This window comes from Engystomops pustulosus, chromosome 10, assembly GCF_040894005.1.
Source record: "Engystomops pustulosus chromosome 10, aEngPut4.maternal, whole genome shotgun sequence".
In the NCBI taxonomy this organism is placed as follows: domain Eukaryota; kingdom Metazoa; phylum Chordata; class Amphibia; order Anura; family Leptodactylidae; genus Engystomops; species Engystomops pustulosus.
In genome coordinates this window covers 37,712,976-37,769,896 of record NC_092420.1, presented here as the reverse complement: position 1 = coordinate 37,769,896, position 56,921 = coordinate 37,712,976, and the positions used below count along the sequence as shown (strand labels likewise).

General features: G+C 39.0%; 1 protein-coding gene across 2 annotated transcripts; it reads right to left on the bottom strand.

Moving 5' to 3' along the window:
* Window positions 1-3,311: 3,311 nt before the first annotated feature.
* On the bottom strand, window positions 3,312-21,540 carry GPRC5D (G protein-coupled receptor class C group 5 member D). Of its 2 annotated transcripts, none has more exons than XM_072126641.1 (4): window positions 21,404-21,540; window positions 16,107-17,038; window positions 8,728-8,792; window positions 3,312-6,872 (listed from the first exon to the last, which is right to left on the bottom strand). In XM_072126641.1, exons 2-4 carry the CDS (start codon window positions 17,002-17,004, stop codon window positions 6,777-6,779), a joined length of 1,059 nt encoding a protein of 352 aa, XP_071982742.1. In that variant the 5' UTR covers window positions 17,005-17,038; window positions 21,404-21,540; the 3' UTR covers window positions 3,312-6,776. The 2 variants fall into 2 exon arrangements, with proteins under 2 accessions (XP_071982742.1, XP_071982741.1); XM_072126640.1 differs by having other exon boundaries at window positions 21,362-21,461.
* Between the last annotated feature and the right edge of the window lie 35,381 nt (window positions 21,541-56,921).

Genomic DNA, 56,921 nt, shown 5'->3' with positions numbered 1-56,921 from the left:
TTTGTGGGTGAGCACGGTGCTTTGCATATATCTTCACATTTTTTTGGAGAGGAGGGGTCTCTCTGTAGGTAGGGGGAGCTGGTGGTTTGCAGGGTGACCAGCACTATCATATGATTGGTCGCTTTGCTTGGTTGGATTTGTGTGCTTTGTACACACTTTTAGATGTTTTTACCATTGTCTGTTTTTGTTGTGGTGTATTATAATACTAATAAATTTGTACATTTTTTGGTCATATAGCATACGTCTTTGTCTTCATTTTGCTTAGAAGTTCTTGGTATAGCTTTGACCGCCATTCATTTGACTCTATTTAAGTAGTGCTAGTCCCATTTTTTCAGTATCATAATAATCCTCTTGCAAATTACACTAACTGTAACCCACTAACCCTACCCCACTAATCTTAAGCCACTAACTCTATACCATTAACATATGCAATGCACTCATAACATATCTACATATACACTTAAATGTGTCTCTAAGTACTAAAGAATATACAGATTATAATTTTACTTTGATAAAGTGTCTTCTTCTGTTGCTTTGAAGCATGAAATGTAAGTGTTGTGTGCAGTGAAAGCGATTGTGCCTGAACCAACTCATCATGTGACTGCATTGTCCTCAAGCAATCAAGTGATTGTAGTTGCAGCACATAGTTCAGTCCAATACAGGCTCCAAGAGGATCTGTAACCCCAAAAATTACCCCCACCAAATGTGCCCGCCCATAATCCTCCCCCCAGCCCCTATCTCCCCAACCAGATTTTGAAAGTTGATTTAAACCGATCCGACCCCTTACTAAATAAGAGGTCGGATTCTCGTATCTTGTAAGCTTGTAGACGGCGTTATTCATAAGGGGGCCGGCCGACACACCCCCAGCATGCCCCTGTCAGCGGGGACCTGTAGGAGAAGCCGGCAGCATCGCATACATTGCATATTCGCTGCCGGCCCTCCGCGATGCGGCCGCGCCGCACCAACACTAACTAATTTTCTTCTTCACAATGCCGGCCGCGCTGCACTAACAGCGGCCACGCCAAGCTTACCCACAGCACCGGAGAGATGGCAGCAATTATGCAATGCTGCCGGCTTCTCCTACAGGTCCCCGCTAACAAAGGCGTGCTGGGGGTGTGTCGGCCGGCTCCCTTATGAATAACGCCGACTGTAAGAAGATGTCATTGCTCGACGGACTGCATCAGCGGAGCTGCGGGTAGCGTCGGAAAGGTGAGTACATTGTTTTGGTTTTATTAACGGCCCTAGTCCCACCAGCTATCGGTGGCGCCCAACCTCACCCACCGGCTATTGGTGGCCCCAACCTCCCGCCCAACCTCCCGCCCAACCCAACCGGCTATCACCGTCTCCAACCTCCCGGACCACGGCTGTCACAGGTATATATATTTCTGTACGCTAGGCAGATTTGACTGCCACGGCCCAGGCCCCTGTCCACTATCTGTGTTCCAGCTTCACATGGTTCAAAACTGGCTGCAGAAAAAACATAGATGTTTTGGTGAAAGTTGCAGCAGATTTCTCTATGTGCTATTTCCCATATGCTACTGGATGTGTGCTCTTTGGCCAGTCTTTCATGTGACATTTGATTTGCACTTACAGTCATGGCCAAAAGTTTTGAGAATGATACAAATGTTAATTTTTACAAAGCCTACTGCATCAGGTTTTATAATGGCAATTTGCATATACTCCAGAATGTTATAAAGAGTGATGAGCTTAACAGCAATTAATTGCAAAGTCAATATTTGCCTAGAAAATTAACTTTTTTTTGCCCAAAACACATTTCAACTTCATTGCAGCCCTGCCTTAAAAGGAGCAGCTAACATCGTTTCAGTGATCGCTCCATTAACACAGGTGTGGATGTTGAGGAGGACAGGGCTGGAGATCAATCTGTCATGATTAAGTAAGAATCACACCACTGGACACTTTAAAAGGAGTCTGGTGCTTGGCATCATTGTTTCTCTACTGTTAACCATGGTTATCTTTGAAGAAACATGTGCAGTCATCATTGCACTGCACAAAACTGGCCTAACAGGGAAGAGTACCTCAGTTAACAATCTATAACATCATCAAGAAATTAATTTTTCCATTATTGCCAAAAAAGGCTCCAGGGCGCCCAAGAAGGACCAGCAAGCACCAGGACCATCTCTTAAAAGTGTTTCAGCTTCTGGATCGGGCTACCAGCAGTGCAGAGCTTGCTCAGGAATGGCAGCAAGCAGCTGTGAGTGCATCTGCACGCACTGTGAGGGGGAGACTCTTGGAGCAAGGCCTGGTGTCAAGAAAGTCAGCAAAAAAGCCACTTCTCTCCAGAAAAAACATCAGGGACAGACTGATATTCTGCAAAAGGTACATGGAGTGGACTGCTGAGGACTGGGGTAAAGTCATTTTCTCTGATGATTCCTCTTTCTGATTGTTTGGAACATCTGGAAAACAGCTTGTTTGGAGAAGACAAGGTGAGCAATACCACCAGTCTTGTCTCATGCCAACTGTAAAGCATCCTGCAACCATTCATGTGTGGGGTTGCTTCTCAGCCAAGGGAATCGGCTCTCTCACAGTCTTGCCTAAAAACACATCCATGAAGAAAGAATGATACCAGAATGTCCTCCAAGAGCAACTTCTCCCAATGGTCCAAGAGCAGTTTGGTGATCAACAATGCCTTTTCCAGCATGATGGAGCACCTTGCCATAAAGCAAAGGTGATAACTAAATGGCTCAGGGAACAAAACATAGAGATTTTGGGTTCATGGCCTGGAAACTCCCCAGATCATAATCCCATTGAGAACTTGTGGTCAATCATCAAGAGACGGGTGGTCAAACAAAAACCAACAAATTGTGACAAAATGCACGCAGTGATTGTGCAAGAATGGACTGCTATCAGTCAGGATTTGGTCCAGAAGTTGATTGAGAGCTGCCAGGGAGAATTGCAGAGGTCCTGAAGAAGAAGGGTCAACACTGCAAATACTGACTTGCTGCAGTAACTCATAATAACTGTCAATAAAAGCTTTTGTTACTCATAATATGATTGCACTTGTATTTCTGTGTGTGATAAAAACATCAGACAAACCAGAGGGCAACAGATCATGTAAAAATATAATATTTGTGTCATTCTCAAAACTTTTGGCAATGATTGTACATTCCATTTACAATGTTTTAACATTGCAATATTAACGGATTGCAAACGTAAATGAATGTGACCTTTATCAGTTTATGGTTATGTGATCTAGTGATAGCGTAACTTTCATTATCATTATTGAGAATGATTATTGCTTAGAAATTATTGATTTCCAGAGTTAAACTACAGAACAGATTATTACACAATACTCTCTTGTATATGCTTTTATTACAGTTTTAGGATAAATAATTTAACACATTACATATATCTATTTACAGATGCATAAAAGAGATTTAATACTTATGAATGCAGAGAATACAATTGTTTACAGTGGAGTCTAATATAACATTAGCTTTAGTGTGTGCTATATACTGTATCTGTATCTAAGCTCTTAATAAAAAAATAGGTTTTGCCTTTAATCTGTACTGGACATCTATTACACCCCAAAATATGTTTACAATTAGGGATTTGTTACATGCTACACAAGGATACAACTAAAATTATTGTTTACACAGAATCAAAACATTGTATTATTAAAGAGGACCCCTCGATCTGTCCCCTCATGAATACACTGCACCGCTGTAAACTAGGTCCAGCATTGTCTGCTAGATTTATTGGAGGGTTCCTATAAAGTTAGCAGTTTATCACTGCTAAAAATGGGGTAGCAATAGGAGCTAAGCAGCTCCTAGAGCGTTTTTTTAGGGTGAGAGGCCCTTTTTAAGGGATAGTGTTATAAGAATATTTTTGAACTGTCTTAAAGGAAATTTGCATTGCAAGTTTCCAGCATGTTGGAATAATCCATATGCACAAGGGTTTATTATTTTGAATGAAAACAGCTATTTAAGAATTGTAAACTACAGTATATAACTAATGCCATTCAAATGTGGAACATCCACTTTATGCATAATCATTTGTTGTACATAAATGAGTACAAATTATATTGGAAAAGCTAAAACTACAAAAATAACACATAATATCAATACATATATTTATCCACGTTTAGATGTCTTCTAGTATAAACATGCAACTCTCCTCTAAAGGGGTTTCTCATAAAATAATTCATAACATATTTATATAATAGGTTCCCCCACAAAACAGCTGTTTTCCACTTCTAATAAACGTAGTATAAAGCAGTAAGAACACAGCTCCTTTCTCTTTGTAGTGGTTAGATCAGTTTACTGCAGTACAGCTACTATTTTTGAATGGGCTCTCACAAAAAGTGTGGCATAAAAGTAATAAAATAGCAACATTCAAATGTAATGAATTTTTTATAAAGTTTTGTAAAAAAATTCACATGTAGCACAAAGTTGTAGTTCTATTTCAATTTTATCTCCAGTGGTCACAATGTAAGTTAACATTTTCCCATATTAAATTACAGATAATACATACAAATTCCAATTTAAGTGTACATTTTAAATATGGGGTAAGTATTTTTAAAATTGAAAAATCAAATGCAATTGGTAAAATCGAAGTGTGCATTATATTTATTATAGGATGCATACTATTCTTGCTGATGAAATTCCACTCATTTATTATTTTTATAAATTAAATTATAAATATCAACAATGTTCATTTTAAAAGAACAATAAATACTGATAGGGGTATTACTAAAAATGTATTACGGTTAAATATTATAATATTTGGAAGCCACAAAAGAGTATGTAGGTTATAGCTGGTTGATGAAGGATTGACTGAAACTTTACATAACATGTTTTTATGACTTACAATTTTAAGATTAAAGGGAACCTGTCACCACATTATTCACAAATACAGCTAGTGGTAGGTTCCCATAGAACCCTAGTAACTAACTGACACCCTTCTTTTAGCTAAACATTGTTCCCCACAGATTCCCATATATTCAATTTTATAATTTTACCTGGTCTCCAAGCATGTCTATAGCAAATCAAGGTGGGCATGTAGTTCTTTGGCTAAATCCAGCAGCTATACTTCCCTATGTCTGCATGCAGCGGTAAAGTCATGTGACCAGGGTGACATCATTGCAGGTCATTTAGCCTTATAACATTAGAAAACTGTACACCAAGCATATATCTCATGAAATCAAAGCAAATCATAAGCAAATCAAAGCAATCATTAATTCACAGCAGCCTGCATTGAGAGGAGTTTGCTAATGTTAAGAGGCTAAAGGACCTGTGACGATGTCACCCTAATCACATGACATTAAGCCACACACCTCCATTCACTCTAAAGATGCATAGATACTAAGCAAGTTTATAACTCTGATTTTTTGGGAATGTGAAGGAAACTATTTTTAGCTAAAAGAAGGGGGTCAGATAGTTACCAGGGCTCTACAGGAATGTGCCAATAGCAGCTTTTAAATTACATTTTTGTAAGGTACATGGTTTTGTGATTAGCTGAGTAAGATTGTATATCAAAATGCCCAGAAGCATTATCCTCCAATGCTCATAAACATAAGATAAGTTATAGTAATAGAACAATAAAAAAATACTGAAGCTAATGTATAAAATTATGGAAATCAGCAGGGCCTAAAAAAATCTGGTGATGTTAATGAGGCTTATGGGACTTCTATTTCATATGTGATTGTAGAATGATATGTGACAGATCCTCCAATGCAGATGTGAATTTAACCTAAGAACAATGTTGCACCCCAGTATTCTGGTCAGTATTTGAGCAGGAGTAAATACAATGGACAAATCATATCAAAAGATTTGTATACCTTTTGTTAATTTATTTCTGATATTTACTGACCAATACTGACTGCAGTAATGTAGTGTAGTGAGAAACTGGCCTATGAATTATTTCAGCGGGGTATGACAACAATATAATGTTTATGAGCACTGTGACACTGAGAAATAATATAGTTATTATTATTATTGGGGTTGTGCCACCATAGACACTTAGCAATGTCCATAGGGACCACTAGAACCTCCATTTCTTGGGTGAACAGGGAACTGAGTTCCCTGATACCAAATTAAGTGCTTTTATTCTTATTATTAATAAAATTTTTAAAATCTTAAAGGACATTTACCACCAGGATCAATGATTGTAAACCAAGCACACAGTCATACTGGTGTGTAATCCTTTCGGCAGGATCCGCTCTTCATTAAGCTTCCTATGCCCTTGTTTTAAAGAAAAATAGGCTTTAAACATTATTGCAAATGAGCCTGAGGGGCTCAAGGCTCCATTAACACCTATGGAGCCTGGCCCCTCAGGCTCATTTGCATAAGAGGCTAAAAGAGTAGCAGGTCCTGCCAGAAGAGGCACGCACAAGTATGTCTGTGTGCTTGGTTTACAATCCCTTATCCTTTTGGTAGATGTCCTTTAATCTAGACTCTGCCACTGAGAGGGTATTAATGTTTTATAATATTTTACTAAGATGGCCAACGATGTGTTCCTCTGTAAACCCAAAAAACTGCACTCCAATCACTATAAAGAAATATATAAGTTATTTTCTTCAACTCACAACCTAGTAATGGAAAGAAAATTCAGTGGAAAAAATCTGTAGCAAATCAGGTGATTTTCTTTTGTCATATGCACAATCTCAGATTATTTGAAAAGGTTCTCCAAAAAAAAGGAACAGTGCTTTTCCATATTCTCTTGGGACCTATTGTTATGCTGTATGATTTCATCTCTCTGGGAAAATTGAGAAACCTCTATAGTGCAGATTCCAAGGGCAAGTCCAGTGCAATAGAGCATTACATTTGGCTCAAGTCATGGGTCCGATATTGCATATATGAGTTGGGGCGCTGTTGAGGACGAGGTATAGAGAACTCCTTCGCAGGTTCCATATCCTGTGAATGAAAAATAGAAACTCTTTATACAAGGTTTATAATACTATTTTGCTGTCCAATAGCAGTTAATGTCTAAATTGTTTTTAAAAAAATTGAAAGACTAAATTTTTTATATATTTGTCATTGGTACAAAATAGCGACCTTTATAATGTGTTCTGCCTTCAATGATATTTTATTTGGAGACGTTGAAGAAAGAAGAGGAAAAAAACTAAACATTTTTTTTATCTTTAACTAAAAGCCTCCCCTGAAATATTTCCAATCTTTTCGACCTACTTTTGCAGGATTTCCTTATTCAAGTTTATAGTGCTAAATTGCGATACTAGACACAGCCATACTGCAACCATAAATGTAGGCCTTTAATCCTCCATAAAACCCCAAAGCTGGTTTTATAAATGCAGACTTCTATTTTGTGCCAAAATATGGGTAAGTAACATATACTTAGTTTAAATTTGACACAATACAATAAAAACCGAAGCAATATAGTTTTTGCTAACAAGTTTAATCTGATTAGAAACATAGCAGTGTTAATTATATAGTTGGGTTTATTCCTGAGTCATTTATTGACAGCACATTGCAAAACCTTTATTACTAAGGGTGGATTCTATCATAAACTGTCAAAATTTAGGCACTAAAAGTATGCAAATAGACTGACTTAATGACAGAAAAGGCATATAATTTGGGTGTTGTTTGGTAGACAATCACAGTAAACATGTTATATCATAGATATATGTATACTTATATTAATAGGCATGGGAAATGTTCATATTTATACCATCTTACTTTAACGATTTGGGAACATTGTTGACTTGCAAGATAACTATATCCTGAAACGATTTTATTTTCAGTATTTGTAATTTTAACTATAAATATGGTTAAAATATTCCAAAAATACCAAAGTATATTATGTTATGCTAAGAAATCCGAAAACGATGTTGTGTCAATGGGCTTTGAATATTATTGTCATTTTAGCCACCTTATTCCCATACGATAGCCCATGAGATGATTTTTACCCCTACAGGGTGTCCGCCAGTTTTGGCCTTAAGGACAAGTCAAGTTTTTAAAATAATAGCTTTTTTTTTTTGTTTATGTCCCTGGTTTAGACTAAATTCTATTGGGTCACTTTCTCTGAATGGGAAATATAGTTATTTTAATATTTAATTTTTCACCATTCTGTATAAATTGTGTCTTACTTTTATTCTAGGTCAGTATGATTATGATGATACATAGTTTTTATTGGGGTTTCTCTTATGTTAATGTTATACAATTTAAAAAAAACCCTTTCTTGAGAAGATAATTGATCTTTCATTTCCATCTTCTAAACCTTATACATTTTTCCATTGAAGGAGTTGATTCAGGGCTTATAATTTGCAGATTGGATTGTAGTTTTTACTGGTACCATTTTGGGTTTTTTTAACCATTTTATATATATTTTCATATTATTATTGGATTTTTATTACTGCATTAATACAACATGATTAATAATATATTAGATGTATGTTCCCTTAGCCTTAGCACTTGCTTGCAATCTCCATCAGATCCATAGAGATAAATGGAGCAGATCAGACATGCACGGCCGTCTACTCCACTCATCTCGGGGAGCGACGAAGGATCCAGCGTAGACCCAGCGTAGAGACATCATTGAGACCCCCACCCCAAAAACTGAAATTTTCCTTATGTCCCAAAAACAGTTTTCTGGCCATGATTATCATAGAAGTGTTGTTTTATTGGTTCTTACATGGACCCTGCTTGGTAATATTGATACACTTAATATAATATTTTTATAAAAATAATTTTTGTAAAAACATTTCAAGAAGCAATATAAATTAAGGGATATTATCTAAGCTTCAATACTTACCCTCATTGCTAAAGTTGCATCAAACCGGGGAATAGAAGATGGTGAGCTCCTTCCAGAATCTTGTACTGTGAAGAGAAAAAAATCTTTGTCAGCAGCTAGGAAGTACAGTTCTCTAGATTTAGCTAACTCATCAGTATTTCCTAATGATGTGACCGCAAGGGAAGAGGGGGAATTGCATACCCACAGCAATATGGAGGCATCCATGTCAGCATTTATTGTGCCAGTTAACTACAGGTGTACTCTGTATAATACACATGCCCCCTCTACCGACAGCCTTAACCTTTTGGCAAACTGGTAATTACCATGTGCATTCCTCAGAGGTAAAAAATTATTACCCAGGAAACAAATTTTGACTATAAATTCAGCATAAGTCGGAAACTTGCCAAGTGTTACTTGGTAAAACTTATCCTGTTACTTTTTTGCTTTCACTAAATATGGCTGCAGGAAGTGGTCTGTAAGTCATAGAGCACTTCCTTGTCATATTTTTATACACCGTCCCTTCCAAATGTTTGATTTACCGTTATCACCTGTTAATGCAGATTTTTAACAGCTGCTTGTAAAATGTACATTGGGATTGGTTGGGATTAACATTCCTCATATTTGTAGTCATTATAATTAAAACTGCTCCTTAAGTCATAAAGTAGTCATCTTGAAAACAAGAGAGCCATATGTTCATAACCACTCCTAGTTCACTGATAATTCCTTTATAATAGGCTTGTTCTTAACTCACTTAACTTTAAGATATAAAGTATATATGATTGTGCAATTTACTGTAGGAAACAAGGACTTGCTTATTGCTTACTTTAATTGACAGTGAAAATAGAGAGGCTTTATTATTCTACCTTACACTGTGAATCTCATGAAACTAATAAAATGTATTTCCAGACAAGTAATAAGTTAACCCTCACCATACAGCAGGAACCAACGTGTAATGTACTAATCACACCTCAGTAAGGGGTTAAACTGACTGCGCCAGTTTTCTGTCTGACTGCACTAGAAAGAACATGCAATCTGCTTGCACATGCATTTATAAAGTGTCTGCACCAGTTTTGTGACAAGACAGAAAAAATGGACACCAAAGGGGAGTCCTGGTGCCTAGTCAGAGTTTGTGACCCATTTAATACAGCGACTCTATAAAATTGTGTGTTTCACACTTCCCAAGCAGTGCAGGGTGCGCCAGATAATTGAAGACCATGTGCCAGTATTCACTAGTGTGATGCACCCTGCAGATTCTTGAGGCAAACTGCACTAAGGCAGTCTGCCTGACTTTAGATAAATGTGGGCCATCATGTTATTTAGGTTCCATGATATAGGCAAAACATTTTTATTACAAAAAAAACAAAGTCAGATTTTGTTCTTTTAATAAATATAGTGCATAGAAAGAGTTAATAAAAGGTCACCAGTAGGGCATATGAATCACAAAGGTCCCCAGCAGGCATATGAGTCAGAAATCGTGCTTTAATAGCACGATATAAAAGTTATAGCATGTTTAAAAATGGTCTAGGCATTAACGTGTAAAACATGTGCAAAGATAAGGGGTTAATATAGAATGTTGATTTAGGGATCATTCTGATCCCTACCAGGAGAAAGGAAGAATTTTAATTTTTTTTAATTCATGGCAATTTGCCATAAAAGAAACAAGTGTCTGTTTTGCCACACTCTGGATAACCTTGGATATTTGTTAAAAAGACCTTTTATAATCAATTAAACAACTCAACAAGTATCTAATGGCTCTTTCACATAGAAGTCTATGGGTCCACAAAACACTGATGACAGGCCTGTTTTTTTACTAATGAAGCAGAGAAAACAGGTGCTATGTTTTCAAAAGTATGGCCAAAAGTTTTGAGAATGATTCAAATGTTAATTTTTACAAAGTCTACTGCATCAGGTTTTATAATGGCAATTTGCATATACTCCAGAATGTTATAAAGAGTGATCAGCTTAACAGCAATTAATTGCTAAGTCAATATTTGCCTAGAAAATTAACTTTTCCCCCAAAACATATTTCAACTTCATTGCAGATCTGCCTTAAAAGGAGCAGCTGACATGGTTTCAGTGATTGCCCCAATAACACAGGTGTGGGTGTTAATCATGACAGATTGATCTCAAGCCCTCTCCTCATCAAGTAAGAATCACACCACTGGACACTTTAAAAGGAGGCTGGCAGTCATCATTGCACTGCACAAAACTGGCTGAACAGGGAAGAGTATCGCAGCTAGAAAGATTGCCCCTCAGTCAACAATCTATCGCATCATCAAGGAATTCAAGGAGAGAGGTTCCATTGTTGCCAAAAAGGTTCCAGGCTGCCCAAGAAGGACCAGCCAGCACCAGGACCGTCTCTTAAAAGTGTTTCAGCTTCGGGGTCGGGCTACCAGCAGTGCAGAGCTTGCTCAGAAAGGGCAGCAGGCAGGTGGGCAGCAAAGAAGCCACTTCTCTCCAGAAAAAACATCAGGGACAGACTAATATTCTGCACAAGGGTATCGGCTCTCTCACAGTCTTGCCTAAAAACACATCCATGAAAAAAGAATGGTACTAGATTGTCCTCCAAGAGAAACTTCTCCCAATGGTCCAAGAGCAGTTTGGTGATCAACAATGCCTTTTCCAGGATGATGGAGCACCTTGCCATAAATCAATGGTGATAACTAAAAGGCTCAGGGAACAAAACAGAGAGATTTTGGGTCCGTTGCCTGGAAACTCCCCAGATCTTAATCCATTGAGAACTTGTGGTCAATCATCAAGAGACGGTTGGTCAAACAAAAACCAACAAATTGTGACAAAATGCAAGCATTGATTGTGCAAGAATGGACTGTTATCAGTCAGGATTTGGTCCAGAAGTTGATTGAGAGCTGCCAGGGAGAATTGCAGAGGTCCTGAAGAAGAAGGGTCAACACTGCAAATATTGACTTGCTGCAGTAACTCATTCTAACTGTCAGTAAAAGATTTTGTTACTCATAATATGATTGTATTTCTGTACGTGATAAAAAACATCTGACATACACGTATAAAAACCAGAGGGCAACAGATCATGTGAAAATATAATATTTGTGTCATTCTCAAAACTTTTGGCCATGACTGTATATATTTCCTCATCTGCAAATAGTAAGGTATATTTTTTATATACATGTTTCGGAAATCAGATCAGAGAGAGGAACAAAGATTTATATGTACCTATTTATAACACATAACTCAGGAATAGACACACCTGCACATTTTGAATGTTACGCCTGCCTTTTAAATATCTATTGTCAAAAACAAGTTGCCCTGTCATGGGTTTGTTCCAGTTAGTAGTGAGTCATGAAAGATGTGATCTTTTTATTAACCCTGAAATCCAAACAATGTCTACCTTTACCAATATTAAGCATTTCCCCCTTAACATTCTTATAACACAGATATAAAAATAATTAATTACTAACTAAAACACATACCTATAGTTATTTTAAGTTGCTGCACAGTAACCTGTTCCTCCTTTATCAAAGACTTTACATCTTTTACAGCACAAAAAACATGAAAGGGGTTGCCCACTTCCAGAAAAAAACTTGATATTATTTCAGTAATTTATACAAGTTTCCAATATACTGTATTTTCTGTATACATTCCTTGCAGCTTTGGGTGTCACTGAAACTGAATGTGATGTGATTAACCGGTTCACGCTCCGGGTCCAATATATCGGACGCTGAGCGCAGTGATAGAGCACTCAGGCCCCTTCCACACTCGCGTTGCATTTCACGTCAGAGTTTGATCAGGGTGCGATCTGTTTTTGGTCAGTGAAAAACGCGCATTTTGCATCAGTGTGCAATCAGTTTTCAGTCAGAGTTTGTTCAGTGTCTCAGTTTTTCACGCGCGTTTTTGATGCAATTTCAATGCGTTTTTCACACGCAGAAAACGCGCGTGAAATGGACTCAGGACTGAGCTCTATCTTTTCTATGGCAATTGATGCGTGAAAAACGCATTGCACTTGCAAGTGTCTCAGAGTACAATGCGTTTTTGATGCATCTCCATAGACTTGTATGGTGCGTTTTTCACGCGCGTGACTTGCAAAAGTAGAGCATGTCGAGATTTAAACGCGCGTTAAAAAAAACGCGCGTGTGTGCGTGAAAAAAAATGCAAGTCTGAAAAGACCCATTGATTACAATGGGTCAGAGTGCAATGCAAGTTCTGCGCGTCAAAAGCACACGCAGAAAACGCGCGTGAAAAACGCAAGTGTGAAAGGGGCCTCAGTGTCCGAGATATCGAATGCGAGTGCTTGCTGATTCTGTGACGTCACCCTGTTTCGCCACAAGGTGACGACTGTATGGGGTGGGAATCTCAAGGCGACACCCACCTGCCGACATCACAGGACCAATTTGATTGGTCCTGCGATGTCGATTGCTGAAACTGGACAGTCAACACAGACTGGCCAGTGACAGTGATCTCAGTCATTATAGAACATGTCATGACTGATCTCAGTCACGACAGATCGGGTCATAACAGATTGCGTCATGACAGATCATGTCAGGACAGATCTGCCGTTCTCCAACGCCCCATTCTGCATTTGGTAGTGTAGGAGAGATATGTATGATCTGTCCTGTAGGTACTGTGACAATCACTATTACACCCCCCTATTGTCCGTTTTTCCTTGCATTGTTTCCACCACAGTCTGCTTTTCCTTGCGTTATGCCCCCCATGGCGTATGTAGAGGATTTAGTAGTGCACACCTTGTGTAGAGGATGAAGTGCACACGTGTTTGGAGGAGGTAGTGGTTCACGCAATTTGAGAATGTGTTATTAAAACTATAAACCTTCTAAAATGTGTAAAAAAAATAAGCAAACAAAAAAATTATTGATACTTTTTGTCTAAAAAATAGAACATTTAAAAGCTAGAAAATTGCATTTTTTCAAATTTTTCCTAAATTGTTACATTTTTACAAAAAAAAAAAAACAACCAATCAGAAAAATTATACTTCTAATATAAACTACAATGTGTCACCGGAAAACAATCTCAAAATCAGTAAGAAAAGTTAAAAAGTTATTATTACATGAAGAGACACCGGTCAGATTTTTATATCCAAGGAATCCAGAACCGTTGTCCTTTCTTTCTTTCATGTTTAGTATTGACCCATGGACACAGCAGTAGAAATACATGTTTTCACTCTCCCACAGAGTTCTTACTATACAGAATGGAGCAGGTCCATGGTGCAAACCAATAAAAAAAATTATGAAATACAGCACCTTTGTATAAAATGAAGCCTGATAGCATAATTGACACATTGGCGCATATTTATCAGGAGTGACGTGGCGCAGAGGCCCTGAAATAATCCCAAATGCTAGCTTATTGCTAGCACTTGCGATTATTTGCCCCAATCCGCCCCCTTCATGACAGTGGGGCGTGAATGGGGGGGCGTGGCTTGCTGAACGGAGGGCGCAGCCAGCCATGAGTGGGCTGGCGTGGGGAGTTACTGTCGCAGTGCCTGTGCACTCACGGCTGCGTTTATTTCAATGTCTGGCCCTGTCTGAAGGCGGTATCCCGCTGGGAATATGCGGTGGCGGGCCTATCATGCACTGGTGTAGGATAAATGTCCCCCATTGTGGCTTCTTCTGGGGCATGATTCTGGCTTCTACACACCTTATATGATTAAGATAGCATTCACATTCTAAACAAATGAGGTCAAAATAGTAAAAACAACATATTCTTTTGTTCTATTATTATCTTTTTGTTAAAACATTTTATATTTCCAAATTTTCCATATTGAAAGTGATTTAAAGGAAATCAACCACTTGGAAATCCAGTATTGTAACCAAACCTACTTACTGGTCAGCATTTTCATCCAGATGCAGCTTCAGATCTTCATTAGGGCTCATTCACACGGCCGTTCATGGGGACATACATGCAGCCGCAAATTTGCGGCGATATATACGTCCCCATAGACGGCAATGTGTGGCGACCGATCCGCGACGTACAAAGCGATCGAGCATGCCGTATCTTTTTGCTAGTGTGCGGCCGTGCGCCGCTGTTTCCTATGTAGGGAGGAGGGGTCAACTGCCAGTGACATCACGTGGCTCTAGGGCAGGGGATTGGGATGGAGTAGGTGGACAGGGAGCACAATTATCAGCAGAGGGAGCACCACCTCCCAGGTAGTACAATAGGAGGGGGGGGGGTGGAGAGGAAATACGCAGGAGAGTGCCCTGTGTGACGTTAGCACAATTTTAAAAGAACCTTTTTTGTAAATTTACAAGGTTTTATGACTAATGAAGACCTGAACCTGCATCTGGATGAAAATGTTCAACAATAACTAGTTTTGGTTACAATACTGGATTTTCGAGGGGTTGATTTCCTTTGAATTCCCCATTTGAATATGGAAAATATGGGAAGATAAAAAGTTTTAACTAAAAACCGATAATAGAATAATAAAATATATGATGTTTTTAGTATTTTGTATATTTTGGGGGGGGGGGATTTGGATGTTAGAAGGTGTGTAGAAGTTTGAGGCTTGCCCTGGAAAATGCAATTAAAAACCTGGGGTTGGGCATTGATACTATTTGGCTTGATTTTATACAAAGAGCTTCATTTCATTAGTTTTGTGAATATAAAAAATACTTTTTAACTGTGAATTTGGTTTTATTAATTTGTACCATGGATCTGCCCCTTTTAGTACTTGTAGGGCACATAGAACATTGAGTGGGAAGACGTATATGTATTTGTAATGCTGTGTGCACGGAAAGAAAAGAAAGAAAAGAAAGAAAACAGCGGCCATTTGGGGGATGTAAAAAAAACTAGTGAACAAATGTGAAAGAAAACAGCGGCCGATACAACACTAACCCAAAATGGACTGAGTTAATAGGGGTCAGTATGCTCTTCTTGAAAATCACAGATAGCATACTAAACAAAGGAATGTGTGAACAAGCCCTAATTCAGACATTGGATTTCACAACAAATAAATGTAAAATGATTCAAAGATCCACTTGAACTTTTCTGAGAATGGGTCAATGTTTGTTTTGATTAAAATGTTGATTGAGAATTCTTTTGTTCTACAATCCAATGGTATTTTAAGATTACAGACTTCATGAAGGTCTTACGTGTATGCATAACAAAGTAGATCATCCAGAATGTATTTCTCCACATTTCCACATAATACATACATTTCCACATATATACATACACACACCGAAGCTCAGGCAATGTCAATCACATTGTTTTTTTTTTTGTTCATATTTGTTTTACAAGTTCATATGTTTTCGCAGCACATCAGACACCAATTAAAAAAAATATTAAAGTTGTTATTTTGTAATGTTCTTTTACACAAATTTGCAATGCGAAAAAACAAAGATAAGTTAGAAGCCTTACATTATTACATTAAAATATCTACAAAAATTATGCATAGTGAGAGCACTTAAAAAACCTACCTTGGGATGAATCTTCTTGAGTGAATACACGGTTATCTATTCCAACAGGTTGCCGAAGAAGATGTGGTTGTGAGTGGTTAATTTGTTTGGCACAATCTGATTGGTGCCTTGACATCAAACAAAGCTCAGGAATCATGTAAAAGATTAGGAAAACCCAACCATTGGCTACTAAAGCTATGGCTCTTACAGGGTCATCCCACTGAGGATTCTTGCCCAGCGATATATTTCCTCTTAGTAGCATTACTATCCAGACTACCCAAATGGCAATTGAAAAACACATGGTTATAAAAATATGGATACTATGTCTTATCCAGTATTTACAAGGCCCGCACATAGCAATCATTGATATTAGGAGTGTGACAGCCATCAATGCCAAAACATATATAAGTATGAGAACAAAGTCAATGTTGCGTTGTTGAAGATTGGCCGTACCCAGAACACATTCATTCATATTCCTACCAAGATAGATTGCTACATAAAGAATTGCTATGATAATTTGCACAAGTGAAAGGGCAATGACTGTCATTATCATTACCCACCATAACATACCTAGTCCACCCCGGATCAGTCTAACTAATTTACTAGCATGAACTAAAAGGCAAGAAAAACAGATGGCAAATAGGACGCCAAATAGAAAAAAACGTGTTGGGCAAGTACGGATATTTAGTCTGATGATGAAGGCAAATGTAAGACCAAAGATTCCAAATGTGCCAATGAGGAAGATGAATTGAATAGGAACCAAAGCCCTTTTGGCAGCGTCACAAATACGTGGTACCATAATAAGAAGTGCTAGCATGAGAGCGATCGTAAAAACAATCCCAGCTGCAGCCAGTGTTTCCACCACAATTCCCCATGTGCTGCACAAGTATTGGTAGTCCGGCTCAACATTACAAGACATCTTGCTTTAAGCATGTAACCAGGTGTGCCAGATCCTATGATGAAAAAAAATAAAAAGTAAAGATTACTGATTGAAAACACTCAATCAAACAAGTCTATATCCATATCTATGGATGCTATTTTGTATTCATAAACAATAGAATTGTCAAATTAACGACATCATATTACCTAGGAAAGTGAAGTTTGGATCCAGTCCTCTATTTGGTCACAGTTTAAAGTACATCTACCACCAGGATGAAGGACTGTATGCAAATGAGCCTTAGGGGCTCCAGACTCCATTGGTGTTAAGAGAGCCTGGAATCCCTCTGGGACATTTGCATACAGTCTTCATCCTGGTGGTAGATGTCCTCTAATTTCCTCCTTTGATCTTTGGAATAGCAAATGCAATGAGCAAACTTTACCTTTTAGCAAACTTAAGAGGACTGGACCGCTAAGGCTATCTGCACACTTATTTTGTATGCAGATTTTGTTGCCGAAAATTTGCAGCGAGATACAGTAGCATTAAAGTGAATGTGATTTTTAAAAAGTATTGGACAATTGGGGACCATTATCATTATTTCTGATAGTCAAATTGTCGCATTTTTGTCGTTTTTGCAACTTTTTACTCGTTTAAAAAGTACACCTTGGTCAGCACCTTGTGCAGTGTGCCTTATGTATCTTTGTTTTCCAGATGTTTTGTGCGACTTTTACTTATGTATCAATTTTTTGCTTGTTTTTGCGACTTTTCAGATGCAAATCTGCACCTGGTCCAGGGCAGGTGCAAAGAAAGGATTTTTTTATGCACCCTATTTTAACATGTAAATTGGAATTATTTCACATGCTTTAAATGTTTAACATTTTGCACAGTAACCTGTTTTTTGAAAATTCAGAAATGTTTGCATTTGCATTTACATTTTTTTTTTTAATTTATTGGTTACGTCTGAGGGTACAGTCATACGTCACATTTAACGATTGTGTTTAAAACAGCTGAGATTTGCTGTTTGCAACATCTGAAATTTGCGTAATTTAACAGCTGTTAAGACTTGCGTTAACAAACAAATGCGTTAACGCAATGTTAACTCATGTGTTCACATCGCGTTCTCTGTGCGTTTTGTAAATCCGAATGTTAACAGTAATGTAATTGGGCAAATCACCTCTCGTCAGATGTTGTAATAGGTTTCAAAACGCAATCAAAATCAAACCTGTGACCGCACCCTTAACACCAAGTGTGACCACAGCCTTATATGTCGTCATTTCCCTGGGGTGTGACTACAGTGCATAAAAATGCAGGACACAGCCTCAAATCCTAAATTAACAGTAGTGTTCTCTCTTGCATTTAACACCCTCACATGGCTTGTGTCCATGTGGATTTGAGACATTTGCAACAAAAAGTCTCAAAAAGAAGCCAAAATTTGCGCCTTCTAGGATAGGAAAAACTGAACATGTATCACAAGTAAAAAGACATGATCATACATCAAAAAATTCACCACAGAAAGACATAACTATGATACATGTCCCCCAATGTGTTTTTTCCATGTGGAAATTATTGCACGAAAAATAAAATAATGATCATGTTACTTTTCTTGTGTGGCCTCGCAGATTTTTGCATGCATATTTTTTTACAGTGAAGTCTATGGGAGAGTGAAAATCTGCATCAAATCTGCATTAACGTTTAGTTTTCATGCAGAACTCCCTCAGCTTAAAGGAGAAAAAATGCATGCAGAAAATGCATATAAAAAATGCACAAAAAACACAACACTAAACTAAACACTATATTAATTCAAAGCACAGTGTAAAATACAGTTGTTGTCCAGGGGCACCATTCTGTAAGTTACGAGTATTTTAAGGATACAGGGGCACATTTACTAACAACAGTGCAAACTGCACAAAATGTATTTTACCTGTGTAGTGCGCAGAGGGCGCCAGATTCAAGATTTCTGGCACCCATTCTTCATAATTCTGGCGCTCCCTGCTCGGCAGACTGCACCACTTTTTTTTGGTGCACTTTTAACATGGGGCTTGGGATATAATTCTGTCAGACTTGAATGTTAAATGTCGCCCATGGTCTGACTGATCACCGAAATGCCCCCTAATTTGTGTTGCATGATGCCTAGTGCAGCCTTGCCACAAAACGGTCACATGTGACACAAATATGGCACACTTCTTAAATACCAGTGTAAGCAGTTCCACTAAAAAGAACATGCTAAATCTGTGCACATGTGCTCCGGAAGTCAAAGAGACCAAGTTGGCAAAAGCTGCAGTAATCAGCTTGTGGTCCTGGTGGAAGTATTGTCTCCTGTGAAGAGTCCACGAGGATAGACCTAGCTAAGGGTGGATTTTTTTTTTTTTACATCAGTGAATTTTCACTGAACCCATTTTGGCTTATGGACACATAGAGATTTGTTTTCGCTTCCTGGTTTCAGTGATTTATTACTGATGAGTTACTGAACCATTCTTTTCAGTGGGCTTTTTCACACTTAAGTTTTTCTTCCCTGATCAGTGTTCATTTTAGAACCGGTTCTTTTTTGTGTTCACTGACAACAATGAATCAGTGGAAAAAACTGAAGCGTGAAAAGGCCCATTGAAAAGAATGGTTCAGTAAGGGATCAGTGAAAAATCACTGATGCCGGGAACCGAAAATTAATCTGTAAGTGTCCATAAGCCGAATGGGTTTAGTGAAAATTCTTTCATCTGAAAAAATCTCCAATGTGAAATCACTCTAAGGGCTCATTCACTCAAACGTTATATGGCCTATATGCAAACATGTTTTTTTCTGTCAAGATGGGATGCAGAGTGTACATTAATGAGTAAATAAAATCACTTTTTTGATCTTACTAATGAAACAAAGAGTAAAAAATTTAAAGGCTGAACATTTTTCATTGTTTCAACGTTTTCTGTTTCAATGAACAGCTTTACCCTTTTGTTGTATGACAGGGCGCATTGTCCTGCATGAAAATTGCTATATGACTGTTTATATAAATCTAGTTATTTCTGTATCTTAAAAAAGCTCATGTAATAACTGAAAAAGGACACTGTTTCTAACTGTCTCCCATTGATTTATATGTAAAAATTATAACAACCATTATGCATTTTTTTTTCCAAAAGTAAAAAAAAAGTACTGCAACCACTGTAATATTTTTCCATTAAAAAAATGGATGAATGCATAACGAATGAATGCCTAACTAAAAATAACAGGATGACATAAAATTTACAATGATGTCAATGAGATTTTTAACAGTTATGTTACTTTTTTAACTGAGGAAAGGAATGAAGGTTTAAATTGTACTGTCTCTTTCTATAGCATTATAAATTTCAAAAGTATGAAATACAGTAGACCAAACCAAGTTCTTTTAGAAAACAACTATATCTGGATGCAAAAAAATATATTTTTTAGTTTATATCTGTTTATTAGTATCTGCCTGAGGCTCCAAATTCTTAGCAGTGCAGGCTTAGCTACTCTATATAGATGTATCCAGTAAACGAATGTATTCTGTACACATAACATCATTTATCATGGGGGACAGAGGCCTGTTACAATAATTGCAGGTACAGGAATTGTCCTGGCTCCTATGCTTATTATCAGGGGTTCGTAGTATGAAAACAATATTATTAATAAATTGACACATTTTTTAATTATAACAAAACCTGAAAAACTGCCCTGACATGTCCAATTGATATATTTCAGATATAAGTGTTGCGCATCTTTCAATTTTCAAGTGTAAAAAGTAATGTCTAAAATTAGAGATTACAACTAACATAGTAATAGATATTTTAAATTATAATACAGAAAGGCATTAGTCCTGGAATCCGGAGCCATTGCAGGTAACTTTTTTTTTTATGCCACAGGCATTTAACTGTTTGGGTAGTAGATATGTAATATTCTAACCTTATCATTACTGTGAGTTTAAGTAAATAAAGCTTCAATGTGTGGTGATAAAAGTAAGTTATAGATTATTTTTTCTAAGTTGCAGTCTATATGAACCTTTGTCCTGTAAGTAATGTTCATACAGGTAAATAACTTTAACAATGAGTTTAGGACTTTTGGATCCATATGATTACAATTTTGTATCCAGTGGTATCAAACACTAAAGCTACATTACATTACTTTCTCTGTAAACCGTTTTATGTAAGCTACCACACAATCCAAAAGCAGAGGAATCGCCAACCTCTTTTTTGGGCAACTAGTGCCCCATTACTAAAGGCTGGAATGTTTACAAAATGTATAGCTCATACAGTCATTTCAACATTTTTATAAATAAAATAAGTAATTTACCTTTGGAATTTGTTGGTTGAAGAGGATAAAACATTTGAAAACAGTATACAAAATAATAGGAAATTACATAGGAAATTACCCATCACCTAATAGTGTTGCATCTTACCTTATTCTACTGCTTATCTCACCCAGTGATGCTATCACATACCTTGTCAGTGCTCCTGCGTTCTGCGGAACTAGTGTCTTCTAGCAATCTATAAACCCTCAAGTAGTTTCAGTCACAAAACAGGGTGTGTTAGAATTTGGAAAGAAAAGCAAGGAAGAGACACACCTGGACCTGTCTGACAGCTCTATTCAGTATTGAGAAAGAAGTGTGCGCTGACTAAAGAAGGTTTAACGGCAGGCAACAGGAATAAAGGCTCCCAACCAATATCACGTGTATGTTTTATGTCAAAACATGGACAGTAAAAAGAACAGCCTAATGTATTTCTTATAGGTGTGAATGTTACCTTGACATGGCTGTTTGGGGAAAATGTGAATATTTTCATCAGTAATAAAAAATAATTCTAGAGTTTCACTGGACCATGGTAAATACTACAAGAGGGATATTTGATTTCATCATAAAACAGGAAGGAGATATAGGGGCTTTTTTACTAAGGGTCTGGGGATCACATTTTCGTCAGACTTCCTGAGATTTTCCGGATTGGCACCAGGTATTTAGAAGGGGATTGTGTTGCATACGATCGGATTTTGGTGCAGCGGCTTTCATGCAACAGAAAAGGGTGGGCAGGCCAGCGGACAATCTGACTGATTCGGACTGAGCGCGAGATTGAACATTCAAATTATGTTGCATCCAATGCACTTATACACATCCAGAAGAAAATGGTGAACTCTGGGGAAGCAACACATGCAAGATATCGGGCGCATGATCTTAGTGAATCGCGGCAAAGTGCAGAACAATGCACTTTCGGGAGCTCTTAGGGACCGAGTAAGTAAATGTGCCCCACAGTATTCATTATAACAATCTGAAGTCTTATTAGTGCCCTTGGAATAGTCGATTATGATGTTGAACTTCTGTTCAAGCTACACATCAAAATCCAGAGCGTTCTAGAGGGCCCATGGCCGCCCAAACCACTCACTAAATTTTATACTGAGAAGCACCTTCACCCATGAAGATCCTTGTACTTAAGGACCTTTGAAAGTCCTGCAAAGGTCCTGAAACTGCAGATCAAAAGCAGGCAGAAGGGACATATCCTCCATTCCCCAAAAAGCTTGATGTCAAAAGTAGATTACATGGCAAAACACCTACGTAAGGGTTCAGAACAAGATAGATTTTGCTAATTAGGGGGTACTTCCCAAAATTTGGATGATCTATCTCGTCCTGGTGATCAACAGTGCCAGTGTTCCAGCTCGTCCCACAGCAGACCAGCTGTCCCTGCCGCTCCTCCCCAACAGGGAGATCTGTCCTTGCTCTTGACCCCCTTAACTGACGCTATCAAGCACAACCATGGTAGCTAGTGAGAGGGGATTGTGGGGTGCCAGGGGTTGCCATGGGTCTAATTGGCAAGCTATCTGTAAACCATTGACAGATAAAATACTGGATATTGGGTACAGTAAAAAAAAAGTTAAATAAAGATTTATAAAATAAATGTATAAAAAATTGCAACAAAAATTACCCATTTCCCTATACAGGCGGTCCCCTACTTAAGAACACTCGACTTTCATACGACCCCTAGTTACAAACGGACCTCTGGATATTGGTAATTTATTGTTCTTTAGTCCTAGGCTACAATAAACAGCTGTAACAGTTATCAAATGTGTCTGTAATGAAGCTTTAGTGTTAATCCTGGTTCTTATGACAACCCAACATTTTTAAAATCCAATTGTCACAGAGAAGCTCTGGCTGGGTTTACAATGATAAAATATACAGTTCCGACTTACGTACAAATTCAACTTAAGAACAAACCTGCAGACCCTATCTTGTATGTAACCCGGGGACTGCCTGTATATCATTATATTTTGTGCTAAAAAGTAATATAAATATGAAATGGCACAAAATTGGTATTGTTGCCCCTAGAGAGACCGTGGCCAAGCAGCAGCTGCCTTATTACACCTGTATTGTGAAAGTATAAAAAAGAAATAAAAAAACAAATTCTAATCTGCAATTTAAATGCTTTCTACCTCCCAAAAAAGGAATAGAAATCAATCAAAAAGTCAAATGTACCCCATAATAGTACCAATCTAACCATTAGCTTTTTCCACTATAAACAATCCTCTTTTGACAGAGGAATAAAAACTTTAAAGCTCATAGAATATGGCAAATGCGGTTTACATAAAAAGGTGTTTTCATTTGCTTTCATCATGTTTTTTTATACGGTACATTGAACTGTGTAAAAGTTTTAATACAAAACAAGTAGCAAAACAGCAGTTTTATTCTGTTCCGCCACAGGGAAGCGTTTTTATCATTGTACTATTTTTACCATAAAAATCAAGCGCTTGGAAAATCTACTACAAATCTTACTACTAAAAGCAAGACCCCATGTGCTCAGATAAAAAATCCTCTTGGAATTTGAGCAGGGAAAAAAAAAAAGTGCTGTGCCCTGAATGCCATTTCAGGCCGTGTCCTCAAAGGGAACCTGTCATTAGGGGACCTTTTTGTAGAATGGGACAGGCTCTCTGAAGTCAGAGATTTTTTAAAAACATGCTTGCTTTATTGATTACTGTGTCTGTGGGAACCTATAACGTGTTAAAAAGGGCCACTGGTGACATGTTCCCTTTAAAGTATTAAGAGAATGCTTCATTTATAATGAATACTTTATATACAGATATAAAAATAAAGAATTTAATTCCTAATTTTGTAATTTGTTCTGTCGGTATCAGATCATATTATACAAGAGATAATATCAAAAGGCTTTTAAATTGGATTCTAAGTCTACATATCTCGCTTGTAACTATGTCCGGAAGTGTAATGTGAGGCTTCTGGGCACTGAGACAGAATGTAAGAGCGTTATGACTGTGCCCTTTGTAGAGTACCCTTCTCCACTCTTTATACTTATGCTCTTGTTTATGTTTCCAAGGCATTACAGTAAAAGCTAGAGGATATGTTCTTTGATTGTTGGTTGCTATCCTAAGCATCCTGGCATTCACAACATTTAGTTGGCTAAGACGCCATCTCTCGTCTCTTGGCTGATTTAGAAGAGGGTAAAAATATTGTTGTTGGATGCCTCTGGTGGTAATTGATCTTCCATGAGAACAAAATAATTTCAATCCAGATTTCCAGAGTCTGGAGACCCTCATACATATAAGGGTTGGGTGGTTGTGCTAAATCGATAAGATTTAATCTATTGTATATTGATAGCTTTACTTATAATTACCAACGTGAAATAAATTGATCAGTATACATACAAGACATTTCAGACAACTTAATACAGGCATGTATCCTATTGAGTTCTCTAGGCCTTTTGAGATCAAATTAAAAATGTAATTATAACTTTATGATATCCAGCTGAGCACTTCTTCTTCTTGATCAAACATAAAATGAAATGTAAGTAACACATAGTACAATTGACAATGCATTTCTGAAATGTTTCAGTCCATTCCACATATCAAACATTCAATTAACTTACATATCGCCTCCTATTAAGATGCAGTATATATGCATTACAATTTTGATTAAAGGGAACCTGTCACCAGGGACCTCATTTTCACTAAGACAGGTTGCAGAAGCCCATTACAGCTGCATTGCAAAGATGCCTTTCTGCCTTCTAAAAGCATTTGCATTACAATGTAATTGTGTATTTTTACTCATCTGGCTTCCTGACAGAATCCTCTGTGTAGTTTAAGGGGTTGGGCTTTGGTTTGGATGCATTTCAAAAAGCAACACATGACTTGTCTGTGCTACTCACTCCTCAGCTTTTGGCCACCTTGTGCTTTTCTACAGCGCCTCCCTCTCTCACTGATGTTAGCTCACCACATTGTGCAGGAGGGATTAGCTGTACAGGAGCACAGATGTGGGGGCTGAGAGCTGAGGAGTTTGCAAAACAGACAAGTCACTTGTTGTTTTTTAAAATACATCCAAACCAAAGCCAACCCATGAGACTTCTGCCAGGGAGCAAAGAATTCTCCCAGTGTTCAAGGTAAGTATAAACACACAATTATATTGTAATGCAAATGCTTGGAGAAGGCAGAAGGCCATATTAGCAATCCAACTGTAATGGACTTCTGCATCATGTCTTTAGTGAAAATGAGGTCCCTTTAATTAAATAAAAATATCAGTCATAACTTTTTTTTGCCTCTCACCAAGCTGTGCCTTAGGTGTCTTTGTTGTGAATTCAGTAACTTCATTTTTTGATAGCTGAGTCTTTGGCAGTAGGGCAGGGAGAAGAGTGGAAGCCAGAAGCAAGGCACACTTTCTCCAATCGGTGGCAAGGGGAGGCCATTAATCCCTTAATTTTGATTAAGGGGAACCTGTCACCAGGGACCTCATTTTTGCTAAAGACACGTTGCAGAAGCCCATCACACCTGCAGTGCAAAAATGCCTCTATGCCTTTTCTAAGCATTTGCATTACAATATAATTGTGTGTTATAACTTACCTTGCACCCTGAAAAAATCCTGGGGTAGTCACATGGGCTGGGCTTTGGTTTGGATGCATTTCAAAAAACAACCTGTGTCTGTGCTGCAGACTCCTCAGCTGCTCAGCTCCTGTACATCTTGTCCCTCCCCCACTGATGTAATCTCACCAGGCTGTGAGCTCTGTGAAGGAGCATGAGGAGGAGCTGTACAGGAGCACAAAATTGGGGGCTAAGATCTGAGGACAACACATGTCACATGTTATTTTTTGAAATGCATGCAAACCAAAGCCCAGCCCCGGTGACTACCCCAGGATTTTGTCAGGGTGCAAGGTACTTTATAACACACAATTATATTGTAATTCAAACGCTTAGAAAAGGCAGAGAGGCATTTTTGCAATGCAGGTGTAATAAGCAACCTGTCTTTAGTGAAATTGAGGTCCCTGGTAACAGGTTCCCTTTAAGTCATCTCTGAGGGTTGGGTAGGGTTTTGTAGGAGCTTGCTGCCTTTTGGAGCCAATCTACAAAAGAAAGCATCTTCTTGCACTATTTGTTTGTGCTTTATCAACTTTATTATGCAATTTTGTGAAAGATAAGTTAGGGGACCCCTAAACAGTTTTCTGCATATGAGTGTGTTAATTTGCATAAGAAAAGTCCATGCGGCAAGTGTGTTTTGAAGGAAATCCTTACACCTGTGAGCATTTGGTGATCCTCCCCGTCCTCTTGCAAGTGCAAAAGGATACAAAAGGATACACACGATGCAGCGCTTTTTTTAATGAAAAATTCTTGCTTCTTTATTAAATCATCATTTATCGATCAGCACATAGTGGTATCCACAAACAGCTAAGCGTTTCGAGTAAAAAAACTCTTCATCATGGCTAACATGTACTATTGCTAATGTCCTGTTTAAAACAAAATTGGAACCAAAGAGAGGCTGATGATGTCACAGATAGATTACACAGTTGCATTCAGCATAAATTTTGTTCTCTCATATATATTGTCAATATATCTCTAGTAAATATAAAAAAGATAATATTTTTTATTTAAACCAAGGGGAAATCGAAGTTTTTAATTCCAAAATCCAGAAAGCTTCTATATTTCTGAGAATGCTCTCCCAGTTTCCCGCCCGTTCCTTGGGAAATACACCCTTTCATTGCCATAGCAGGAGAAGGAGTTTACCTGTCTGTTGTGAACTTAAATGAAATGTCTTGCAGCACCTGATATTCCAGTAGTTTTTTATATCAATATCAGATACATGCTCTGCTATCCTTGCTTTCATTTTTCGAATGGTGCTGCCAACATATTTTTTATTGCAGCTTGTACACTTTATGATTTAGACAATATGGCAGATGTCACAAATAATAAAAGACTTAATGTTGTATGTTTTTTCCTTGCTAGTGAAGTTTTTCTTTTTCTCTGTATATTGGCATATATTACACCGGCTACCTCCACAAGCATGAAAGCCCTTGGTTGATAGCCAGGTTTTATTTTTCTGATACTTTTTATTGCTATAATAGATAGCAGACAAAATAGACCTAAAGATCTTCCTCTTCTTGCCACACACTAAAAACCTTCGCTTACGAAGAGCACTGTCCTTATTTAATATCAGAACTTTTAAAAACGCTATGAATTTTTGATGGTTGGAATGTGAACAGTTACCTACAATAAAATAAGATCTCATAAGCAATATCTTATACCGCATATTCCTTTTCATTGTTGATTGGGCAATTAATTTATCCTCTGTATGTAGCTACATATACTTGCTTTGTTTATGTTTTTTATGATTTGTATTAAAGATAAAGTATTTTAGACATATCTTTCCTCAGATTGTATATAGCTCCAATAGGATGTGCTGAACGCTGGTGCTTTGGACAATTTTCTAATATCGGAATGTACTTATTAATTATTTCACAAATATTTTTGTATTCACTACTGTAAGGTGTAGAGAATACCAAATTACTGCGTTGTTTTCCTGTTTTCTTTTTTTTTTTGCATTTTTTGGATAGGCTTTAGCCCTTTTTAACATCCAATCTCTATAGCCTCTATTTCTTAAATTATTATCTATTTTTCTCACACTGTTCAAAAAAGATGTTATCATTTGTACAATTTCTCCTGGCTCTCATATATTCTCCTATGGGTATGGCTTTTATAGTGTTCGGTGGGTGACAGCTGTTCGCATCCAAAATTGTGTTGCCTGCTATAAGTTTTACATAGGTGTGTGTTTCTATCTTGTTGTTGTTCTCATTTACATCTAATGTGAGATCTAAAATATTGACTTTGTTCTGGAACAATTTACCTGTAAATCGAAAGTTATAGCAATTGGAATTGATGTAATCCAAAAAAAATTTAAAAGAAAAACTGTCACCTCTCCACACTAGAAGCAGATCATCTAGGAATCTACTATAATGAAAAATATGTGCAAGAAAAGGGTCGGTAGGGGTGTAAATGAAGTTCTCCTCCCACCATGACATCACAAGGTTTGCCATGGAGGGGTAGAACTTTGACCCCACGGGGGAGCCTTCAATCTGCAAGAAGTATTCATCATTAAATGAAAAATAGTTCCAACAGAAGAAATTCTTTTAGATTATTGTCATATGCACTGTATTTTGGTGGAAAGTACAGCCTCTAGTGCAACATTATGTGGTATGCATGAGTATAGGGATATCACATCACATGTGGCCCACTTACACTCAGGCTGCCATTCAAAATTATCAAAATTGTTTAGGACAGTAGAACTGTCTCTGAGATATCCTGGCACTCTTTGGACCAGAGGCTGTCGGTGTACATCCACCCAATCACTCAATCTCTCTCCTAGAGATCCTATTCCTGCTATGATAGGATGTAAGGGTGGGGCAAATATTTTTGTGCAGCTTTGGTAGCCCCTTTAAGTCATCTCTGAGGGTTGGGTAAGGTTTTGTAGGAGCTTGCTGCCTTTTGGAGCCAATCTACAAAAGAAAGCATCTTCATGCACTATTTACAGTATATGTGCTTTATAGACTTTATTATACAATTGTGTGAAAGATAACACAATCCTGGGAGTTCTATTGAGTTAGGGGAACCCAAAACAGGTTTCTACAAATGAGTGAGTTAATTTGCATACTTCATGCAAATATCTTTCTGCTTTACTTTCCCTTCATTTGTAAACCATCATGCAAAGCTAATACCAGCGTTTTCTATGGTTTTTAATGTGAAATAATGTGCTTTTAATGTTGTAATTCAATGGATTCTAAAGAATTTCCCTGGAGAGTTTCTGAAAATGATAAGTAGGGTTTAAGAGAAAGCTCAATATTTGCTTAGCAAGGACATCAAAGGCTATTTAGGATTGCCTCAGCAATAGGACACTTAGGATTCAATGGTTGCTTTCAACATTACTTTCTACAATACTTTGAAAAACATTGCTCTTGGTCCATAATGAGCCCCATATGCGGTTAAAGGTAGAGAGAGAACACTAAGGTTATATTTAGGACCATATTTACACCTCATGCTACCTAGGGCACTTAGTCTGGACACAGCCCCCATGATTTGCTTGTGTAAGTAATGTGGCCAGTTAGGAAATAAAAATAAATAAATAGGGAAAAAAACATAGGCCAGAAGGTCCCCCTCCTCATCAGGACGCCAAGGCCCTTAAGTGCCTAGTGACAAATACGGCCTTGGTTATATTCATGACTACTGGCCACTGGGGGCATGGCTACTGGGGATATTACTACTGGCTATTGGGAGCATAACTGCTGGCTACTGGGGACATTATTAAAGGCTTCTGGGGGTATTACTACTGGCTACTAGGTTAAACCTGGGAAGAGATTGGATTTGTGCCAACAACTCACCCTCAGAGAAATTATATAGAAGGTACAGATAAAAGTAAAAAAAAGAAGTGCTCCCCTCAAGCATTAAATCATACTTAATACGTGTAATTAAGAAAGATTCTTACCTGGTCCTGATATAAGACAGTGCATGTAATGTATCAATTATAGCCTGGAAGCTGTTCACATACTGGGCTCTCCTCCGTGTTCCAGGGTAACCAGTGAGTAGTTTCAGATGTAGATTCCGACTCACATTGGGGGTACGTATCGGACCAGTGCTCAAGGCAGTCACTCGGACCGAAGTTGAAAGTTCCAACAAGGGACTAGTTTATTTAGTGATGCAACGCATTTCGGTTCTGGACGAGGACCTTCATCAGGCAGTACATAAAAAAAACACTATTCTCAATGCATATATACACAAGAAAACTGGATATTTCCTCTGGCCAGTGTTAAAAAAAGAGATGGAAAGCATAAAAATATTGATAAAACATCATATTCAGACCAGAGACTAGATGTTAAAAAATATATTTATAGTATATTTATAATTTAAAATATATTTATAATATTTTTAATATGTATAAATATATTTATACATATTTAATATGTATCCAGTGGCGTAACTAGGAGAGACAGGGTCCCCTAGCAGACTACTGCATGGGGCCCCCCTTCCCACTTAAAATATACATATTAGTATAGTCACACATGCGAGTTACAATCACATATAAATACACTCATGTGCACACATAGCATATACACAAACATACAGTGCCATATGCAACACTCACATACAGTGTATGGAGACACTATATACACATCACAGATACTGCATATATACATTACATTATATGTTATATACATGTTATGCTGGACAATGTGCAGTACAATATAGATATAATGGTGCACATCCTTTATTCTTTATTGTGTCAGGTCGGATGACGGCCGCTATGGCTGCTACCGCTGTAGTTGCACCCCTGTATGTATCTATCACTCTCTCTGACTGTCTCTGTGTCTCTTTCTCTTGGGTTGTCTCTGTGTGTGTCTCTCGCCGACTGTCTATGTCTCTCTCTCTCTTTCAGTCTCTAGATGTGTCTCTCTCTCTGACAGTGTCTGTCTCTCTCTCTCTGACAGTCTCTGTGTGTCTCTCTCTATTACAGTCCCTGTGTGTCTCTCTTTGACTGTCTCTGGGTATCTCTTTCTCTGACTTTCTCTTTGTCTCTCTCTCTGACAGTCTCTGTGTGTCACTCTCTCTGACTGTCTGTGTACGTCTCTATCTGACAGTCCATGTGTGTGTGTCTCTCTCTGACAGTCTGTGTACGTCTCTTACTGACAGTCTCTGTGTGTGTGTCTCTCTCTCTGACAGTCCATGTGTGTGTGTCTCTCTCTGACAGTCTCTGTGTGTCTCTCTGAAAGTCTGTGTCTGTCTCTAACAGTCTCTGTGTGTGTGTGTCTCTCTCTGACTTTCTCTGTGACTCTCTCTCTGACAGTCTCTGTGTCTCTCTCTCTGACAGTCTCTGTGTGTGTCTCTCTTAAAGTCTCTTCGTGTGTCTCTGACTGTCTATGTTTATCTCAGTGTCTCTCTCTGACTCTCTCTGTGTCTATGGGGAAATTTATCAAAAGTGTATCTTAGACACTTTTGATAAATTTCTAGACTGTTCTAGTTGCCCATGGAAACCACCCAGAGGTCAAGTTTAATTTTTGCACAAAAAAAATGACAGCTGATATCTGATTGGTTTCCATGGGCAACTGGAACAATTTTACTTCAGACATTTCTGATAAATCTCCCCCTATCTTTGTATCTCTATCCATCTTACCTCACACATAAAATGTCTTATACTCATTGCCTATAGCAGTGATGGCGAACCTTTTAGTGACCGAGTGCCCAAACTACAACCAAGACCCACTGATTTATCACAAAGTGCCAACACAGAAATTTAAATCGTGATTTATACTCCCTTCTCTGTCACAGCTTTCATTGATACCAGCAACCTGAGGACACCAATAAAGCAGAAAATAGAAGAAATTTGGATGATCATTGTAGCTTCAATCCAGGGTCCCATAAACAGGAAGAATTGTCAGGACTGGAGCAGGAGCTACAATGATAATCTAGATCTGTCCATGACTTCCCACTCCCCCAGTAGTCCCAGGTAGTGTTGTCACTTTAAAATAGCTCTGTGCACAGCAAGTCCTGGGCTGTCTGGCACTGCAGGAAGATACCTGGAATCATCTCTGTTGATGGCCTGAGTGCCCACAGAAAGGGCTCTGAGTGCCACCTCTGGCACCCGTGCCATAGGTTCGCCACCACTGGCCTATAGTAACCAATAAAAGCTCAAAGCTCATACCAATGACCTGTGGCAGAATAGCAACCAATCCCTGCTCAGCTTCTAACTGCCAAAGCAGCAGCAGTCAACAATGGCTTTTGTATATGGTGGTTAATAAATGTATTCAAAAGCGCTGGGTGAAAATTTTTGCACAAAACCTAGTCTGTGACATCCCTGAGTCACAGAGAGCGGCTGTAAAAATTTGGTGCAGATTCCTTTAGCGGACATACATACACACACACACACACATACACTCAGCTTTATATATTAGATATTAGAGTCCTAAATACATTATAATTGGAAGTCTTACTGTGACTACATTAACTACTGGATAAAGGTACCTTTACTATATTGGCTACTGTGAGGGGAATGTTACTATATTACTACTGTGGGGACACTATCTCTAGAGGAACAACAGAACATTATTAAAGGGGTATTCCCATCTGAGCATTTACATTTAATTGAATTAATTTGTCATATGTAAACATTTCTTCAGTTGGATTAAAAAAAATGTTCTTGTGTGAAAATAATTTCTCATAATGTAGTCATTCTGTCCCTTAGAAACGACATGGCTTCCTTGGATACGACCACCTCACATTTTGTCAGCGGTCGCCAGACATGCGCTATTGAGTCCTGCCTTACCATCTGGCTTCAGCTCATTACTACAGGACATGAAGTAACTCCCATACATTTCATATACAAACACCTTTTGTTTCTTTGTGCAATCAATTCAGTAGAGGTGGCCGTATCCAAGAAAGCTATCTTGTTTTCTTCCACATATTTTACTAGAATCTTATGAGGCTCAGAATCTGGGGCCATTTTTCAAATTTTTGGGAAAATCACCAAAACTAATATTTAGATGGACCTGCTCAACTTTTAATTCACTGTGAGAGGCCTAAATAATAGCTTGAATTGTTAATGACCTCATTCAGGAAACTACACATCTCAACGTATGAAAAAACACTTTTAAGAAGTTTGTTAACCCTTTAGGTATTTTATAGGGGTTAAAACAAAATCGAAGTGTGATCTATAAATTGTAATATTTTTTGACAATACATTCATTTTGGGTGAAAAATTAAACATTTGTAGTGGATTAAATGAAAAAATGCTCCACAAAGTTTGATAAAGTTTGATGGTGGTAACCTGCTGTATTGGCGCACGGCCGGGCATAGAAGGGAAGGAGGCGCCATGCAGATCAGATTTGCTATGTCACATTGTACAGGCTTGAAATTTTTTTTTGTTTTTTTATTGTGGACCTATAGGGGCTTATTTTTTTGCCACATGAGATGCACTTGTCTGGCACATAATTTTGGGGCATCTATAGCTAATTGGTGAAATTTTATTAACTCTTTGTTGGTGGAGCAAATGAAAATTATCAATTTTTAGGAACTTTTTTTTGTGTTTTTTTTTGTCCGTTTACCATACCGTAAAAATAGTATATTGTTTTTATTCTATAGGTCTCCACGATTATGAAAAGACCTCATTTATATAGTTTTTTTTTTTTTTTTTTTTTTTAAATTCCCATTTTACTGAATAAAAAGTAATTTGGCAAAAATGTACATTTTAGCATCACCGACTTTCATATGCACTTTTTTATTTTTCAGCTTACAAATCTGGTTAATGGCTTATTTTTTGCAAGAAGGGATTGTTCTTTTTAGTGTTCTTATTTTAGAGTGTGTAACTTTTTTAAATCACTTTTAAAAGCATTTTTTTAAAGGGTATTAATTAAAAATCATCTTTTTTCGGAGTGTTTTTGAGGTCGTTTTTTACAGGGTTCATTTTGCAGGTCCAATAATGATTCTGTTTTATTATGCAGATTGTCATGGACGTAGCGATATGAATATATGTGGGGGATTTGTGTATTTTATTCAATTTTACTGAATAATAATTAATTTGGAGAAAATTTTGTTCATTTTAGCATCACCATCTTTTCATATGCAGAACTTTTTTATTTTTCGGCTGACAAATCTGGTTAGGGGCCTATTTTTTGCAGGAAGAATGGTTCTTTTTAGTGTTCTTATTTTAGAGTGCATAACATTTTTGAATCACTTTATAGAGCTTTTTTTTTTTTTTTTTTTTTTTAAATTAGCCTTGGAGCTCTAGGCAGACTTCAGAGCTGTTTAGAAGTGGATTGGACCAACCAGTAAGTGGCACGGGGGATCCAATCCATAGCAGGAACACCCTTACACGCCGCGGTCATGCTTCCCTCAGGGAGAATCCAGGCGGAAGCCGCTTTTTTGGACTTTATAAGACATCTACGCTTTGCACAAGTTCAGGACTTTTGTATGAAATGCTAGACTTTGTTTAGATTAGGCGTGTTAGGAATTGCAGGCTGTGTTTCAAACGCCAGAAAACACTCGCTTTTCACGTGATTTGGACTTTTACAGGGGATTCTGGGTCATGCATACATTATGCAAATGACCCAAACCAGGAAGTGGACTTTTGCTAGGTTCCCTTCCTTATTTTTCCCCCTTCTGTGTCTGTCTTTCAATAAAGCTTCGGGCATGTGTTACCCCAACCCTCTCCCCTTCCATCCCGCACCCTTTTCCGTTTTTACACTTTGTCGTCGCCGTAAATTAAATGCAATGCGTGTTTAGTTAGGTCAATTGAGCGAGCAATGTGCTAGTATAGTGATTTTATGGCATAGTTGAGATTTATACTTCTGTGTGCTGTTAATAATATGTGTGAAATTTATTTATTGTTTGTTTTGTGTTGTAGTCTGTGCTAAAACACAGTATATGCTGTATGCCTGTGCAAATGTATGTAGCTTTGACTTATATTCATTCAATAAAGCCTGTGTGTTTTCAACATTAAGTGTGGAGGTGGAGGGCAGGATGCTGCCGTCGTCCCTGAGGCAGGGACTGATCACGGTCTTGTACAAGCACAAAGGAGAGAGATGTGACCTGAAGAACTGGTGCCCCATCTCTCTGCTCAATGTGGATTACAAGATCCTGGCCAAGGTGCTCGCCAACAGGCTGAAGGGAGTCATTGAGAGATCGTCCACCCGGACCAGACCTGTGGCGTCCTGGGCCGCCGGATCGCTGACAACCTGGCCCTGGTGAGGGACACCCTGCACTACGTTGGAAGCCCCCGCGTCCTCGTGGCCCTGGATAGCCTGGACCAGGAGAAAGCCTTCGACCGTGTCTCCCACCGCTTCATGAGCCAGGCCCTGCGCATGTTCGGGTTGGGTAAGACGTTCTGCTCGTTTGTTGACCTAATGTACCTTGACATCCGCAGCTCGGTGTTGGTGAACGGCTGGAAGACTGACCCCTTCCCTTTGCTTTCGGGGGTCAGGCAAGGCTGTCCTCTTTCACCCCTTCTTTTTGTTTGCATTATAGAACTGTTTTCGGAGTCTATCTGGCAGAACGAAGGGATCAGAGGGATCACCGCACCGGGACCCGGACGCGACGAGGTCAAGTGCTCGCTGTACATGGACGACGTGACGGTCTTCTGTTCCGACCGGAGCTCGGTGACGGCACTCATCCAGACCTGCTATGAGTTCGGACAGGCTTCGGGGGCAAAAGTCAACTGCAAGAAGTCGGAGGCAATGCTTTTCGGAGACTGGCCAGGCCTTCTGCTTCGTGAGGGTTCACCAACTGGAGGGACTCAAGCCTGACCTGTGGAAACCAAAGACCGTGCACAAGCTCATCTGAACCAATTATTTGCTGGAGTTTGTCCCAGGAGACACCCAGGACACGGGCTGGACTGTTTAATCTGTGAGGACACAATAAGAGCAAGCCAGGCTGATGCCTAACTGAATTTAGACCCCCTGCTGTGAGCTAGGTTCGCCTCCCCAGGCGCCCACCGCCTAGCTCAGGGAGAATCCAGGCGGAAGCCGCTTTTTTGGACTTTACAAGACATCTACGCTTTGCACAATTCAGGACTTTTGTACAAGACGTTGGACTTTGTTTAGATTAGGTGTGTTAGAAAATGTAGGCTGTGTTTATCTGGCAAACGCCAGAAAACACTCACTTTTCACTTGATTTGGACTTTTGCAGGGATGCATACATTATGCAAATGACCCAAACCAGGAAGTGGACTTTTGCTAGGAAGGTTCCCTTCCTTATTTTTCCCCCTTCTGTGTCTTTCAATAAAGCTTTGGGCAAGTGTTACCCCCACCCTCTCCCCTTTCAACCCACACTCTTTCCGTTTTTACACTGTGTCGTCGCCGTAATTGAAATGCAATGCGCGTTTAGTTAGGACAATTGAGCTAGCAGTGTGCTAGTACAGTGTTTTTATGGCACAGGTGAGGATTAGACTCCTGTGTGCTGTAAACATATATGTGTAGATATTAACCCCTTAAGGACGCAGCCTGTTTGCAGGTTAAGGCTCGCAACTTTTTTTGGAAATTTGACCAGTGTCTCTTCCTGTGGTAATAACTTTTCAACGCTTTAAGATATCTCTGTGATTTTGAGATTGTTTTCTCGTGAGACATTGTAGTTTATGTTAGTAGTGTCATTTCAGTGATCCGTTCCTTTTTTGGGGGGTAAAAATTCAAAAATTTAGGAAAAATTTGAAAAAAATGACTATTTTCAAAGTTTCAAATGTTATAATTTTTAGACAAAAAGTGATACCACAAATTTTTTTTGATAGAAACCTTTTGCCATTGGTCTTCTTTTTATATCCATAATTTGTTTTACGTTTCCATTATTTTTATGGATGTGAGAAGGTTTGAAGTTTTAGTAGCAACTTCTCAGATTTTCTTGAAATTTGAAAAATGCGAACTTTTTGGTGATCAATTCAGTTTGGAAGTGCTCTATAAAGGCTTATGTACTATATACCCCCACAAGTAACACCAATTTATGAACCTAACATCTCAACCTATTCAAATCAGCATTTAAGAAGTCTGTTAACCCTTTAATTATTTTTCCGGAAGCATATGAAAATGGAGTGGAAATTTTGAAATTTCAATTTTTGATTTCAATCTTTCCAACTTAGCCCTAAAACGGATACATTCAGAAGGAATTTGAGGTAAATATATATTCCTAATTTCTTGCCCTGCTTCTTCCGAGTACGGCAATACCAGACATGTGGATGTCAGCTGCTGTTTCCCCGCACATCGATGTCCAGAACAGAGTTAGCGATACCGGGAATTTGGAAGGCCAATTTGGCTGCAAATATTTTGTGGTGCCACAGTGTAATTGAAGAGCCCCTGAAGTAAAAGTACAATAGAAAACCCCCCAAAATGTCACCATTTCGGAAACTAGACCCCTCAAAGAATTTATCGGTGGTTGTGGTGAGCATTTTAACCCCCGACACGCTGGTCAAAATTGAATGCAAAGTAAATGGTGCAGAGTAAAAATTGTGTTTTTATCTCAAAAATGTCATTTTAGTGCCTCATATACTGTGCCCAACCCATGCCACTTTAGACAAACACCCCAAAAATCATTCTGCGGGTTGTCCCGAGTACAGCAATACCACACATGTGCCAATAATTTACAGACTGGGCGCACAGAAGGGATGAGAACGGAAGGAGTGAAATTTTGATTTTCCAGCTCCGTTTTCACATGTTTGGATTTGGAGTGCCATGTCATGTTGGCAGGGCCCGTGAGGTGCCAGTGCAATAGAAACCCCCAATAAATGATACCATTACGGAAACTAGACCCCTCAAAGAATATATCGGTGGTTGTGGTGAGCATTTTAACCCCCGACACGCTGGTCAAAATTAAATGCAAAGTAAATGTTGCAGAGTAAAAATTGCGTTTTTATCTCAAAAATGTCATTTTAGTGCCTCATATACTGTGCCCAACCCATGCCACTTTAGACAAACACCCCAAAAATCATTCTGCAGGTTGTCCCGAGTACAGCAATACCACACATGTGCCAATAATTCACAGACTGGGCACACAGAAGGGATGAAAACGGAAGGAGTGAAATTTTGATTTTCCAGCTCCGTTTTCACATGTTTGGATTTGGAGTGCCATGTCATGTTGGCAGGGCCCGTGAGGTGCCAGTGCAATAGAAACCCCAATAAATGATACCATTACGGAAACTAGACCCCTCAAAGAATTTATCGGTGGTTGTGCTGAGCATTTTAACCCCCGACACGCTGGTCAAAATTAAATGCAAAGTAAATGGTGCAGAGTAAAAATTGCGTTTTTATCTCAAAAATGTCATTTTAGTGCCTCATATACTGTGCCCAACCCGTGCCACTTTAGACAAACACCCCAAAAATCATTCTGCAGGTTGTCCCGAGTACAGCAATACCACACATGTGCCAATAATTTACAGACTGGGCACACAGAAGGGATGAAAACAGAAGGAGTGAAATTTAGATTTTCCAGCTCCGTTTTCACATGTTTGGATTTGGAGTGCCATGTCATGTTGGCAGGGCCCGTGAGGTGCCAGTGCAATAGAAACCCCAATAAATGATACCAATACGGAAACTAGACCCCTCAAAGAATTTATCGGTGGTTGTGGTGAGCATTTTAACCCCCGACACGCTGGTCAAAATTAAATGCAAAGTAAATGGTGCAGAGTAAAAATTGCGTTTTTATCTCAAAAATGTCATTTTAGTGCCTCATATACTGTGCCCAACCCATGCCACTTTAGACAAACACCCCAAAAATCATTCTGCGGGTTGTCCTGAGTACAGCAATACCACACATGTGCCAATAATTTACAGACTGGGCACACAGAAGGGATGAAAACGGAAGGAGTGAAATTTTGATTTTCCAGCTCCGTTTTCACATGTTTGGATTTGGAGTGCCATGTCATGTTGGCAGGGCCCGTGAGGTGCCAGTGCAATAGAAACCCCAATAAATGATACCATTACGGAAACTAGACCCCTCAAAGAATTTATCGGTGGTTGTGGTGAGCATTTTAACCCCCGACACGCTGGTCAAAATTAAATGCAAAGTAAATGGTGCAGAGTAAAAATTGCGTTTTTATCTCAAAAATGTCATTTTAGTGCCTCATATACTGTGCCCAACCCGTGCCACTTTAGACAAACACCGCAAAAATCATTCTGCGGGTTGTCCTGAGTACAGCAATACCACACATGTGCCAATAATTCACAGACTGGGCACACAAAAGGGATGAGAACGGAAGGAATGAAATTTTGATTTTCCAGCTCCGTTTTCACATGTTTGGATTTGGAGTGCCATGTCATGTTGGCAGGGCCCGTGAGGTGCCAGTGCAATAGTAACCCCCAATAAATGATACCATTACGGAAACTAGACCCCTCAAAGAATTTATCGGTGGTTGTGGTGAGCATTTTAACCCCCGACACGCTGGTCAAAATTAAATGCAAAGTAAATGGTGCAGAGTAAAAATTGCGTTTTTATCTCAAAAATGTCATTTTAGTGCCTCATGTACTGTGCCCAACCCATGCCACTTTAGACAAACACCCCAAAAATCATTCTGCGGGTTGTCCCGAGTACAGCAATACCACACATGTGCCAATAATTTACAGGCTGGGCACACGGCAGGGGTCAGGAATAAAGAAGCACAATTTAGGTTTTCAAGCTTCGTTTTCACTAGATTCGTAATGGGGGGTACCCCCGAGGTACCAGTACAATAGAAACCCCCAAGTAGTGAACCTATTTTGGAAAGGGCACCCCTCAAAGAATGTATGTAGGCTTGTATGAGCATTTTAACCCCCAACACGCTGGCCAAAATTGAGTGCAAAGTAAATGGTGCAGAGTAAAAATTGTGTTTTTATCTCAAAAATGTCATTTTAGTGCCTCATGTACTGTGCCCAACCCATGCCACTTTAGACAAACACCCCAAAAATCATTCTGCGGGTTGTCCCGAGTACAGCAATACCACACATGTGCCAATAATTTACAGGCTGGGCACACGGCAGGGGTCAGGAATAAAGAAGCACAATTTAGGTTTTCAAGCTTCGTTTTCACTAGATTGGTAATGGGGGGTACCCCCGAGGTACCAGTACAATAGAAACCCCCAAGTAGTGAACCCATTTTGGAAAGGGCACCCCTCAAAGAATGTATGTAGGTTTGTATGAGCATTTTAACCACTAAGGTGCTGGCTCAAATGTAATACAAAGTGAGTAGTGCAGAGAAACAATTGTATTGCAATTTATCAAATATGCCATTGAAGTGACAAAAGTATTTTGCCCAACTCATGCCACTTTAGACAAACACCCCAAAAATCATTCTGCGGGTTACCCCGGTTAGGGCAATACCCCATAGGAGGCAATAATCTGTAGGATGGAGACACGACAGGGCTCAAAAGGGAATAACTTGTTGGAGCACAGACATTGTACTTTTTTTTTTCTTTTTGGCATCATGAAAGATTTGTAGATGGCAATAGGGGCCAGTACAGTAGAAACCCCTAAGAACTGACCCTATTTTGGAAACTACACCCCTCCATGAATTAATCTAGGGGTATAGTTAGCATTTTAACCCCACAGGTGGACCCCTGAAAAAGTGCATAATGGATAGTGCATAGTAAAAAATATCCATTATGTCATTTTGTGCCCAGCTGCTGCCACGGGAGACAAACACCCTAAAAATCATGATGCATGTTTTCCCGGGTAAAGCATACGGGACAGTAATCTACAGGCTGGGCACATGGCAGGGCTTAGAAGGGAAGATGCGGCATGCGGCATGATGTATAAGCTGTGCGTCAGGGTAACAACAGGGTACTCTAAAAATCCAGGGATGTATGATAAATTCGGAAGCAATCTTTCATACATAACCCTGGTTTTTCTGGGCATGTCTCACAGTGATGAATGGTGTCCTTCCTAATGCCATTTTTGGAGCACACCCTGCACCTCTTTTGTGACCTTCCCTTGCTGGCTGATTGGGGAACTACTCCTGGAAAGTGCTGCCCTGGTACAATACGTGATGTGGCCTCACTTCCAGATGTGCTAGCACTCTCCCCTTCCTGGTCTCCAAAAAGAAAGTACTTTATTACCACCTCTTGAAATTCCAGGAAAGTTCCCCTCTGGCCGGCATATCGATGCAGCACATAAGCATTATACAATGCCATCTGCATGATGTGCACGGCCAGCTTCTTGTACCACACCCTCGACTTCCGCATGGCATTGTACGGCTGAAGCACCTGGTCAGACAAGCCGCACAGATAGCACACAAAAAAAAAAAGAGAATGCACACCAAACCACACGGACAAGCCGCACAGATGGCACACAAAAAATAATGTGCACTAAACTACACGGACAAGCCGCACAGATAGCACACAAAAAAAAAAAGAGAATGCACACCAAACCACACGGACAAGCCGCACAGATGGCACACAAAAAATAATGCGCACTAAACTACACGGACAAGCCGCACAGATAGCACACAAAAAAAATAATGTGCACTAAACTACACGGACAAGCCGCACAGATAGCACACAAAAAAAAAAAGAGAATGCACACCAAACCACACGGACCAGCCGCACAGATGGCACACAAAAAATAATGCGCACTAAACTACACGGACAAGCCGCACAGATAGCACACAAAAAAAATAATGCGCACTAAACTACACGGACAAGCCGCACAGATAGCACACACAAAAAAAGAGAATGCACACCAAACCACACGGACAAGCCGCACAGATGGCACACACAAAAAGTAGCTACGTACGGGTACACCTACGGCGCTCTGGAAAAAAATATTACCAGGCACCGAAAAAAAACCTATGTGCACCGCGCAAAAAGGCGCTACAAATGCACCTAGCTTGCCCTAAGACAAACTAACTACCGCTAAGACTGCTAAAGATTCTGTGCAGCGCTATTCACACGGCGCACTGAAAAGTGCGTCCAGTGCAGAACAACGCTAACACAGCGCACTGAAAAGTGCGTTTGGGTTCAGAAGGACAAGACAGGGAAAAACGGAAGACACGTGGGATCACACAAGGCGATCACACAGGGAACACACAGGACACAGGAAAAAACAGATAGGATGGGAATTTGTAGGGAACAATAGGGATCAGATAAGGATCAGAACACTATTTATAGTGTAAAAGTGTATTTTGGTGCACACAGTAACGCTCTTTCCTCTCTCCAGCGATACCAAACCAAAATGGTGCCGCTGGAGGAAGAGGAAGGGGCTAAAACCACGTTTTTCAGCCCAAAATCGCTGTAATTGGCCAGTCAGGTTTGACTGGCCAATCACGGCGATCGGCGGGCGGGACCGATTTGATTGGTCGGGTGACGGAGACAGGAACTCCTCCTGCCTCTGTCACCCAATTCTCGTCCCGATGTCACCACGTCGCGAGACGTGGTGACAATTCTAAAATCCTATGCGCTCGCGCCGTAGCTGTACTGCGCTGAGCGCTAATCGTCGGAAGCTGCGCAGTACAGCTACGGCGCGGAGCGCTAAGGTGTTAATGTATTGTATATTTCATGTAGTAATACAGTATATGCTGAATGTATGTGTGAGTGTATGTAACCTTAATTTATGCTCATTCAATAAAGTTTGTGTACTCTAAACATTAAGTGTGAGTTTTAATTTTTTCACATGGTTCATTTCAAGGTCTATGCTGCAACACAAAATATACTATATGTATGTGAAAATGTATGTAACCTAGTCTTATGCTCATTCTATTAAGCAAATCTTATTTTATATTATTGTATGATTTTTGCTGCAACATAGTATATGCTGTATAAATATATATAATGTGATTTATGATCTTTCAATGAAGTGTGCTGTCAACAGTAAGTGTGAATCATAATTAATTGTGTATGTCAAATTGTGGTCTGTGTTGTGACACAGTATGTGCAATTGTAAGGAATTTTGGCGTATGTTCTATCACTAAAGCTAGGTTATGAAGATGCTGAAGCAGGATGCACATGCGAAATGAAGACTTACAATTGAGTTGCAGTACTCAAGAACTGAATAACGGAATGAAAATGTCACAATTGTGGAGAGTGTCTGGATAGTCCCTATAGATAGGTGAGTATATATGTGAATAAAGATTCAATGTCAGTTGGTGAAACTGTTGAAATGATAGGATGAAATAAGGATCTATCCAATAATAAATTATGTAATTCAGTTAAACAAAAAAAAGTTTTCAGCCTGCATGCTAAAAAAGTACATAGTATGAGAAGAAAAAAGAACAAAATCTATAATAAATATATATAATATATATAAAAAGAAACAGTCTTAGGATGAAATAAAGTGCTACGTGAAGAAAAACGTTATTCATTAAGAGTAAATTATATAAGTTTATTAAAAATAAATGCTGCTCAGCGGCGCCCACATTTAAAACATGGCAGAGTTCTAGCCAAGGAGGATTAAAATATACCCATGCGGCGTACAAAATGTAAATGGATAATACAGCACAGTATAAAAGGTGAATGCAGAATTAATGGGGGGAGGGGGAGGGGAAGGAGGAGGAAAAGACCTGGAGGGCAGCACACGCATGGATGTTAAGAAATATGAAAAAAGGGACATCAGTCAACTGGTGATCCACAAAACCAAAAACAGTCAATTAAGTATCAAACAGTCCATATAGAAAGTATGAGCTGGGCAACATTCAGATACCATTTTTTCTAGATGCAAAAGCAGAATGCAAATATAAAATTTGCAAGTATGTAGGGGACATAATGAGAGAATAACAAATTATGAAAGCCAAAAAATATATAGAAAAGCATACGTAAGTTTGTATGTTCTTTCTGTGCTTGCGTGGGTTTCCTCCCACACTCCAAAGAGCATACTGGTAGGTTGATTAGATTGTGAGCCCCATTGGGGACAGGGAATGGCAAGCTCTGTGCAGCACTGCATAATTCCTGTGTGTTAGATATATAAATAAAGGAATTATTATAATTATTATTCCTCTATCTTTCCTTATATGCATGACTTTTACCCCAGCTCTTTATATATTGTGCCTCAACTTAATATGCCAGAGATGTAGGTTAGCCATACATACAGAGCCAGTACCAGAAGCAGCTGGTGTTATCCGATCACGGGCGTTAACTCTGTGCACTTCATAGTCAAGCTTGACCGCGGCATGTAAGGGGCTTTCCATCTGGATCAGAACCCCCTGAGCCGCTTACCTGTGGGTTTTGATCCATTCTGTGGCTCATAAGTATTGCAGTGCAGTGATTTGGGCTTTAAAAAGTGATCAGAGCTTTTTTTTTTTCTTCTTTACATTGAAACTTTTTTTTTCTTTTTTACATTGAAACTTAGAGGCACCAATAGAATTCTGACAGGAGTATTTTGTAAAATGTGTAGACTTTCCACAATATTTTGTAAATATTTTATGTAAGAAATTATTATCATATAATACAATACAATACAACTTCATTGATCCCCTGGGGGGGAATTATTTCATAGATCATAACAACACTCATGATAAGAACTTTGAATAATTATGTCATCACATAATTATGTTATCACATCTGATAACCAGACTATGAAAGCATAGGCTCAGAATGAAATATGTGCACGCGTTCTTAAACACTTGTCAGCGAACATCAAGCACAGATTGTGGCAGTTGAATGGCCTAAAAAAATATTTTTACCCCTTCAGGAAACAGCCCTTTTAAGTTTTTGTGTTTCCATTTTTTTACTCCCCAGTTTCAAAATTAAATAACTTTTGTAACATTTCCATGGAGAGAGCTTCATAAGTTCATTCCATGTCGTGTACTGGGAAACTGGAAAAAAATTCCAAGTGTGGTAAAATTGACAAAAAAAACATGTTTGCGCCATATTATTTTGGGTCCTATTTTTATGTGTCCATAAAATCATAGATACCACATTTATATCAGTATTATTATGTTTTATTAGGTCCAAAAATGTAAATGTTTTGTAAAAAAAAAATTTTTTTTATTTTGCCATAGTCTGAGGCCAGTAACTTTTTCATACTTCAGTGTTTGTAGTTATGTAAGGTGTCATTTTTTGCAATTTGAAACATTTTCATTGCTACCATTATGAGGACTGCACAACCTCTTCACTTTTTATTAAAATTTTTATGTGTTGCAAAATGGCTTTTGAGGGTTTTCCTCCATTTTGGGGTTCACCGCTGGGAATAACCATTTTTATATATTGGTATAGCAGACATTTTGAGAAACGGTGATAGCTAACATGTTTATGATTTGTTTATTTATTTTTATATCAGTTCTAAGGAAAAGGGGGTGATTTGAACTTTTAGATTTTTTTTTTTTTACATTTTTCTACTGTATTTTTAGACCCCCTAGGGCAGTGGTGGCGAACCTATGGCACCGGTGCATGTTTTTCATGTGCGTTTTCAATGCATTTTCAATACAATTTCAATGCGTTTTTTATGCGCAGGTAATGCCCGTGAAAAGGACTCAGGACTGAGCTCTATATTTTCTATGGCAATTGATGCGTGAAAAATGCATTGCACTTGCATGTGTCTCAGAGTGCAATGCGTTTTTGATGCATCTCCATAGACTTGTATGGTGCGTTTTTCACACGCGTGACTTGCAAAAGTAAAGCATGCTGAGATTTAAACGCGCGTTTAAAAAACGCGCATGTGTGCGTGAAAAAAAATGCAAGTCTGAGAAAGCCCATTGATTACAATGGGTCAAAGTGTAATGCAAGTTCAGTGCGTCAAAAGCACGCACAGAAAATGTGTGTGAAAAACGCAAGTGTGGAAGGGGCCTAAGTTTTTGCGATCCCAACAAGGATGCCACAGACACACTGTTTTAGATTGTGCAGAATGACATGCCGGGGAGTCTCATAGACTCCTGGCTGTCGCAGCAGTGGATTGATGTCCCATGAAGACTAACACCTGATGGCTAAAACCTGCGATCAGTGCCAGCATCGATTGCGAGTGTTAGCAGTGGGTGTTTCCTGCATTATATAGCACACACCAAATGGGCCACAGTTACTAGAGCCAGTGACCCAGGTTTCTTTTATGTGCAAACTGCTTGTGTGAAAGTGTCAGTGCCACATATGTATCGCACATTTGTGTCATGCCTGCACTATACTGGATGCAACATAAATTTCTGCACATTAAAGGGTGTTCCGGTCTGGCAGAAGTGTTTCACACTCCACGTATTAAAGGTGCACCAAAAAAAAGTTGGTGCACTCTGTTGGGGCTGTGCAGAACTGACGCCACGATTCCTGAATCTGGACTGATTTTGATATTTGTGCCCCAATGTGTATGAAGGGGTCTCAGTCCATTGGGGAACGTCATAGTGCGGCAAGGGGTTAAACACAGAGCTCATGCCAAACAAGTCACTTCACTGAACAAGTACTCATTAATATAAACAATATGATGTGCACCCAGCAATTATCTAACCTGAAAAACCATGAAGAGATAAGCCACGATGTGTTGGTCATGTGTATGAAAAATATATAGTTATAATTCTGTATATTGTTCAATTAAAAAAAAAACAAGTAAAGGGCTCTCTAGAAGGTCAGGGCTGAATTTACTATTAGGCAACGCGACGCCCACCTGGATGGAGGAGGTCAAGCAGGGAAGTATTTATTTTTAAAAAGGGTGGCCAAGGAACCCTGGTAGATACAGCAGTGTGTTTATTGTCCTGCAAGAAGCAGCTCTAGAGCACTCACGGCACGCACAGTATGCTGAGCTGTAACAAGAGATGATAGATGCATGAACACAGCTAGAACACATTGCTAAACAATGGTCATAACACCAAATCCAGAGATAAATCTATGCAGAATAAAATGAATTACTTTGAAACTCACTGCATGTTTCTTTTGGGAATTAAATGCACATGTCTTCGGCTCCAATATGCATCTACCCTCAGGCCATGTTCACATGTGGCATTTGAAGTGCTTTTCAAAACACATTTCAAACCCAACCTGTGTCTGTGTAACTTGTGTGTATATGTATTTGTAACCTGTATAATCTATTTATATATAGTGGGGGGAAAGTCTTAAGTCAGCCACCAATTATACAAGTGCTCCCATATAAAATAGAGGCCTGTAATTGACATCATAGGTAGACCTCAACTATGAGAGACAAAATAAGAAAACAAATCCAGAAAATCACATTGTCTGACTTTTAAAGAATTTATTTGCAAACTATGGTGAAATAAACGTATTTGGTCAATAACAAAAGTTTATCTCAATACTTTGTTATATGTATCCTTTCTTGGCAATGATAGAGATCAAACATTTTCTGTAAGTCTTCACATGGCTGGAACACACTGTTGCTTGTATGTTGGCTCCATGCAGATTTCCTCTACAGCAGTGCTGTTTTGGGACTGTTGCTGGGCATAACAGACTTTCAACTCCCACCAAATTTTTTTTATGGGGTTGAGACTGGCTACGCCACTCCAGGTCATTGAAATGTTTCTTACAAAGCCTCTCCTTCGTTGATCTGGCGTGTGCTTGGAATCATTGTCATGCTGAAAGACCCAGCCACGTTTCATCTTCAAAACCCTTGCTGATAGGAGTGGGTTTGCACTCAAAATCTCACGATACATGGTCCCATTTATTCTTTCATGTACACAGATCAGTCGTCCAGGTCCCTTTGTAGAGAAACAGCCCCAAAGCATGATTTTGCTACCCCCATACTTCACAGTAGGTATGGTGTTCTTTGAATGCTATGTTGCATCCACTCTCCTCCAAACATGATGAGTTGTGTTTCTACCAAACAGTTCTACTGACTTTATCTGACCATATGACATTTTCCCAATAGTCTTCTGCAACATCCAAATGCTATCTTGTAAACTTCCGGTGGGTCCGGATATGTACCGGCTCAAGCAGGGGGACACATTTTGCACTGCAGGATCCCTGGTGAAATAATGTGTTAATGATGGTAGTCTTTGTTTCATTGGTCCCATATTTCTTCAGGCCATTCACTAATTCCCCCATGTGGTTCTGGAATTTTTGTTTACTGTTCTTTGATCATTTTGACCCCACACAGTGAGATCTTGCATGGAGCCTCTGATCGAGGGAGATTAGTTTTATTGTATATCTTCCATTTTCTAATTATTGCTCCCACTGTTGATTTTTTCACACCATAAGCTACTTGTCTATCGCAGATTCAGTCTTCCCAGCCTTTTGGAGGTATACAATTTTCTTTCTGGTCTTCACCATAGTGGAGTTTGGAGTGTGACTGTTTGATGTTGTGGACAGGTGTCTTTTAAACTGATAACAAGCTCAAACAGGTGCTAATCCTACAAGTAATGAGTGGAGGACAAAAGAGTCTCTTAAAATAGAAGTTACAAGACTTCCAGTTCTGCCGCTGCCCGAGTGTATAGACCTGCTAAATTGGGTCCAGACAAGGCTGCAAGGGGTCCAGAGTCAGCCTGCAGTGAACCCCTATCCCTAGATATATGGCGCCGTATCTTCTTAGGACCTCCCAGAAGTTGGGCGAGGAGATTCAACAGCATAATCCCTGCTTTGATGAGCATGAGTACAGGATTGCTATACTATAAAATGAGAGGGTTGCAATGCAGACTGATTAAGTGAAGGTCCAGGAGGAAAACAAAACACATTAAGGCCATATTGAGGATCAAGAGAACAGGGAAGAAGGAATGATTTGTGCATTGTGGGTCTTACCGAAGGAGTTAAATGCATTAAGAATGCTGTGCAAAAGAGAATTGACATACGCGCTTGGCAGGACCGCATCTGGCATGAGACGAGATGAAAATCTCGCCTCAGGCGGCAGGTGCCTGAGCCCTGTAATGTGGGTGATTTGGTTGGCCATTGCCACCCATATCGCCCACATGAGAAAAACAAAAAATCAATTGCGCATGTCTCTTTAAGAGACAGACGCAAATAATATACAGAGCGGCGCCAGCACAGATCCTTCCGTCCATGCCATGTTGATCTGGAAGAGTCAGGCAGCGTGCGATGACGTTACGCTGCCTGCGTACCTTCACAGAGCTACACAAGGCAGCCGAAGAGCCGGGAAAATGCAGAGGATGCGAACCGCGGCAGGGGAGCATGAATGAAGGTGAGTCAATTCCTTATTATTTTATAAAAGGGGGGGCTATATAATGAAAAAGGTGACTGTATATAATAAAAAAGGGGGGCTATATAATAAAAAAGGTGACTGTATACAATAACAAAAGGGGGCTGTATAAAATGAAGGAGGGGGGCTATATATAATAACAGAGGGAGTCTGTATATATTGAAATAGGAGTTGTATATATTGAAAGGGGGGCTGTATAATGAAAAAGGTGACTGCATATAATAAAAAAGGGGCTTATATATAATATTAAAGGGGGGCTGTATAAAATAAAAGAGGGCGTCTTTATATATTGAAAGGGGGTCTGTATATAATAGAGAAAGGGGGTCTGTATATAATAAAAGACAAAGGGCCTGTATTTAATAAAATACAAGGGGGTCTGTATATAATGATACAGGGGCTGTGTATAATATAATAACTGCCCTTTGTTGAGTATGTATGTATACGAATGTACGGTGTGTATAATATAATAAAGGGGCTACATAATATGTAAGGAGGTTGTATATTACAGAATATCGGAGCTGCATATTATATACTAAGGGGGGCTGTATATAATATAAGCAGGGATGCACCAGTGTTGGGGTGGGGGTGGGGGGTAATTTAAATTTTTGCCTCAGGCAGCAAATACCCTAGAATCGGCCCTGGCTTGGACATGTGCCACATGAAAAGAATTCATTGCATTGGTCAAGATCTTGAACTACAGGGCCACACACAAAATGCTGATCAAAAAATCCCAGGCAGGGGATAATGCGATACTTGAACTCTTGCAGGCGTATTGGGAGATGTAAACATCTGCTGACAAAGGGCAAACAAGTTCTCAAGCTTGAGGACTATTCCTAGGCGGAGGCGCAAGGCCAGGTCTTTGGTGACATGTGCTCTATGCCTTATAAGCACAAAATAAAGTTCCAGCTGGCATATCCTGCTCTCTTGAGAGCATTTTCAGAAAACTCCAAGGCCCAAGTGTTCTGCTTTCCATCGAAGACAAGATTGGCCCTAGGGGATCTCTTGAAGCATGCTTTGTCCTCGTGGAGCAGTCCAAGACAATCAAGTCAAGGAAAACCGTCAAGTGGAGAGTGCTCACCATAGGCTCACCACAAGCTTATTCTTGGACGGAAATGTGAGGCTTGCGACAATGACGTAAGACTTCCCCTCCGGCCACATGGGGAGACTAATGACAGATAAGATTGATTTGTTATTCTACCTTGCAACCCACGTCAGGGTAAAGGGAGCAGTTGGGTAGTATTTGGGGCATATCCTCAATATGAATCTGGGGGGATTCTGTTGGGGGAGAGGTGAAATTCCTCATTTAATAAATATGCAGCCTAATACAGGTGGAGGATGCGATGAAGATGATAAAAAAAAGAGAAGTCACAAATGTCACGAAAGGCCTGTCACGAAAGGCCCTGATGATCAGAGAAGACAAGCACTGAGCGATATATTTCTTGAGTTTTATTCCAGTATAGCAACAAGTTACATATCAGCGATGTCCTATGGAAGAGCACCGCAGCTTCCTCTCCAGACCCAGGTTCATCAACAACTCCTTCTAAACAAGTTTTCGAACAACAGCCCCACACCCAAATCCACCCCACACCTCCTCTGCTATCTGGTTCTCACCTACTAGGGGGGTGGGAATTGTTACCCTAGTACAGCAAACCCCCACTGGAGCTGTGGGGTCACTGAGACTTTTGAAGGAGTGTAGAACATTCCAGGACTGCAAACTTCCAGAGGTTTACACACATGATTATATACAAATACACATGAAACCCACTACAAAACACCATATAGTGATACATATCAAAAATACATCACAGCCTACCGTGACAACAAACACTAGCCTATTGGCTTAGCAGGTGATACAAATTTGTCACAAATTACCATTCCTTAGTTTTATTGTATTGTTTAGGGGGTTGGTTGTGCCCTTATGTTGTCTTCCACTGCCGGTCCAGATGCCTGGGCCTGTCTCTTTCCTCTGGGAGTGGTGTCATCAATATCTTGTATAATTGAGTATCACTTCTAAATTGAGTATAATTAAAACTGATTGGACTTAATTAGGAAAGGCACAGACCTGTCTATATAAGACCTCACAGCCCACAGTGCATATCAGAACACATGAGAATCATGAGGCCTAAGGAACTGCCCAAAGAGCTCAGAGGCAGAATTGTGGCAAGGCAAACATCTGGCCATGGTTACAAAAGAATTTCTGTAGCACTCAGGGTTCCTAAGAGCACAGCAGATTCCATAATCCTCAGATGGAAGATCTTGCTTTCCAGCAATCATGCGAGAAGAGCCTTGGTGACAGAGGTAAAGAAGCCAATTCCAAGAAAGAAATAAGGTGCACAAAAAAAACCTTATACTTTGGTACCTTCATCTTGAATCGAACTCTCAGAAGATATAAAGAAGTTTATTTACTTATACTTGCAGAAATTTATTATCAATTTATTTATTCACCCTGTCTGTAAGGAGTTAACCTTAAGCCTTCGCCCATTGTCTGTTTGTTGTAAACACCTTTTGACTGCTTTAAGATACACTACTCTTTGCAGGGCAGAATTGAGGAAAATAATGGGATCACAAAAAAAATGGTGGGGAGATTCAGTGAGGCTGGGACAAGACCCAAGGCTACTTCGTTTTAACCCCTTCATTACAATGTGCTGACAGCACATTGTAATGAATGAGGAGGAAAATGCCCATATACTGCCATACTGTAGTATGGCAGTATATGATAGAATCGATCAGACAACCTAGGGTTAAAGTACCCTAGGGAGTCTGAAAAATAATAAAAATAAAAATAAAAAAAAGTTAAAAAAAAAATTTATAATAAAAAAACCTAAAAATTCAAATCACCCCCCTTTCCCTAGAACTGACTTAAATATAAATAAACAGTAAAAATCATAAACACATTAGGTATCGACGCGTCCGAAAATGCACGATCTATCAAAATATATTAACGTTTTTTCAATGCGTTTAACCCCGTAACGGAAAATAGCGCCCAACGTCGAAAATGCCACTTTTTTGCCATTTTGAAAAATATAAAAAACTCTATAAAAAGTGATCAAAAGGTGCTACAGTCCTAAAAATGATATAATTGAAAATATTATCAAATTTTGCAAAAAATTACACCACCCACAGCTCCGTACACCAAAGTATAAAAAAGTTATTAGCGCCAGAAGTTGGCAAAATCAAAAAAATAATTTTTGTACAGGAGGTTTTAATTTTTGTAAATGTATGAAAACATTATAAAACCTATACAAATTTGGTATCCCTGTAATCGTACCAACCCAAAGAATAAAGTAGATATGTCATTTGGGGCGCTCAGTGAAAGACGTAATATCCAAGCCCACAATAAAATGGCGCAAATGCGTTTTTTCACGATTTTTACTGCATTTGGAATTTTTTTCCCGCTTCCAAGTACATGGCATGGAATATTTAATACCATCACTAAGAAGTGCAATTTGTTACACAGAAAACAAGCCATCACACAGCTCTTTACGTGTAAAAATAAAAAAGTTATAGATTTTTGAAGGTGGGGAGTGAAAAATGGACATGAAAAAACAGGAACGGGCCCGGTTAATGAAGCTGCCAAGTAAAGACCTGTAAGGCATCGGTTTCTCAAGAGACTCTAATGTACTTGTTTTGTTGCTTAGTTCTGCAGTGGGGCCTTCCACTTCTCTTTCCATTCTTTGTGCCTTCATCTGAAGGGAGGAGTACACACGATCGTAGGAAATCTTCAGTTTCTTGGCAATTTGTCACATAGAATGCCCTTTATTTCTAAGAATAAACTGCCAAGTTTCACATGAAAGTTCTTTATTGTTTTATACCATTGTACGAGTTTCATAGAACAAACAAATGTGATGCTCCAGATTCTCAACCAGCTCAAAGGAAGGTCATTTATAAGGCTTCTCTAATCAGCCAAACACAGTTAGCAAACACAATTTACCATTAAACCACTGAAGTGGTGATTGTTGGAAATGGGCCTTTATACGCCTACATAGATATTGCATTAAAAACGTTTGAATCTAGAATAGTCATTTATCACGTTAACAATGTGTAGAGTGCATTTATGATTCATTAAATGTTAGATTAATTGAAAGAAAATGTGCTTTTCTTTCAAAAGTAAAGAAATTTCTAAGTAAACTTTTGAGACGTAGTGTATTTCATCAAAATCAAGTATGATAAACCAGGTTATCTTACTCATAGATCCTGAAACTGTTATATGTGTTTTCAATGGTCTCCTTCCTTTTAAAATTATGCTAAAGAGGCTGAAGTCCTTCCCTAGCCGACCTGTGATCTGACTTTACAGACTGTTACTCTGTCTCACCCACTCTCCTACTGTCTCACTTGTGCAGGGTGATCCCTAACATAAACCAAACAGTCATACAAGTACAATGCAATCATTGTTTTGTATACATAGCTGTAACAGCGTATTTTCTTTTGTTTCGTTTTGTATACATTGAACCTTTTTTATATGTTACGTCTAATAGAAATAATTGAACTTTTTCTATTTAAAAATGTTATAGCTTGGCATTGATTTATTTTATTTAAAACAATGTGTACAGGAAAAAAAAAATAGTTTTGCCATCTGTTGATGCTAATAACTTTAGCATACTTCAGTTTACAAAGCTGTGTAAGATGTCATTTTATGCAAGATGAGCTGTTGTTTGCATTGCTACCATTTTGAGGACTGCGCAACCTTTTGATCACTTTTTCTAACATTTTGTATGTGTTCTAAAATAGTGTAAAATTGGCACTTTGGACATTAGGGTGCTATTTACTACTATGTGGACACCACCGAGAATAATCCTTTGTCTATTTTGATAGATCAGGCATTTTGGGATGTGGAGATAACTAATATGTTTGTGATTTTTACAGTGTATTTAGTGTTATATCAGTTCTATGGAAAGGGGTGTCATTTGAATTTTTTTTATACAAATTTTTTTATACTTTTTTAAAAATAATTTTTAGACCCTCTAGGGGTCTAACCTAACCATCTAAACCTATATTTGATATTTGATTGCAGTATATGGCATTTTCCATAGAATTCATTACAATGTGCCAAAAGCACATTGGGGCTTATTTACTAAGGGTCCGTGGCAGTACTTTCATGTTTTTTTCTGAGCTTTTTGGGATTTGCGCCGCTCTGACAGGTATTTAACAGGGGATTGTGTCAAATGCGATCGGTTTGTGGTGAAGCTGCACTGGCTTTCATGCAACAGAAATCGGGTGGGTAAGCGCGGGATTTAACTTTCAAATTGTGTCCCTAGACAATGCACTTACATCCTCCAGGAAGAAGAACGTGAACTCCGCCGAACTGGGTGGAGAAACGCTGCAGCAAACCCCACCTCTATATGACGAAGGCTCACCCCGTGAGACCTCTTCATACAACGTTAGCATCCCTCGCAGTACATGTACGCAGCAGAACGTTCAGTTAATAGTCTACAATTTGATGATTATAAAGCTTGGAATGATCTAAGCTACTTATTTCTAGTACATTGCACAAAAGACATCATAAAGACAATGAACACGAAAAGACAATTCCAAAGAATAACCAGGTTCATGATAAAAATACAGGGACAAAATAATCCTTTATCACATTAAAGGATTAAATACCAAACTACATTGTTCAGCAATTAGTTTTTTTATTGTTTACTGATTGAAATATGGATCACATGACAAATTTAAATAACTTTGAAGGGTGTAAAGAGGTCAAGTATGAAATATTCTTCAATGAGCTGGATGGGAATCTTTTCTTCCACACATGAGTCAGAATGTGTACATAAGTGAGAAATCCTTCAGGAATCCAGCCTCACTGGTACAGCAGAGAGTGGAGAGTTTCATATTAACTGAATGAATAACAATACGGACATTTTAAAGCAGTAGTATTGTAAAGAGTTGAATAAAATTTAAATTTAGGATAATGTAAGATAAAGTTTATTGTTGGCTCAGAAAAGATGTATTACCTGTATGTTAAAGAATTAAAGATTTATATTTTACATATTAAAAAGTGTCTACTGTTGTGTACAGGAATATTATAGTATTTAAGAAATTAAAGAAAGAGTATTAAGAAAGAATGTTGTGCAAAGCCCTGTACTATTGTAGACCATCTTTATGTCAGGACATGGTGCAAAAGGCGTAGGTTTCTATACTGACAAATCTATTTAAACTTCTGTGGTGACCTATGAGTAAGCCATGACAATCTGTTGAAATAGCACTATGATAACATGCTGTCCATGTAATGATGAAGAACACTGATTACATTATGTTAAATAGTAAAGTAAGTATGTGTGTCGCATGACAATAGAGAGGGCGTGTGAGATGAAAGAAAAGGGTTTGCTGTTTTGATTTTGGTTAGAATACAACATTAGAGGATGCACTTATCTTAATAAAGCAACTGGATTTCTAAGAACGTGTATTAACAAAACTCATGTGATTGAAAAAAAACAGATTCGCCTCCTGAAGACATTTTTTTTTTTTTTAAATGTTTTGTTTTCAGATTTTGCATCATATGAATGCATTAAAGGGATATTTCCATGAAGATTCCTAAATGGCTGTAACCCCGACAGGAACGTCTCCCTATTAACACTGTCCCCGCTACTGACCTAGAGGTGATTTACAAGGGTAGTTTAATGATAACGTATGTGAAGCATGTCCCAACATGCCATGTTTCGCCTCTTTGGGCTCTTCAGGGGATTCAACAAAATGCCAGAATCATCTACCAAAAAAAATAATAAATAAATCAAATCGATCATGAGGCAGAAATGGACCTTATAAATGTAAAAGATGCATCTGCCTCACAAAGGTTATGTATCCAATCAAATAGAAGGCTTAATATCTCTCTCCTTCCTGTGCCAGCAGTAATGCCTTCGGGGGCAGAAAAGAATGTCACACAGTGTTTCCCTATCTGTGTAAACCACCTCTAGAACATTAGGTTAGGGACAGCGTTAATAGGTAAACTAAGCTGGTATTCCCCAAAACCGGTCAGCCATTATCTGAGCCATGACATTTTAACTGAAGATGGAATAAAGCTACCTTTTTATTGAAGGTTTTTGCTGGACTCTTTTCAATTTTACTGGTTAAAAGGGAGAGGTTCCGGTTGGGGGTGATAGGTTTTTAGGGCTGCGCTCCAAAGTGAGGTTGTACAGGGTGTGTTAGACTTTCTTTTGTTAGGGTACAACAGGGGCATAAACTTTAAAAACCATTGTGACCGTCTTTTATTTGTGACAGCTGTTGACTATCCACCTGCTGACTTTTTCCCTACCACTTGTATACTCTGGCTTCTTCTCCTGAGAGTTATCAAAGGTGTCTGCAATTAAGCTTTATTGTTTGTTAATCATGGTTCTCATGACAATGCAACTTATTTAAAATCCAATTGTCAGAGAGACCAAAACAATTTGTCTGGAGTTACAATTATAAAATATACAGTTCCAACTTACATACAAATTCATCTTAAGAACAAACCAGCAGAACCTATTTTGTATGTAACCCGGGGATTGCCTGTACTGCTGTAGTTTGCTTGAAACTGCAAAGTGACAAGATGGTGCCTTCATCCAGGACAATATCGTTATGCAAAGACTATGGGGGTCATTTACTAAGGGCCCGATTCGCATTTTCCCGACATGTTACCCGAATATTTCCGATTTGCGCCGATTGTACCTGAATTGCCCCGGGATTTTGGTGCACGCGATCGGATTGTGGCGCATCGGCGCTGGCATGAACGCGACGGAAATGGGGGGGGCATGGCCGAACGAAAACCCGACGGATTCGGAAAAACCGCCGCATTTAATAACCGAAAATGTGTCACTTGGGAAGCGCTTACCTTCACCTGGTCCAGCTCAGTGTATTCCGGCACGTTCCGATGCTTTTCAGCGCAGCAGCGCCACCTGGTGGACGGCGGAGGAACCACCTTCATAAATCCCGTCCGGACCCGAATCCTGTTCAGAGAACGCGCCGCTGGATCGCGAATGCGCCGGGTAAGTAAATCTGCCCTTATGTCTGCTTAGATGTCCACACGTATATTAGCCTAAAGGGAACACCAAGTCTGCTGATTTTCACAAAATCTGTAATCTTCGTGTGTCACATGGACTGTCTGTGGTAGCTCACTGTATATTTGTCTCCACTTGGTCCACAAGGTAGACCTCCATAGACAATGAGGTTGCGTGTAAACGCTAGTGGTTCCTGAACAACTACAGGTGTTGGTTTTACACACACCTGACTGCA

Excerpts from the sequence above, each read along its gene's own strand:
- GPRC5D (XM_072126641.1), bottom strand. The coding sequence starts at position 17,004 with ATGTCTTGTAATGTTGAGCCGGACTACCAATACTTGTGCAGCACATGG. Across the intron at positions 8,793-16,106 it reads TCAAGAAGATTCATCCCAAG|TACAAGATTCTGGAAGGAGC; the intron begins GTAGGTTTTTTA and ends TTCTCTTCACAG. Across the intron at positions 6,873-8,727 it reads ATGCAACTTTAGCAATGAGG|GATATGGAACCTGCGAAGGA; the intron begins GTAAGTATTGAA and ends TTTCATTCACAG.